The sequence below is a fragment of the Asterias amurensis genome, chromosome 6 (assembly GCF_032118995.1).
Source record: "Asterias amurensis chromosome 6, ASM3211899v1".
Taxonomy (NCBI): Eukaryota; Metazoa; Echinodermata; class Asteroidea; order Forcipulatida; family Asteriidae; genus Asterias; species Asterias amurensis.
In genome coordinates this window covers 18,855,975-18,928,063 of record NC_092653.1, presented here as the reverse complement: position 1 = coordinate 18,928,063, position 72,089 = coordinate 18,855,975, and the positions used below count along the sequence as shown (strand labels likewise).

The window sequence follows — 72,089 nt, the reverse complement described above, 5'->3', positions numbered from 1 at the left end:
TGACCGGGACGTTGACTGAACCATCTAATGGAGTTGCTGGAATCGACCTGTTGCTGTGGCTGGATGCCTCACCTTCTAAAGTGGATATTTTTTCTGACGATAAAGAAGTTTTTAACAAATCCAATCTGTTTAAAGCTCTATTTAATTCAGAACCTTTTCCTTATAGTTTTCTTTTCATGTGTTATTCAGGTTGGCTGCTTGATGACTGACCGGGACGTTGACTGAACCTTCCTACTAAGTTACTGGAATCGACCTTTTGTTGTAGCTGGACGCCTCACCTTCAAAAGGTGGATATTTTTTCTTACGATAAAGAAGTTTTTAACAGATCCAATCTGTTTAAAGCTCTATTTAATTCAGAACTTTTTTCAAATAGTTTTTTTTGAGGTGTTGTTCAGGTTGGCTGTTGATAACTGAGCAGGAAGTTGACTGAACCATCTAACCGAGTTGCTGGAATCGAATTGTCGCTGTATTTGGACGCCTCACTTACTACTTCAAAAGGTAGATATTTTTTTCTTTAGATGAAGAAGTTTTTAACAAATCCAATCTGTTTAAAGCTCTATTTAATTCAGAACCTTTTCCTTATGGTTTTCTTTTCATGTGTTATTCAGGTTGACTGTTGATGACTGAGCGGGACGTTGACTGAACCATCCAACCAAGTTGCTGGAACCGACCTGTCGCTGTATTTAAACGCCTCACTCTCTACTTCATAAGGTAGATATTTTTTCTTTAGATAAAGAAGTTTTGGACAATATCGATCTGTTTAAAGCGCTATTTAATTCAGATTTTTCCTGTTTTAGTTGTATTTAATGTGTTATTCAGGTTAGCTGTTTAATGACTGACTGGGACGTTGACTGAACCATCTAACGGAGTTGCTGGAATCGACCTGTCGCTGTATTTGGACGCCTCACTTACTACTTCCAAAGGTAGATATTTTTTTCTTCAGATAAAGAAGTTTTTAACAAATCCAATCTGTTTTAAGCTCTATATAATTCAGAACCTTTTCCTTATAGTTTTCTTTTCATGTGTTATTCAGGTTGGCTGCTTGATGACTGATCAGGACGTTGACTGAACCTTCCTACTAAGTTACTGGAATCGACCTTTTGTTGTAGCTGGACGCCTCACCTTCAAAAGGTGGATATTTTTTCTTACGATAAAGAAGTTTTTAACAAATCAAATCTGTATATAGCTCCTTTTAATTCAGAAACTTCTTTTTTATAGATTTATTTTGTTGTGCTATTCAGGATGGCTGCTTGATGTCAGACCGGGACGTTGACTGAAACATCTAACGGAGTTGCTTGAATCGACCTGTTGCTGTATCTGGACGCCTCACTTACTACTTCAAAAGGTGGATATTATTTCTTTAGAAAAAGAAGTTTTTAACAAATCCAATCTTTATAAAGCTCTTTGTAATTCAGAACCTTCTTTGGTTTAATTTTTCTTTTGATATGTTATTCAGGCTGGCTGTTTGATGACTGACCGGGACGTTGACTGAACCATCTAATGGAGTTGCTGGAATCGACCTGTTGCTGTAGCTGGATGCCTCACCTTCTAAAATGGATATTTTTTCTTTAGATAAAGAAGTTTTTAACAAATCCAATCTGTTTAAAGCTCTATTTAATTCAGAACCTTTTCCTTATAGTTTTCTTTTCATGTGTTATTCAGGTTGGCTGCTTGATGACTGACCGGGACGTTGACTGAACCTTCCTACTAAGTTACTGGAATCTACCTTTTGCTGTAGCTGGACGCCTCACCTTCAAAAGGTGGATATTTTTTCTTACGATAAAGAAGTTTTTAACAAATCCAATCTGTTTAAAGCTCTATTTAATTCAGAACTTTTTTCAAATAGTTTTTTTTTTGAGGTGTTGTTCAGGTTGGCTGTTGATGACTGAGCAGGAAGTTGACTGAACCATCTAACCGAGTTGCTGGAATCGAATTGTCGCTGTATTTGGACGCCTCACTTACTACTTCAAAAGGTAGATTTTTTTTTCTTTAGATGAAGAAGTTTTTAACAAATCCAATCTGTTTAAAGCTTTTTTTAATTCAGAACCTTTTCCTTATGGTTTTCTTTTCATGTGTTATTCAGGTTGACTGTTGATGACTGAGCGGGATGTTGACTGAACCATCCAACCAAGTTGCTGGAACTGACCTGTCGCTGTATTTGGACGCCTCACTCTCTACTTCATAAGGTAGATAGTTTTTTCTTTAGATAAAGAGGTTTTGGACTATATCGATCTATTTAAAGCGCTATTTAATTCAGCATTTTCCTGTTTTAGTTGTATTTGATGTGTTATTCAGGTTAGCTATTTAATGACTGATTGGGACGTTGACTGAACCATCTAACGGAGTTGCTGGAATCGAATTCGCTGTATTTGGACGCCTCACTTACTACTTCCAAAGGTAGATATTTTTTTCTTTAGATAAAGAAGTTTTTAACAAATCCAATCTTTATAAAGCTCTTTGTAATTCAGAACCTTCTTTGGTTTAATTTTTCTTTTGATATGTTATTCAGGCTGGCTGTTTGATGACTGACCGGGACGTTGACTGAACCATCTAATGGAGTTGCTGGAATCGACCTGTCGCTATAGCTGGACGCCTCACCTTCGAAAGTGGATATTTTTTCTTACGATAAAGGTGTTTTTAACAAATCCAATCTGTTTAAAGCTCTATTTAATTCAGAATCTTTTTCCTTATAGTTTTCTTTTCATGTGTTATTCAGGTTGGCTGCTTGATGACTGAGCAGGAAGTTGACTGAACCTTCTAACCAAGTTGCTGAAATCGAATTGTCGCTGTATTTGGACGCCTCACTTACTACTTCAAAAGGTAGATATTTTTTCTTTAGAAAAAAAAGTTTTTAACAAATCCAATCTTTATAAAGCTCTTTGTAATTCAGAACCTTCTTTGGTTTAATTTTTCTTGTGATATGTTATTCAGGCTGGCTGTTTGATGACTGACCGGGACGTTGACTGAACCATCTAATGGAGTTGCTGGAATCGACCTGTCGCTATAGCTGGACGCCTCACCTTCGAAAGTGGATATTTTTTCTTACGATAAAGGTGTTTTTAACAAATCCAATCTGTTTAAAGCTCTATTTAATTCAGAATCTTTTTCCTTATAGTTTTCTTTTCATGTGTTATTCAGGTTGGCTGCTTGATGACTGACTGGGACTTTGATTGAACCTTCCTACTAAGTTACTGGAATCGACCTTTTGTTGTAGCTGGACGCCTCACCTTCAAAAGGTGGATATTTTTTCTTACGATAGAGAAGTTTTTAACAAACCCAATCTGTTTAAAGCTCTATTTAATTCAGAACCTTTTCCTTATAGTTTTCTTTTCATGTGTTATTCAGGTTGGCTGCTTGATGACTGACCGGGACGTTGACTGAACCTTCCTACTAAGTTACTGGAATCGACCTTTTGTTGTAGCTGGACGCCTCACCTTCAAAAGGTGGATATTTTTTCTTACGATAAAGAAGTTTTTAACAGATCCAATCTGTTTAAAGCTCTATTTAATTCAGAACTTTTTTCAAATAGTTTTTTTTGAGGTGTTGTTCAGGTTGGCTGTTGATAACTGAGCAGGAAGTTGACTGAACCATCTAACCGAGTTGCTGGAATCGAATTGTCGCTGTATTTGGACGCCTCACTTACTACTTCAAAAGGTAGATATTTTTTTCTTTAGATGAAGAAGTTTTTAACAAATCCAATCTGTTTAAAGCTCTATTTAATTCAGAACCTTTTCCTTATGGTTTTCTTTTCATGTGTTATTCAGGTTGACTGTTGATGACTGAGCGGGACGTTGACTGAACCATCCAACCAAGTTGCTGGAACCGACCTGTCGCTGTATTTAAACGCCTCACTCTCTACTTCATAAGGTAGATATTTTTTCTTTAGATAAAGAAGTTTTGGACAATATCGATCTGTTTAAAGCGCTATTTAATTCAGATTTTTCCTGTTTTAGTTGTATTTAATGTGTTATTCAGGTTAGCTGTTTAATGACTGACTGGGACGTTGACTGAACCATCTAACGGAGTTGCTGGAATCGACCTGTCGCTGTATTTGGACGCCTCACTTACTACTTCCAAAGGTAGATATTTTTTTCTTCAGATAAAGAAGTTTTTAACAAATCCAATCTGTTTTAAGCTCTATATAATTCAGAACCTTTTCCTTATAGTTTTCTTTTCATGTGTTATTCAGGTTGGCTGCTTGATGACTGATCAGGACGTTGACTGAACCTTCCTACTAAGTTACTGGAATCGACCTTTTGTTGTAGCTGGACGCCTCACCTTCAAAAGGTGGATATTTTTTCTTACGATAAAGAAGTTTTTAACAAATCAAATCTGTATATAGCTCCTTTTAATTCAGAAACTTCTTTTTTATAGATTTATTTTGTTGTGCTATTCAGGATGGCTGCTTGATGTCAGACCGGGACGTTGACTGAAACATCTAACGGAGTTGCTTGAATCGACCTGTTGCTGTATCTGGACGCCTCACTTACTACTTCAAAAGGTGGATATTATTTCTTTAGAAAAAGAAGTTTTTAACAAATCCAATCTTTATAAAGCTCTTTGTAATTCAGAACCTTCTTTGGTTTAATTTTTCTTTTGATATGTTATTCAGGCTGGCTGTTTGATGACTGACCGGGACGTTGACTGAACCATCTAATGGAGTTGCTGGAATCGACCTGTTGCTGTAGCTGGATGCCTCACCTTCTAAAATGGATATTTTTTCTTTAGATAAAGAAGTTTTTAACAAATCCAATCTGTTTAAAGCTCTATTTAATTCAGAACCTTTTCCTTATAGTTTTCTTTTCATGTGTTATTCAGGTTGGCTGCTTGATGACTGACCGGGACGTTGACTGAACCTTCCTACTAAGTTACTGGAATCTACCTTTTGCTGTAGCTGGACGCCTCACCTTCAAAAGGTGGATATTTTTTCTTACGATAAAGAAGTTTTTAACAAATCCAATCTGTTTAAAGCTCTATTTAATTCAGAACTTTTTTCAAATAGTTTTTTTTTTGAGGTGTTGTTCAGGTTGGCTGTTGATGACTGAGCAGGAAGTTGACTGAACCATCTAACCGAGTTGCTGGAATCGAATTGTCGCTGTATTTGGACGCCTCACTTACTACTTCAAAAGGTAGATTTTTTTTTCTTTAGATGAAGAAGTTTTTAACAAATCCAATCTGTTTAAAGCTTTTTTTAATTCAGAACCTTTTCCTTATGGTTTTCTTTTCATGTGTTATTCAGGTTGACTGTTGATGACTGAGCGGGATGTTGACTGAACCATCCAACCAAGTTGCTGGAACTGACCTGTCGCTGTATTTGGACGCCTCACTCTCTACTTCATAAGGTAGATAGTTTTTTCTTTAGATAAAGAGGTTTTGGACTATATCGATCTATTTAAAGCGCTATTTAATTCAGCATTTTCCTGTTTTAGTTGTATTTGATGTGTTATTCAGGTTAGCTATTTAATGACTGATTGGGACGTTGACTGAACCATCTAACGGAGTTGCTGGAATCGAATTCGCTGTATTTGGACGCCTCACTTACTACTTCCAAAGGTAGATATTTTTTTCTTTAGATAAAGAAGTTTTTAACAAATCCAATCTTTATAAAGCTCTTTGTAATTCAGAACCTTCTTTGGTTTAATTTTTCTTTTGATATGTTATTCAGGCTGGCTGTTTGATGACTGACCGGGACGTTGACTGAACCATCTAATGGAGTTGCTGGAATCGACCTGTCGCTATAGCTGGACGCCTCACCTTCGAAAGTGGATATTTTTTCTTACGATAAAGGTGTTTTTAACAAATCCAATCTGTTTAAAGCTCTATTTAATTCAGAATCTTTTTCCTTATAGTTTTCTTTTCATGTGTTATTCAGGTTGGCTGCTTGATGACTGAGCAGGAAGTTGACTGAACCTTCTAACCAAGTTGCTGAAATCGAATTGTCGCTGTATTTGGACGCCTCACTTACTACTTCAAAAGGTAGATATTTTTTCTTTAGAAAAAAAAGTTTTTAACAAATCCAATCTTTATAAAGCTCTTTGTAATTCAGAACCTTCTTTGGTTTAATTTTTCTTGTGATATGTTATTCAGGCTGGCTGTTTGATGACTGACCGGGACGTTGACTGAACCATCTAATGGAGTTGCTGGAATCGACCTGTCGCTATAGCTGGACGCCTCACCTTCGAAAGTGGATATTTTTTCTTACGATAAAGGTGTTTTTAACAAATCCAATCTGTTTAAAGCTCTATTTAATTCAGAATCTTTTTCCTTATAGTTTTCTTTTCATGTGTTATTCAGGTTGGCTGCTTGATGACTGACTGGGACTTTGATTGAACCTTCCTACTAAGTTACTGGAATCGACCTTTTGTTGTAGCTGGACGCCTCACCTTCAAAAGGTGGATATTTTTTCTTACGATAGAGAAGTTTTTAACAAACCCAATCTGTTTAAAGCTCTATTTAATTCAGAACCTTTACCTGATGGTTTTCTTTTCATTTGTTATTCAGGTTGACTGTTGATGACTGAGCGGGAGGTTGACTGAACCATCCAACCAAGTTGCTGGAACCGACCTGTCGCTGTATTTGGACGCCTCACTCTCTACTTCATAAGGTAGATATTTTTTCTTTAGATAAAGAAGTTTTGGACAATATCGATCTGTTTAAAGCGCTATTTAGTTCAGCATTTTCCTGTTTTAGTTGTATTTGATGTGTTATTCAGGTTAGCTGTTTAATGACTGACTGAAACACTGACTGAACCATCTAACCGAGTTACTGGAATCGAATTGTCGCTGTATTTGGACGCCTCACTTACTACTTCCAAATGTAGATATTTTTTTCTTTAGATAAAGAAGTTTTTAACAAATCCAATCTGTTTAAAGCTCTATTTAATTCAGAACCTTTTCCTTATAGTTTTCTTTTCATGTGTTATTCAGGTTGGCTGCTTGATGACTGACCGGGACGTTGACTGAACCTTCCTACTAAGTTACTGGAATCGACCTTTTGTTGTAGCTGGACGCCTCACCTTCAAAAGGTGGATATTTTTTCTTATGATAAAGAAGTTTTTAACAAATCCAATCTGTTTAAAGCTCTATTTAATTCAGAACTGTTTTTTGAATAGTTTTCTTTTGAGGTGTTATTCAGGTTGGCTGTTGATGACTGAGCGGGAGGTTGACTGAACCATCTAACCAAGTTGCTGGAATCGACCTGTCCCTGTATTTGTATGCCTCACTTACTACTTCCAAAGGTAGATATTTTTTTCTTTAGATAAAGAAGTTTTTAACAATTCTAATCTGTGTAAAGCTCCTTTTAATTCAGAAACTTCTTTTTTAAAGATTTCTTTTGATGTGCTATTTAGGTTGGCTGCTTGATGTCTGACCGGGGCCTTGACTGAACCATCTAACGGAGTTGCTGGAATCGACCTGTTGCTGTATCTGGACGCCTCACTCTCTACTTCATAAGGTAGATATTTTTTCTGTAGATAAAGAAGTTTTGGACAATATCAATCTGTTTAGAGCTCTATTTAATTCAGCATTTTCCTATTTTAGTTGTATTTGATGTGTTATTCAGGTTTGCTGTTTAGTGACTGGTTGGGACGTTGTCTGAACCGCCTAATGGGGTTACAGGGATCCACCTGATGTTGTATCTGGCTGCCTCATTCTTTACTTCAACAAGTAGATTTGGTTTCTGTTATTTTTACATTAAATAAAAACGTCACTAGTATTTTGACACAATCTCTAAAGGTATGCCATTTTATTCATCACCCTACTAACCAAACTTGCACCTCCATCCGTCATGGTTCACAGGGTCATATGTAACAACCACCCACACCATCTATTGCACCGAATATAATCCCAAGCTAATAAGTAGAAACCTGGTTTCTAAATGTATTTTTTGATTGTATGTATTTGTTTTTTTATTTCATGCAATGATGAAATGTGACTGAACCATCCAATGGAGTTGCTGAAAGTGACCTGTCGCTGTATCTGGATGCCTCACTCTCTACTTCAAAAGGTGGATATTTTTTCTTTAGACAAAGAAGTTTTTGACAAATTCAATCTGTTTCAAGCTATATTTAATTCAGAACCTTCTGAGTTTTAATTTTTCTTTGGATGTGTTATTCAGGTTGGCTGTTGATGACTGAGCGGGACGTTGACTGAACCATCTAACCGAGTTGCTGGAATCGACCTGTCGCTGTTTTTGTACGCCTCCCTCACTACTTCCAAAGGTAGATATTTATTTATATTTAGATAATGAAGTTTTTAACAATTCCAATCTGTATAAAGCTCCTTTTAATTCAGATACTTCTTTTTATAGATTTCTTTTGGTGTGCTATTCAGGATGGCTGCTTGATGTCTGACCAGGACGTTGACTGAAACACCTAACGGAGTTGCTTGAATCGACCTGTTGCTGTATCTGGACGCCTCACTCGGTACTTCATAAGATAGATATTATTTTTCTTTAGACAAAGAAGTTTTTAATGTCCAATCTGTATATAGCTCCTTTTAATTCAGAAACTTCTTTTTTATAGATTTCTTTTGATGTGCTATTCAGGATGGCTGCTTGATGTCTGACCGGGAGGTTGACTGAACCATCTAACCAAGTTGCTGGAATCGACCTGTCCCTGTATTTGTATGCCTCACTTACTACTTCCAAAGGTAGATATTTTTTTCTTTAGATAAAGAAGTTTTTAACAATTCTAATCTGTGTAAAGCTCCTTTTAATTCAGAAACTTCTTTTTTAAAGATTTCTTTTGATGTGCTATTCAGGTTGGCTGCTTGATGTCTGACCGGGGCCTTGACTGAACCATCTAACGGAGTTGCTGGAATCGACCTGTTGCTGTATCTGGACGCCTCACTCTCTACTTCATAAGGTAGATATTTTTTCTGTAGATAAAGAAGTTTTGGACAATATCAATCTGTTTAGAGCTCTATTTAATTCAGCATTTTCCTATTTTAGTTGTATTTGATGTGTTATTCAGGTTTGCTGTTTAGTGACTGGTTGGGACGTTGTCTGAACCGCCTAATGGGGTTACAGGGATCCACCTGATGTTGTATCTGGCTGCCTCATTCTTTACTTCAACAAGTAGATTTGGTTTCTGTTATTTTTACATTAAATAAAAACGTCACTAGTATTTTGACACAATCTCTAAAGGTATGCCATTTTATTCATCACCCTACTAACCAAACTTGCACCTCCATCCGTCATGGTTCACAGGGTCATATGTAACAACCACCCACACCATCTATTGCACCGAATATAATCCCAAGCTAATAAGTAGAAACCTGGTTTCTAAATGTATTTTTTGATTGTATGTATTTGTTTTTTTATTTCATGCAATGATGAAATGTGACTGAACCATCCAATGGAGTTGCTGAAAGTGACCTGTCGCTGTATCTGGATGCCTCACTCTCTACTTCAAAAGGTGGATATTTTTTCTTTAGACAAAGAAGTTTTTGACAAATTCAATCTGTTTCAAGCTATATTTAATTCAGAACCTTCTGAGTTTTAATTTTTCTTTGGATGTGTTATTCAGGTTGGCTGTTGATGACTGAGCGGGACGTTGACTGAACCATCTAACCGAGTTGCTGGAATCGACCTGTCGCTGTTTTTGTACGCCTCCCTCACTACTTCCAAAGGTAGATATTTATTTATATTTAGATAATGAAGTTTTTAACAATTCCAATCTGTATAAAGCTCCTTTTAATTCAGATACTTCTTTTTATAGATTTCTTTTGGTGTGCTATTCAGGATGGCTGCTTGATGTCTGACCGGGACGTTGACTGAAACACCTAACGGAGTTGCTTGAATCGACCTGTTGCTGTATCTGGACGCCTCACTCGGTACTTCATAAGATAGATATTATTTTTCTTTAGACAAAGAAGTTTTTAATGTCCAATCTGTATATAGCTCCTTTTAATTCAGAAACTTCTTTTTTATAGATTTCTTTTGATGTGCTATTCAGGATGGCTGCTTGATGTCTGACCGGGACGTTGACTGAAACATCTAACGGAGTTGCTTGAATCGACCTGTTGCTGTATCTGGACGCCTCACTTACTACTTCAAAAGGTGGATATTTTTTCTTTAGGAAAAGAAGTTTTTAACAAATCCAATCTTTATAAAGCTCTTTGTAATTCAGAACCTTCTTTGGTTTAATTTTTCTTTTGATATGTTATTCAGGCTGGCTGTTTGATGACTGACCGAGACGTTGACTGAACCATCTAATGGAGTTGCTGGAATTGACTTGTTGCTGTAGCTGGGCGCCTCACCTTCTAAAGTGGATATTTTTTCTTACGATAAAGAAGTTTTTAACAAATCCAATCTGTTTAAAGCTCTATTTAATTCAGAACCTTTTTCTTATAGTTTTCTTTTCATGTGTTATTCAGGTTGGCTGCTTGATGACTGACGGGGACGTTGACTGAACCTTCCTACTAAGTTACTGGAATCGACCTTTTGTTGTAGCTGGACGCCTCACCTTCAAAAGGTGGATATTTTTTCTTATGATAAAGAAGTTTTTAACAAATCCAATCTGTTTAAAGCTCTATTTAATTCAGAACTTTTTTCAAATATTTTTTTTTTCAGGTGTTGTTCAGGTTGGCTGTTGATGACTGAGCAGGAAGTTGACTGAACCATCTAACCGAGTTGCTGGAATCGAATTGTCGCTGTATTTGGACGCCTCACTTACTACTTCAAAAGGTAGATATTTTTTCTTTAGAAAAAAACGTTTTTAACAAATCCAATCTTTATAAAGCTCTTTGTTATTCAGAACTTTCTTTGGTTTAATTTTTCTTTTGATATGTTATTCAGGCTGGCTGTTTGATGACTGACCGGGACGTTGACTGAACCATCTAATGGAGTTGCTGGAATCGACCTGTTGCTATAGCTGGACGCCTCACCTTCGAAAGTGGATATTTTTTCTTACGATAAAGAATTTTTTAACAAATCCAATCTGTTTAAAGCTCTATTTAATTCAGAACCTTTTCCTGATGGGTTTCTTTTCATGTGTTATTCAGGTTGACTGTTGATGACTGAGCGGAACGTTGACTGCTCCATCCAACCAAGTTGCTGGAATCGACCTGTCGCTGTATTTGGACGTCTCACTCTCTACTTCATAAGGTAGATATTTTTTCTTTAGATAAAGAAGTTTTGAACAATATCGATCTGTTTAAAGCTCTAATAATTCAGCATTTTCCTGTTTTAGTTGTATTTGATGTGTTATTCAGGTTAGCTGTTTAATGACTGACTGGGACGCTGACTGAAACATCTAACGGAGTTGCTGGAATCGAACTGTCGCTGTATTTGGACGCCTCACTTACTACTTCCAAAGGTAGATATGTTTTTTCTTTAGATAAAGAAGTTTTTAACAAATCCAATCTGTTTCAAGCTCTATTTAATTCAGAACCTTTTCCTCATAGTTTTCTTTTCATGTGTTATTCAGGTTGGCTGTTGATGACTGAGCGGGACGATGACTGAACCATCAAACCGAGTTGCTGGAATCAACCTGTCGCTGTATTTGTACGTCTCACTTACTACTTCAAAAGGTAGATATTTTTTTCTTTAGATAAAGAAGTTTTTAACAATTCCAATCTGTGTAAAGCTCCTTTTAATTCAGAAACTTCTTTTTTAAAGATTTCTTTTGATGTGCTATTCAGGTTGGCTGCTTGATGTCTGACCGGGGCCTTGACTGAACCGTCTATCGGAGTTGCTGGAATCGACCTGTTGCTGTATCTGGACGCCTCACCCTCTACTTCATAAGGTAGATATTTTTTCTATAGATAAGAAGTTTTGGACAATATCAATCTGTTTAGAGCTCTATTTAATTCAGCATTTTCCTGTTTTAGTTGTATTTGATGTGTTATTCAGGTTGGCTGTTTAATGACTGACTGTGACATTTTCTGAACCGCCTAATGGGGTTACAGGGATTCACCTGATGCTGTATCTGGCTGCCTCATTCTTTACTTCAACAAGTAGATTTGGTTTCTGTTATTTTTACATTAAAAAAAAACTCACTAGTATTTTGACACAATCTCTAAAGGTATGCCATTTTATTCATTACCCTACTAACCAAACTTGCACCTCCATCCGTCATGGCTCACAGGGTCATAACAACCACCCACACCATCTATCACACCGAATATAATCCCCAAATTAATAAGAAGAAACCTGGTTTCTAAATGTATTTTTTGATTGTATGTATTTGTTTTTTATTTCATGCAATGATGAAATGTAACTGAACCATCCAACGGAGTTGCTGAAATTGACCTGTCGCTTTATCTGGATGCCTCCCTCTCTACTTCAAAAGGTGGATATTTTTTCTTTAGACAAAGAAGTTTTTAACAAATTCAATCGGTTTAAAGCTATATTTAATTCAGAACCTTCTTTGTTTTAATTTTTCTTTGGATGTGTTATTCAGGTTGGCTGTTGATGACTGAGCGGGACGTTGACTGAACCATCTAACCGAGTTGCTGGAATCGACCTGTCGCTGTATTTGGACGCCTCACTTACTGCTTCAAAAGGTAGATATTTTTTTCTTTAGACAAAGAAGTTTCTAACAATTCAAATCTGTATAAAGCTCCTTTTAATTCAGAAACTTCTTTTTATAGATTTCTTTTGGTGTGCTATTCAGGATGGCTGCTTGATGTCTGACCGGGACGTTGACTGAAACATCTAACGGAGTTGCTTGAATCGACCTGTTGCTGTATCTGGACGCCTCACTTACTACTTCAAAAGGTGGATATTATTTCTTTAGAAAAAGAAGTTTTTAACAAATCCAATCTTTATAAAGCTCTTTGTAATTCAGAACCTTCTTTGGTTTAATTTTTCTTTTGATATGTTATTCAGGCTGGCTGTTTGATGACTGACCGAGACGTTGACTGAACCATCTAATGGAGTTGCTGGAATCGACCTGTTGCTACAGCTGGACGCCTCACCTTCGAAAGTGGATATTTTTTCTTACGATAAAGAAGTTTTTAACAAATCCAATCTGTTTAAAGCTCTATTTAATTCAGAACCTTTTCCTTGTAGTTTTCTTTTCATGTGTTATTCAGGTTGACTGTTGATGACTGAGCGGAACGTTGACTGCTCCATCCAACCAAGTTGCTGGAATCGACCTGTCGCTGTATTTGGACGTCTCACTCTCTACTTCATAAGGTAGATATTTTTTCTTTAGATAAAGAAGTTTTTAACAATATCGATCTGTTTAAAGCTCTAATAATTCAGCATTTTCCTGTTTTAGTTGTATTTGATGTGTTATTCAGGTTAGCTGTTTAATGACTGACTGGGACGTTGACTAAACCATCTAACGGAGTTGCTGGAATCGACCTGTCGCTGTATTTGGACGCCTCACTTACTACTTCCAAAGGTAGATATGTTTTTTCTTTAGATAAAGAAGTTTTTAACAAATCCAATCTGTTTAAAGCTCTATTTAATTCAGAACCTTTTCCTCATAGTTTTCTTTTCATGTGTTATTCAGGTTGGCTGTTGATGACTGAGCGGGACGATGACTGAACCATCAAACCGAGTTGCTGGAATCAACCTGTCGCTGTATTTGTACGTCTCACTTACTACTTCAAAAGGTAGATATTTTTTTCATTAGATAAAGAAGTTTTTAACAATTCCAATCTGTGTAAAGCTCCTTTTAATTCAGAAACTTCTTTTTTAAAGATTTCTTTTGATGTGCTATTCAGGTTGGCTGCTTGATGTCTGACCGGGGCCTTGACTGAACCATCTATCGGAGTTGCTGGAATCGACCTGTTGCTGTATCTGGACGCCTCACTCTCTACTTCATAAGGTAGATATTTTTTCTATAGATAAGAAGTTTTGGACAATATCAATCTGTTTAGAGCTCTATTTAATTCAGCATTTTCCTGTTTTAGTTGTATTTGATGTGTTATTCAGGTTGGCTGTTTAATGACTGACTGTGACGTTTTCTGAACCGCCTAATGGGGTTACAGGGATCCACCTGATGCTGTATCTGGCTGCCTCATTCTTTACTTCAACAAGTAGATTTGGTTTCTGTTATTTTTACATTAAAAAAAACTCACTAGTACTTTGACACAATCTCTAAAGGTATGCCATTTTATTCATTACCCTACTATCCAAACTTGCACCTCCATCCGTCATGGCTCACAGGGTCATAACAACCACCCACACCATCTATCACACCGAATATAATCCCCAAACTAATAAGAAGAAACCTGGTTTCTAAATGTATTTTTTGATTGAATGTATTTGTTTTTTATTTCATGCAATGATGAAATGTAACTGAACCATCCAACGGAGTTGCTGAAATTGACCTGTCGCTTTATCTGGATGCCTCCCTCTCTACTTCAAAAGGTGGATATTTTTTCTTTAGACAAAGAAGTTTTTAACAAATTCAATCTGTTTAAAGCTATATTTAATTCAGAACCTTCTTTGTTTTAATTTTTCTTTGGATGTGTTATTCAGGTTGGCTGTTGATGACTGAGCGGGACGTTGACTGAACCATCTAACCGAGTTGCTGGAATCGACCTGTCGCTGTATTTGGACGCCTCACTTACTGCTTCAAAAGGTAGATATTTTTTTCTTTAGACAAAGAAGTTTCTAACAATTCAAATCTGTATAAAGCTCCTTTTAATTCAGAAACTTCTTTTTATAGATTTCTTTTGGTGTGCTATTCAGGATGGCTGCTTGATGTCTGACCGGGACGTTGACTGAAACATCTAACGGAGTTGCTTGAATCGACCTGTTGCTGTATCTGGACGCCTCACTTACTACTTCAAAAGGTGGATATTATTTCTTTAGAAAAAGAAGTTTTTAACAAATCCAATCTTTATAAAGCTCTTTGTAATTCAGAACCTTCTTTGGTTTAATTTTTCTTTTGATATGTTATTCAGGCTGGCTGTTTGATGACTGACCGAGACGTTGACTGAACCATCTAATGGAGTTGCTGGAATCGACCTGTTGCTATAGCTGGACGCCTCACCTTCGAAAGTGGATATTTTTTCTTACGATAAAGAAGTTTTTAACAAATCCAATCTGTTTAAAGCTCTATTTTATTCAGAACCTTTTCCTTGTAGTTTTCTTTTCATGTGTTATTCAGGTTGACTGTTGATGACTGAGCGGAACGTTGACTGCTCCATCCAACCAAGTTGCTGGAATCGACCTGTCGCTGTATTTGGACGTCTCACTCTCTACTTCATAAGGTAGATATTTTTTCTTTAGATAAAGAAGTTTTGAACAATATCGATCTGTTTAAAGCTCTAATAATTCAGCATTTTCCTGTTTTAGTTGTATTTGATGTGTTATTCAGGTTAGCTGTTTAATGACTGACTGGGACGTTGACTGAACCATTAACGGAGTTGCTGGAATCGACCTGTCGCTGTATTTGGACGCCTCACTTACTACTTCCAAAGGTAGATATGTTTTTTCATAAGATAAAGAAGTTTTTAACAAATCCAATCTGTTTAAAGCTCTATTTAATTCAGAACCTTTTCCTTATAGTTTTCTTTTCATGTGTTTCTCAGGTTGGCTGCTTGATGACTGACCGGGACGTTGACTGAACCTTCCTACTAAGTTACTGGAATCGACCTTTTGTTGTAGCTGGACGCCTCACCTTCAAAAGGTGGATATTTTTTCTTACGTTAAAGAAGTTTTTAACAAATCCAATCTGTTTAAAGCTCTATTTAATTCAGAACCTTTTCCTTACAGTTTTCTTTTCATGTGTTATTTAGGTTGGCTGCTTGATGACTGACCGGGACGTTGACTGAACCGTCTAACTAAGTTGCTGGAATCGACCTGTTGCTGTATCTGGACGCCTCATCCGGTACTTCATAAGGTAGACATTTTTTCTTTAGATAAAGAAATTTTGGACAATATCAATCTGTAAAAGCTCTATTTAATTCAGCATGTTCCTGTTTTAGTTGTATTTGATGTGTTATTCAGGTTGGCTGTTTAAAGACTGACTGGGACGTTGACTGAACTGCCTAATGAGGTTACAGGGATCGACCTGACGCTGTATCTGGCTGCCTCATTCTCTACTTCAACAAGTAGATTTTTTTTTGTTATTTTTATATTCAAGGAAAACATCACTAGTATTTTGACACAATCTCGAAAGGTACGCCATTTTATTCATTACTCTACTAACCAAACTTGCACCTCCATCCGTCATGGTTCACAGGGCATATGTAACAACCACCCACACCATCTTTCACACCGAATATAATCCCAAACTAATAAGAAGAAACCTGGTCTCTAAATTTTTTTTTTGATTGTATGTGTTTGTTTTTTATTTCATGCAATGATGAAATGTGACTAAACCATCTCCCGGAGTTGCTGCAGTTTACCTGGCGCTGTATCTGGATGTCTCACTCTCTACTTCAAAAGGTGGATATTTTTTCTTAAGACAAAGAAGTTTTTAACAAATCCAATCTGTTTAAAGCTCTATTTAATTCAGAACCTTCTTTGTTTTCTTTTTTCTTTTTATATATCATTCAGGTTTGCTGTAGATGACTGACCGGGACGTTGACTGAACCATCTAACGGAGTTGCTGGAATTGACTTGTTGCTGTATCTGGACGCCTCACTCGGTACTTCATAAGGTAGACATTTTTTTCTTTAGACAAAGAAGTTTTTAACAATTCCAATCTGTATCAAGCTCCTTTTAATTCAGAAACCTCTTGTTTATAGATGTCTTTTGATGTGCTATTCAGGATGGCTGCTTGATGTCTGACTGGGACGTTGACTGAACCATCTAATGGAGTTGCTGGAATCGACCTGTTGCTGTAGCTGGACGCCTCACCTTCTAAAGTGGATATTTTTTCTTACGATAAAGAAGTTTTTAACAAATCCAATCTGTTTAAAGCTCTATTTAATTCAGAACTTTTTCCTGATAGTTTTCTTTTCATGTGTTATTCAGGTTGCCTGCTTGATGACTGACCGGGACGTTGACTGAACCGTCTAACTAAGTTGCTGGAAGCAACCTGTTGCTGTAGCTGGACGCCTCACCTTCCAAAGGTAGATATTTATTTATATTTAGATAATGAAGTTTTTAACAATTCCAATCTGTAAAAAGCTCCTTTTAATTCAGAAACTTCTTTTTTATAGATTTCTTTTGATGTGCTATTCAGGTTGGCTGCTTGATGTTTGACCGGGGCCTTGACTGAACCATCTAACGGAGTTGCTTGAATCGACCTGTTGCTGTATCTGGACGCCTCACTCGGTACTTCATAAGGTAGATTTTTTTTCTTTAGATAAAGAGGTTTTGGACAATATCAATCTGTTTAGAGCTCTATTTAATTCAGCATTTTCCTGTTTTAGTTGTATTTGATGTGTTATTCAGGCTGGCTGTTTAAAGACTGACTGGGACGTTGTCTGAACCGCCTAACTAAGTTGCTGGAATCGACCTGTTGCTGTAGCCGGAAGCCTCGTCTTCAAAAGGTGGATATTTTTTCTTACGATAAAGAAGTTTTTAACAAACCAAATCTGTTTAAACTCTATAGTTTTCTTTTGATGTGTTATTCAGGTTGGCGATTGATGACTGAGCGGGACGTTGACTGAACCATCTAACCGAGTTGCTGGAATCGACCTGTCGCTGTAGTTGGACGCCTTACTTACTACTTTAAAAGGTATATATTTTTTTCTTTAATAGCCAAATAAGTTTATAACAATTCCAATCTGTATAAAGCTCCTTTTAATTCAGAAACTTCTTTTTTATAGATTTCTTTAGATGTGCTATTCAAGATGGCTGCTTGATGAATTTAAAATATAATAATTTCAATCCTGTAAAAGCTCTGATTAATTCAGAACCTTCTTGTTTTAGTTTTCTTTTGATGTGTTATTCAGGTTGGCTGTTTAATGACTGACTGCGACGTTTACTGAACCATCTAACGGAGTTGCTTGAATCAACCTGTCACTGTACCTGGATGCCTCACTCTCTACTTCAAAAGGAGTACATTTTTTTCTGTAGACACACAAGACTATGTTCGTATCTGGAAAAAGTTCTTCTTAATTCAGCATCGTCCTGTTTTGTTATCAGGGCCAAATTTCATCTGGCTGTTTAAGCAGAAAATATTGCTTAACAGTTTTCTGCTAACCAAAACAAAAGCAGGATACTAGTCATAAATTGTACATGTGACACGGTATTTTGGCATAATTATTTTGTGCTTAGTTCCCTGTGGAGCTTAAGCAGCGTTGTAACATGAGCCCTGATGATCTATATTTGTTTTCATATGGTTCATCCTGATGTGAGTACATTGTTATTTTCTTTCAGATGATTGTGACGACTGCTTTTCTGCCCTCCGTCAATATGGACCATGAAGATGTGACGACACAGTACAAAGACAGATACATCATGGCTCGAAGAGATGGACATCAAAGTATTTCTCAGCTACATACCAGGGTCCCAAGTGGAATTTGAAGGTAGGCAGAAAATTATACATTTCTTACGTCTCATAATTAAAACATAGTCCCAAGTTACCTTGCACGAATACTTTATGTTAAACTGCCAGGAGCGTCATCACTGAGTGAGAGATATGCATGCTTTATAAAAAGCCATTTTTGTGGTTATTATTACACACTCATCTTTGACCTTTAAATTAAAACCTTAGTTAAATCTTAGTTTTTATACTAAGATTTGAGTTTAAAGGTCAAAGATGAGTGTATAATAGTGACCACAAAAAACAGTTAAAACTGTTTTCTCTTTATGTTTGATCATATTATTACAGGATAAACGTGAAGATGCTGAGCCACCTTACACAGTATCATAAAACTCTTTCTTCACCACCTCATCTAAGGCGTCATGTCAACAGATGGACACATTGTATAACAGAATGAACCCCAAGAACACAAAGAGGCAGATCAAGTTGGCCTTGGATGGACGGCACAACAGAATGTGGAAGCTTCACGTGGAAGCTTCACATGGAAGCGACAAGCACAAGAAAGATCAAGGTGGAATGGTGACGAAGAGACCTTCCTTCTACAGTATGGAGCGACATAGGCTAGATAGATTGATATTTTCCCATTTAAAATAACACAAAATCTTTTTTTTTTGTAAATTTCACTATTCGTTGGCCTGTTTTATTCATTCTTGGAAGTTGACATGAAACAGTTTTTGTCCTCATTGCTAAAATACTTAACTCTGGATGAAGTTTATTTCATTCCTTTTGTAATTTTGTATTATTCTTATTGTTTACATGGTATCTGTTCTGTGGAACCCTTACATGGTGGCCACCATGTTTTTATTATTATTATCTACTGTATGAGGACATGTAAAATATTGTGACACACATAGGGTTAATTAAAGTTTGTAATGTCAAAATTCATGACCTTGTCTTTGTTTGAGTACTCATTAACAAGGTTTTATAATTACAAAGGTCTTGACATTGTCCAAGGTATTCATTAAGGTCATTTGAGTTCTCATTAACTAGAGGTTTTATAATTACATAGATCATGACAGAGCCATGGTATTAAGGGTAATTGAGTTCTCATTAACAAGGTTTTAATTACAAGGTCATGACGTTGTCTTTAGTGTTTTTTTTATAGTGTGTTGAGTACCCATTAACGATGTATAAAGATCCCCTTTAACTGATTGTGGGGTGGGAGATGACAACCTCCACGTGGTCCACCCTGTTGTTAACTAATTGTCATCAAACAATAGAGCTTTATAATACTTGTTTGTATAGCTCTATGCATCAAACCAATGTTTTAATTACAAGGTCATGACATTGTCTTTAATGTTATTTATATGGTGTTTAGTACCATTAAGGATGATTAAGATTCCTGTAACTGTTACTTGCGGGGTGGGAGATGACAACCTTCACGTGGTCCACCCTGTTGTTAACTAATTGTCATCAAACAATAGAGCTATATATACTTGTTTGTATAGCTCTATGCACCAAACCAATGTTTGAATTATATTGGTCATGACATTGTCTTTAGTGTTTATTTAATGTGTGTTTAGTACCTATAAGGATCTATTAAGATTTCTTTAACTTTTATTTGTGAGGTGGGAGATGACAACCTTCACGTGGTCCACCCTGTTGTTAACTAATTGTCATCGAACAATAGAGCTATATAATACTTGTTTGTATAGCTCTATGCACCAAACCAATGTTTTAATTACCAGGTCATGACATTGTCTTTAGTGTTATTTATATGGTGTTTAGTACCATTAAGGATGTATTAAGATTCCTTTAACTGTTATTTGTGGGGTGGGAGATGACAACCTTCACGTGGTCCACCCTGTTGTTAACTAATTGTCATCGAACAATATAGCTATATAATACTTGTTTGTATAGCTCTATGCACCAAACCACAGTTTTAATTACAAGGTCATGACATTGTTTTTAGTGTTATTTATATGGTGTTTAGTACCATTAAGGATGTATTAAGATTCCTTTAAGTGTTATTTGTGGGGTGGGAGATGACAACCTTCACGTGGTCCACCCTGTTGTTAACTGTTTGTCATCAAACAATAGAGCTATATAACACTTGTTTGTATAGCTCTATGCACCAAACCAATGTTTGAATTATATTGGTCATGACATTGTCTTTAGTGTTTATTTAATGTGTGTTTAGTACCTATAAGGATCTATTAAGATTTCTTTAACTTTTATTTGTGGGGTGGGAGATGACAACCTTCACGTGGTCCACCCTGTTGTTAACTAATTGTCATCGAACAATAGAGCTATATAATACTTGTTTGTATAGCTCTATGCACCAAACCAATGTTTTAATTACCAGGTCATGACATTCTCTTTAGTGTTATTTATATGGTGTTTAGTACCATTAAGGATGTATTAAGATTCCTTTCGTGTTATTCGTGGGGTGGGAGATGACAACCTTCACGTGGTCCACCCTGTTGTTAACTAATTGTCATCGAACAATATAGCTATATAATACTTGTTTGTATAGCTCTATGCACCAAACCACAGTTTTAATTACAAGGTCATGACATTGTTTTTAGTGTTATTTATATGGTGTTTAGTACCATTAAGGATGTATTAAGATTCCTTTAACTGTTATTTGTGGGGTGGGAGATGACAACCTTCACGTGGTCCACCCTGTTGTTAACTATTTGTCATCCAACAATAGAGCTATATAACACTTGTTTGTATAGCTCTTTGCATCAAACCAATGTTTTTAATTACCAGGTCATGACATTGTCTTTAGTGTTTATTTATAGGGTGTTTAGTACCATTAAGGATCTATTAAGATTCCTTTAAGTGTTATTTTGGGGTGGGAGATGACAACCTTCACGTGGTCCACCCGGTTCTTAACTAATTGTCATCAAACAATAAAGCTATATAATACTTGTTTGTATAGCTCTATGCACCAAACCAATTTTTTTATTACATTGTCTTTAGTGTTTATTTATAGGGTGTTTAGTACCATTAAGGATGTATTAAGATTCCTTTAACTGTTATTTGTGGGGTGGGAGATGACAACCTTCACGTGGTCCACCCAGTTGTTAACTAATTGTCATCAAACAATAGAGCTATATATACTTGTTTGTATAGCTTTATGCACCAAACCAATGTTTTAATTATATTGGTCATGACATTGTCTTTAGTGTTTATTTATTGTGTGTTTAGTACCTTTTAACGATGTATAAAGATCCCCTTTAACTGTTATTTGTGGGTTGGGAGATGACAACCTTCACGTGGTCCACCCTGTTGTTAAATTGTCATCGAACAATAGAACTATATATACTTGTTTGTATAGCTCTATGCACCAAACCAATGTTTTAATTACAAGGTCATGACATTGTCTTTAGTGTTATTTATATGGTGTTTAGTACCATTAAGGATCTATTAAGATTCCTGTAACTGTTATTTGCGGGGTGGGAGATGACAACCTTCATGTGGTCCACCCTGTTGTTAACTAATTGTCATCAAACAATAGAGCTATATATACTTGTTTGTAGAGCTCTATGCACCAAACCAATGTTTTAATTATATTGGTCATGACATTGTCTTTAGTGTTAATTTAATGTGTGTTTAGTACCATTAAGGATCTATTAAGATTCCTTTAACTGTTATTTGTGGGGTGGGAGGCGACAACCTTCACGTGGTCCACCCTGTTGTTAACTAATTGTCATCAAACAATAGAGCTATATATACTTGTTTGTATAGCTCTATGCACCAAACCAATGTTTTAATTATATTGGTCATGACTAGTCCCTGTCATGACATTGTCTTTAGTGTTAATTTAATGTGTGTTTAGTACCTATAAGGATCTATTAAGATTTCTTTAACTTTTATTTGTTGGTTGGGGGATGACAACCTTCACGTGGTCCACCCTGTTTTTAACTAATTGTCATCCAACAATAGAGCTATATAACACTTGTTTGTATAGCTCTTTGCATCAAACCAATGTTTTAATTACCAGGTCATGACATTGTCTTTAGTGTTATTTATATGGTGTTTAGTACCATTAAGGATGTATTAAGATTCCTGTAACTGTTATTTGCGGGGTGGGAGATGACAACCTTCACGTGGTCCACCCTGTTGTTAACTAATTGTCATCAAACAATAGAGCTATATATACTTGTTTGTATAGCTCTATGCACCAAACCAATGTTTGAATTATATTGGTCATGACATTGTCTTTAGTGTTTATTTAATGTGTGTTTAGTACCTATAAGGATCTATTAAGATTTCTTTAACTTTTATTTGTGGGGTGGGAGATGACAACCTTCACGTGGTCCACCCTGTTGTTAACTAATTGTCATCGAACAATAGAGCTATATAATACTTGTTTGTATAGCTCTATGCAACAAACCAATGTTTTAATTACCAGGTCATGACATTCTCTTTAGTGTTATTTATATGGTGTTTAGTACCATTAAGGATGTATTAAGATTCCTTTCCTGTTATTTGTGGGGTGGGAGATGACAACCTTCACGTGGTCCACCCTGTTTTTAACTAATTGTCATCGAACAATATAGCTATATAATACTTGTTTGTATAGCTCTATGCACCAAACCACAGTTTTAATTACAAGGTCATGACATTGTTTTTAGTGTTATTTATATGGTGTTTAGTACCATTAAGGATGTATTAAGATTCCTTTAACTGTTATTTGTGGGGTGGGAGATGACAACCTTCACGTGGTCCACCCTGTTGTTAACTATTTGTCATCCAACAATAGAGCTATATAACACTTGTTTGTATAGCTCTTTGCATCAAACCAATGTTTTAATTACCAGGTCATGACATTGTCTTTATTATAGTGTTATTTATAGGGTGTTGAGTACCCATTAATGATGTATTAAGACTCCTTTAACCGTTATTTGTGGGGTGGGAGATGACAACCTTCACGTGGTCCACCCTGTTGTTAACTAATTGTCATCAAACAATAGAGCTATATATACTTGTTTGTATAGCTCTTTGCATCAAACCAATGTTTTAATTACCAGGTCATGACATTGTCTTTAGTGTTATTTATATGGTGTTTAGTACCATTAAGGATGTATTAAGATTCCTGTAACTGTTATTTGCGGGGTGGGAGATGACAACCTTCACGTGGTCCACCCTGTTGTTAACTAATTGTCATCAAACAATAGAGCTATATATACTTGTTTGTATAGCTCTATGCACTAAACCAATGTTTGAATTATATTGGTCATGACATTGTCTTTAGTGTTTATTTAATGTGTGTTTAGTACCTATAAGGATCTATTAAGATTTCTTTAACTTTTATTTGTGGGCTGGGAGATGACAACCTTCACGTGGTCCACCCTGTTGTTAACTAATTGTCATCGAACAATAGAGCTATATAATACTTGTTTGTATAGCTCTATGCAACAAACCAATGTTTTAATTACCAGGTCATGACATTCTCTTTAGTGTTATTTATATGGTGTTTAGTACCATTAAGGATGTATTAAGATTCCTTTCCTGTTATTTGTGGGGTGGGAGATGACAACCTTCACGTGGTCCACCCTGTTTTTAACTAATTGTCATCGAACAATATAGCTATATAATACTTGTTTGTATAGCTCTATGCACCAAACCACAGTTTTAATTACAAGGTCATGACATTGTTTTTAGTGTTATTTATATGGTGTTTAGTACCATTAAGGATGTATTAAGATTCCTTTAACTGTTATTTGTGGGGTGGGAGATGACAACCTTCACGTGGTCCACCCTGTTGTTAACTATTTGTCATCCAACAATAGAGCTATATAACACTTGTTTGTATAGCTCTTTGCATCAAACCAATGTTTTAATTACCAGGTCATGACATTGTCTTTATTATAGTGTTATTTATAGGGTGTTGAGTACCCATTAATGATGTATTAAGACTCCTTTAACTGTTATTTGTGGGGTGGGAGATGACAACCTTCACTTGGTCCACCCGGTTCTTAACTAATTGTCATCAAACAATAGAGCTATATAAATACCTGCATGTATAGCTCTATAGGTCATGGCATTGTCTTTAGTGTTTATTTATATGGTGTTTAGTACCATTAAGGATCTAATAAGATTCCTTTAACTGTTATTTGCGGGGTGGGAGATGACAACCTTCACGTGGTCCACCCTGTGGTTAACTGTTTGTCATCCAACAATAGAGCTATGTAAATACTTGTTTGTATAGCTCTATGCACCAAACAATTTTTTTAACTACAAGGTCATGACATTGTCTTTAGTGTTATTTATTGAGTACCCATTAAGGATGTATTATGATTCCCTTTAACTGTTATTTGTGGGGTGGGAGATGACAACCTTCACGTGGTCTACCTTGTTATTTTCATAAAACAATAGAGCTATATAATACTGGTTTGTATAGATCTATTCACCAAACATATTTTTACGTATTATTTAATTACAAGGTCATGACAATGTCTTAAGTGTTTATTTATAGCGTGTTAATGACAGTGGACACTATTGGTAATTGTCAAAAACTAGTCTTCACAGTTGGTGTATCTCATCATATGCATAAAATTTGAGCTCAATCGGTCATCGAAGTTGCGAGATATTAACGAAAGAATAAACACCCTTGTCGCACCATGGTCACACGACCTCAAATTCTTAAGTTGAGGTCTCGAAATCAAATTTTTTGAAAATTATTTCAGAGGGAGCCGTTTTTCACAATGTTTTATACCATCAACCTCTCCCCATTACTCAGTACCAAGTAAGGTTTTATGTTTATAATTATTTTGAGTAATTACCAGGAGTGTCCACTGCCTTGAACGATGTATTAAGGACACTTTTAACTGCTATTTTTGGGTGGGAGATGAAAAGCTTCACGTGGTCTACCCTGTTGTTAACTAGTAATTGCCATCAAACAATAGAGCTATATACATGTTTATAGCTCTATGCATCAAACTAATGTACCCTTTTCATGGAATATGACTGCACGTGCGCACTAACTTGGTTGGCAAAACATTAGGGAACATCGATTGGGCTGTTTTATACACGGGTAATGGTGACGCAGACGTGATTGTGCGTCTGCTTAGTGCACAACTCTATGGCGTTTGCCAACCATTATGGGCCGTGCGCATGCGAGAATTACTGTAATTAGCATGTTTCCTGAAAAGGTTCCATTTACCCCATCCTATATACAATATTTTTAGAAATAAAAAATGATACCCGTTTTCCAATTATGAGTGAAATGTTTCTCAAATTAACGATGCAAATGTACTAATCAAAGCTCTGTATACTAAATTTATTGTCATTAAATTTAAGAGTTAAATAACATGTTCCAAATAGGAGAAATATTCCCTAGAAGAACACAGTATGAGAAGCATTACCCCCCCCCCCCCCCATTGCCAGCCCCATCCCCGTCCCAACCCCAACCCCAACCCCCAACCCATCCCCGTCCCAACCGTCCCAACCCCAACCCCAACCCCCAACCCCGGGCCGCGATTTTTTTTTCCAAACTGCATTGCAATAAATGTTTTCCCCTGCCGCTGTGTTTGCTCTTTCCGTCAGATTACGTCATAATGAAATTGGCCTGCTCTTTTATCAAATCATTGCAGTGTCGTTTTGGGGAAAAAAAGTTAGCCCCGGGCCACCGATCACAACGATGTAAACTTAAAATGTAGTTGTTGCTGGTAACCAATTTTCTGTTAAAGCTATTCAGTGCTAAGCAAGTTTTTCTGTGCTTATACAGTCATAATGAAGTTAGGCCCTATACATCTAGCAGTAGGCAATACACTTCACTGCTCATATGAAAAAATTGTGTATAATATTAACGACCAAATAAAAAGAAGGCTGGATTTCTTTTAAAATGGAACTAGCGGGATGCCGCGCTTCGCGCGGCACCCCGCTATATCAGGAGGATTCTAGTATACAAATGTTGTAAAAGGTAATGTGGGGGCAAGGGAGGTATTCTTACAGGTGATAATCATTTCGTAGGATTGGATAAAAAATTGTGTTTATGATCGGTATGGAAATTTGTCATTAATATTGTATTTTGATAACAATTAATTGTTGAGCGTGCACAACTTAGTTGTGAAACGTCGCGACACGTCGCTTCCTCTCCTCACCTTCTTTCTTGCGTTCTCCAACTAAAGGAATTGGTCTTTGTATCTGGAATTGAGCTTTAATATTGGGGACGGGTATACTTGGCAATGATGGTACTTGGCATGATATTTAGGGTGTTTCGTAATATTTTAGTGTTGATCGAGCGGGCCAACGCATTATCCGTAATGTGGATTATGTTTCGCCTCTTTTACGCATAGTTTTAATTCAATCGGCTTTTGTCATTGTGTCAATTTTATCCACTGCACTGAGTATTTCCCAGCAAAGATGACTGTAAGGGTAATAATGCTTAGACGACTAAAAATATAGCACGTACACTGCTCCAATGACACACAATTATTTTATTGTGTTGAGCACATTTGGTATAATTGAGTTACACTTGGCAAAATGTACATCCTGAGTCCCGCCCAAACTGCTTTCATTATTGTTACGAACTTTGTGAAACATTTGCCTTGTTATTTTGAGGGTCTGTACGTCCAGTTTTGGTTAATTTATATTTGAGATGGGCCAATCAGCCGATGTATAACAATCTGATGGGGAATCAGCAGTGGTATTTGGTTCCCTTAGCAACAAATTCATAGTCATCACCGATAGCCACGGATTTTAGTAGTGTAAGTCTGGCATGGTCTCCCCCTCAACAATTATCACCGCTGTTAATAGTAATAGCAGAGGAGAAATGCGATTTAAAAGGCTTGTATGAAAGTGGTACCCTCTTTTAAAACAAACTCATAATCACAGCCACTCATAGCCGCGGAGTTTATCAGACTGAAAAGGAAGCTTCGAAGAGGTTATGGTATACAGCAGATTAAACAAAACCGCATCAGTTGGTATGGACTTTAACGACAAAGTTAATTTCTGCAAAATTGTATTGAAAATAAAATTATTTAATGATTGGTTGCCAAAACTGTTGAATGATTTTTGCTTTCTTTCCAATGAGGTGTACACGATTTTAGAATCTAAGGCCCCATTCATCGTGATTTATTGAGCGTACGTCCAACGACGCAAACAAAGTTGTCTGAGCACCAAATAAAGCGAGTTTTTGGAATATGCTGTGCAACATCTAATCTACTGTTTTTACCACCACTTTTGGGAGTAACGGAGCGTCGGCCTAAATAATTTTTAGTTTATTCTCATATCAATTAATTCTCATGTAAACTTTCTGGTGAACATCTGCCGGGGCGCGCGCCCCGCGTGACGAAGTCCCCTGATAAAACATCCAATTATATGTTATCATAATTATCTGTGGAACCCTATACGAACTAAAATAACAGAAACGGTAATTTTATTGATCTTTAATAACTACTCCTACATTCTCTCACTTAATTCACTGTCAGAAAACATTCGCTTAGTTATTTTGAGGGTTTGTATGCCAGCTAGCCCTACATCCTCTCACTTAATTCACTTTCAGAAAACATTTGCATTGTTGTTTTAAGGGTTTGTACATTATAGGTCAGTTTGGTTCATTTTGTAAGGAGAAATTCGTAAAAAGTACCCGATTCAGCTACACATGAAGGCTCTTTCGACAACGAAACCCGACGGCCGATTGCTTAATACAAAACGGATTTGGCAAAATCTACATCCTGAGTCCTGACCAAACTGCGTTCTAACAATTTTGTTGCTTCAAAACTTTGAATGGAATGTTCGTTAACAGCTTCAAAACAGCCGTTGATGTTTCACAAAGTTCGTCACTATGAAAGCATACTATTCTTAAACGGTGATTTAATGTACTCTTTTGTAGGTTTAACTGGCAAAGCCCATACAATGTATATGAAAAGAATCAGTAATGTGTTTAATTTCTTTTTGGAAATGTTTCAACTTTTGCGTGTGTACGTTCTGTGTGTGGGGGAAGATGACATATTGACTGTACGACTAATGGTGCGAGTTAAATGGAACAAATAAAGTTTTACAACAATGGGTTGCTGTTTGATGCGTTTAAAAAATGCTGGAAAGTTGGGTAGGCCTACATGAGTGACTTAATGGTAATAAACACATATGTAACAGATGCATGTATTTAAGCCTAATGTTTTTTATTTAACACGCGAAATTAACCCCCCTGTACAAAATGGTACATACACCATGCCATTTACCCCTCTGCGAAACATCAATGAGTCACTCTGGAATGTTAATGGGAGTCCAAGGTTGCCACCCACGTCAAACCTAAAGAGGTGGCTCTGTGTGCAGCCTACAGCACCCCCCTAGACCAACAGCTGGCCCATATCAAAACCCAGCCCCCACCCCCCCCCCCCCTTAGACCAACAGGTGGCCCATATCAAAACCAGACAAAACAACCACAGAGGTGACTCTGTGTGCAGCCTACGGCTTCCCCCTTCGACCAACAGGTGGCCCATTTCAAAACCAGACAACCACACATGTAAGGAGATATCGCTCGTGACTCCAGCCAATCAGACAACTCGTAGGAGGGAGTTCGGTTCAGGGTTTTGTAGACTTGCAACCCGACGTCTGTAACGACACAACTGTGTTGGATTCCACAAGGATGCCATGCCACTGGACCTTCTAATTTTCAATCCAAGATGCCGCGGGTTACGCTTTTAATAGTATAGATAGTAGGTGTCGCCTGCACATGCTGCGGGTGATGACACTCAAGCAGTAGCCTACCCATGGCATCGTAAGAGTTGCCAAAAATTTGGAGACTGTTATTTGTAAATAGCGCCCTCTGTTGATGGATTGTTATAACCACAAAACACTTCCGAGTCTCAGCCATTTATAGCTCTATGGTCTCCGCAGGTTTGTTTAAAAACATTTGCTGTATACCCTGGGCCATTCGAATACACGAGCAGGAGCTAGACAATTCACAATATTTGGTAAAAACACACGAAGGGTGGGCTATACTTGTCGACTTGTCTGAACCGTCGAGTTGTCCGAACGGACGAGTTGTCCGACGGACGAGTTGTCTGGTCTCCGGGAAGTAAGTCCCCCGCTCACGGCCGACCGGCGCCTTCGGCAAATCATGCAAAAGAAACATCGAAAACTATAAGCAAACTAAACAAACGCTTATTCACCACATTCAAACCCCAAAACATAAAAAATTGTGCCGCAATTTGACCGATATGGACGCAATTTCAGCCTAAAAACAACATTTGTAAAACTTGTTGACTGAAAAACGGTGCGGGCGCCACGGTCAATTTCCTGATTGGGGCCCAAATTTTCTCGAGAGTCGGGGGAATTCTTATCAACCCCCCGGCCATATATATAACTAGTGATTTTGCCATTAACAGCGTTTACAAAGCTACTAATAACTATCAAACCATTTTGTATTGTGTAAAGTACATGTACGTTATACTTTATGTTTTAAACACTTCACTCTTCGAGGTAATATTGCTCGGTGCCGAGTTTGCAAGGTATCGAGTTTGCAGGTGCCGAATTTGCGAGGTGCTGAAGTGTCCGGTATTCCTGCTTAAGTACTAGCTGGGCGGCGGATTAGTTTGGTGGTGGACGAAGGAGGGAAGTACAGGCGGGAAGTTGAGAAGTTGAACTCGATGATGCGTGATGATCAAGGACCGGTGTATCACTCCGCTCCGAAGAAACTCCATGGCTCCCTCAAATCGCTCAAAGCTAAGAAAGACCCCTCCACCCATGCCGGAGTCTATCGCATTCCATGCGAATGTGATAAGGTTTATGTCGGGGAAACCGGGCGTAACCTTCCCACATAGACTTAAGGAAAACCGAGCACACGGAAGGAGGGGAGACTTCGATAAATCCGCTATCGTCACGCATTCCCACATCACTGACCACCGAGTGAACTGGGAAGCAGCAGAAATCATCGCTCCAATCCAGGCGTGGCACCCTCGACGCACCAGAGAGGCCATCGAGATCCACAAGCATGACACCGTATTGTACCCCACAGTTAAAGCCAGTGGACACAATTTGGTAAATGTCAAAGACCAGTCTTCTCACTTGCCGTATCTCAACATATGCATAAAATAACAAACCTGCAGCAGCGTGATCTACGTTTTTATTTTATAGAAGATCGTGTCTGTTATAGCTATGAATAAAGGCCTATAGAATCGTGGGCCAACGCACTAAAGGGATTGTCAGGTCAGGTTTTGATGTCGTTTATTGACAAAACTTCCAAAGTTATTAATCGTACCAAAGTACAATATCAACTGTTATCAAGCAATCAACTTGACTTTCTTGTATCTGATTTAATAGTGTATTTGCAACTCAATTGATCGTCGATCATACTAATAACTGTATTATTTATCGATAAATAGGCCAAGCCATTTTTGTGTTTATATTATATTTTACGGGCAACTTGGGGTTATTGCCAAACTGAATGCGAAAAAAAAAAACGATTTTAGTAATTGTTGTAAAAGACATTATGGAGGTATGTTGTGTGCATTTTACACGAAAGTGTGATTTTTTGAAAACATCATCACCTTTGTTGCAAACGTGCTAACTAATAATTAATTGGTCATTAAACCCATTTCACGAAACGCTATATCGAGTTAGGACGAGTAACTAAGGATGGGTTCAATGCGTCCGAACGTCTTGTGACACGGAACAAGATTAATCCTAAGTTTTAGAGAAGAGTTTGTGAATCGACGGCTGTTTGGACCAGACAACGTCATAGCGAGCCCGCCGGCCGCATGCCGCTTTTGAAAAGAGCAAAAAAAGGACAACGCCAGTTTGGCGCCCTCAACTGGTAGTTTGTTTCTTACTGCCAAATGACTTTTGACCCCGATGCGGGAAAATCAAAACAACCTGGAAGAAGAAGGACAGAACTATCGTTTTGATGCCAGCCGTGTGATTGCTTTCATCTCGTCGGGCCTCATAATAAATATCTTTGGTATAAAGTTCTCTTAGTTTTATTAACGAGTACAAAATGAAGCTTTTTTTCCCCAAAGTAGGCATGGCAGCTGGTGAGAATTTAGACTTTGTACCGCATCGGTTTTGGCATACAGATTCCGTGTACAAATCATATGTCAAACTTTACATCGTTGATATTGTATCTTTATTGGACTACCCGATGGGGAAAGGTAATGTTCACTTTGAATATTCATAGTGTGTTCTTTTGTTTGTTTGTCAGGGTGTTTGTTGGTTTGTTTGTTTGTTTAGATGATCTTCCCATCAACACAGGTCAAGGAAACTCGGCAAAGTCCGACTAGTCACTAGGTTACGGGTAGGTCTAGGTGACTCCTACCTATCAGCCATATTAGAACTATTTAGGTTTTGTCCGCTATCGTCTCCCGTAATCTCATAGGGTTACATCTCTCACGACACATAAACGATGATGGTTCAATCGTGGATCAATGAATTTTGTAATCGCAAATCACTTTTTTTCTCTTTTTTTGCCAAAATAAGCCTCCACAATGTATGTGTCCTTTGATATCTCATTGCCCGAGGGGACCACAGAAATCCTTTCTGCCATCTCAAAAATTGAAAAAAATGATAAATTCTTACCGTAATTCAGTCCTCAACTACTCCGTTTTACCATTACACACGAAAGCCGATTGTTATGGTTGTCCCCGACCGTGCGCATATTTTTTTCCCCGGACAAACGTGGAGAATTGTCTGCACACGTTCGTCCTGGAAAGAAGAAAAAAATACCCAATCCGCACTTTGTGTACAAAACATATCGACAAGCGTCTGGTAACCACTCTTCGTAGTAACCATCCTCCCTATTTTTTTGTCTAAGGAGGAGGGTCACATTATTGCAACTAGGTTTGGTAGGATTCAAACCTACATTCCTGCCTCTTGCTATCGAGTACCGGGCAATCTCGGTAGTTGGTAAGACATACTCTTGAATGGCAAGGGTTTTGGGTTCGAATCCCACCCGAGTTATATGCATGGTTTTTTTCACAGGACTCGGGGAAGTACTGAGTATACATGTATAGTGCTAACTTACATCGGTGTGTATGGGTAAAAACCAAAACTAATATTATACATTCCAATCGTTTGATTGCAAGTTCTGCGGTCATACAGTACATGTGTGTAAACCACTAGACCCTGGTGGCAACTTAAAGCAACTGACTTGTTGAAGACTATTAAAAGAGAAACAAGTTAGCTCATAGCCTAGTCTTAGTCTTTTGGGGATTTGCCCATCAATTAAAATTACTGGTCAGATAATTTTATTATTGTAGAAGAGTCTTTTTCAACTTGGCTAAACAACAAGTAGACCCAAATAGGGCCTCCTTTTTAAAATCAAAATTGCCACTGTTAAGGCCTACTGTTTTTCCAATCTATTTTCTTTTTTTAGGAGCCTTTGCCTATAAGAACCATCCTGTGTACAGAGTTGACATCTTGGGATGGATTGTGAGAGTGGAGGAAAGAGCAAAGATGTTCAACTATGGAGGTCAGTCATTAGAAAGAATTTTTTTTCACCATTGTCTCAATATTCATGGACGTAACTGTAAGACGCACAATCCTAGCCAAAATGCTTGTGCCTAACCTCACATAGATATTCAGCAATATCTCAAGAAATGCTACCACCTTTTGAAATTAAATTTTCACAGGTTTTATTGGACATCTTCCTTCAGTATCAAACAATCAAAATGGTTCTTTAGTATAAAGACCCTGGATACTATTGGTAATTGTCAAAGACCAGTCTTCTCACTTGGTGTATCACAACATATCCAAAACAACAAACCTGTAAACATTTGAACTCAATAGGTCATCACAGTTGCGAGATAATAATGGAAGAAAAAACACCCCTGGTCACACAAAGTTGTTTGCTTTAAGATGCTTGATTTCGGGACCTCAAAATCTAATTATGAAGTCTCAAAATCAAATTATAATATTTTAACATTACTTCAGGGGGAGCCGTTCCTCACAATGTTTTAAATACTAACAACAGCACTCCATTGCTTGTTACCAAGTAAGTTTTTATGCGAACAATTATTTTGAAAATTACCAAGTGTCCAGTGCCTTTAAAGCCATTGGACCCTTTCGGTAAACAGTATTGTCCAAGTCCCACACTTTGTGTATCACAATTTCTATATCAAATAACAAACCTGTGAAAATTTCGGCTCAATCGGTCATCGGAGTCATGAGAAAATAACGGGAAAACCCACCCTTGTATCCGCGCGTTTCGCCGTGTCATGACATGTGTTTAAAATAAATCCGTAATTCTCGCTATCGAGAATTGATATTGTTTTACTGTTTTCTCAAAAAGTAAAGCATTTCATGGAATAATGTTTCAAGAGAAGTCTTTCACCACTAACTTCTGTAAACCCTGCAAGTTATTTGTAAATTTGTGAACTTTTATTTTTTTGTCTGTACCGAAAGGGTCCAATGGCTTTAAGCCTTAAATGGCTAAAGCCTTTACAGATAGTACAAGTATTATTTTGGCTGGTATGTGTACGCATAGGCCACTGTTCACTTGATGTAGATAAAGATGTAGATTGTAGGGCTAACATTAAAGTTTGCACATTTATCAACAATTCAAATTGACCAGTTCTGTGGGGCATTCTTGTCAAAAAACCATGAACTAATGTAATTTTCCTATGTCTAAAGTAAGCCTTAATCACTGTTTTATCAATGGATTTGTTTGAAAGGAATAATACCCCTATTGGCAATTGTCTTTATATCCACCTTCAGTCGACGACGGAACAGGAGTTGTTAATTGCTGTTGCTGGAAACCAAAGGGGAGAGATGAACCAGCAGGTAGAATACAATTTACATAAATTATTTTATAGATGTTATTAATTGCATCAGGCTTTTTGTCATTTAACAACAATTGAAAGCTTTAATATATATTTTTCCCCCCAAAAAGTTGGATGTTGAAAAACGGATACTAGCTTCCAACAAATCCAATAACTCAGGTCGAGATACACGAATTACATGGGGGCCATGGACGATCTGTTGCCCCAGGTCTAATCCAATAACTCAGGCCAAGATACATGAATTACATGAGGGCCATGGCCAATCTGTTGCCCCAAGGCCTAATCCAATAACTCAGGCCAAGATACATGAATTACATGGGGGCCATGGACGATCTGTTGCCCCAGGTCTAATCCAATAACTCAGGCCAAGATACATGAATTACATGGGGGCCATGGACGATCTGTTGCCCCAGGTCTAATCCAATAACTCAGGCCAAGATACATGAATTACATGGGGGCCATGGACGATCTGTTGCCCCAGGTCTAATCCAATAACTCAGGCCAAGATACATGAATTACATGGGGGCCATGGACGATCTGTTGCCCCAGGTCTAATCCAATAACTCAGGCCAAGATACATTAGTTACATGGGGGCCATGGACGATCTGTTGCCCCAGGTCTAATCCAATAACTCAGGCCAAGATACATGAATTACATGGGGGCCATGGACGATCTGTTGCCTCAGGTCTGGCCTTGATACCCCTTCATAAATGTTCAATGGAGGTGCTCTGTACAGTATGAAAATAGACTTTTCCTCTCAAAGATGAAATCCATTCCTTACAGTTTGCTAATTTTTCCTCAAAATACTAATTCTCTGAAAAATACAGCTGTCAACCCAGATTCCTCATTCCGAGAATTTGTCACAGACAAAGTACAGACCCACCAGATGCAGCAGTTAACGTGCATGGAGCTCGGTGACATCATCCATGTCAGAGGTCGTCTCAATCGTTATCGAAACAGAGTGGAGGTATCTGCATCCTACTTCAGTAAGTGTAATAGTTGGCAGTTTAACATTTTGCAAATTCTGAGTCAAGTCACCAGTCATTATTTTTTAATTCTTGAAATAATTATTTCCATAAAACCTTACTTGGGCTTGGTGACGAGTAATGGGGAGATGTTAATGGTATAAAACATTGTGAGAAACGGCTCCCTCTGAAGTGACATAGTTTTCGAGAACGAAGTAATTTTCCACTAATTTGATTTCGAGACCTTGCAGGTTAAAAACTTGAGGTCTCGAAATCAACCATCTAAACGCACACAACTGTGTGTGACAAGGGTGTTTTTTCTTTCATTGTTATCTCGCAACTTTGACGACCAATTAAGCTCAAATTTTCAAAGGTTTGTTATTTTATGCATATGTTGAGATACAGTAAGTGAGAAGACTGGTCTTTGACAATTACCAATAGTGTCCAGGATCTTTAAGTCACAGGTCATGGTGCAGTCAGACGTCATGTGGTGTCAAGTTAAGTCACAATATTATTGGTCCAAACACAAGGCAAGTCACATACTTTGAATACAGCTGTATTAGGCAGTCAGGCCTGGGCATCAACTTCAAATTACAAGTATCAAGGCACTGGGGCTTGAGCAAAAAAGAAGACCAGATTTAAAGTTGGAAGTTGAAGCAGCTAGCCGAACAAAGTCTGATGATGCAATGTGTAATTTAAAAAAAAATGTTTATTGAGTCACTCAAGTAGCATATGACTTACGTTGGTAACAAGTCAAGTCATTATTTGCAACTCAAAGTCGAGGCACAAGTAATTTTTGTGCAAGTCCAAGTTAAGTCACTGCTAAAAAAAAAACAAGCGACTCTCGCCAACTCGAGTCAACAAACCTGGTCAGTAATTCTGTCTCAACCACAATGTATAAAAAAACCTCATCTCAGTTATAACTGTTAGACCACACATAAAAATAAACCAGTTTCTCACCCCTGCCTGCTTCCTCTTTCACATCTGCCTTGATATAGCATCCAGACCACTGGCTAATAGTTCATGAAGGTACATGTACTCAAGAAAGTACTTTAAGTATGAGAGTAGCCAAGTAGTCATGAAATATGAAAGTACTCAAGTCTCATGAAACTATTCAAGCGTTCTAAAAGAGTATGCTATGAAGTATAAACTCAACTGAATACATTATGCATGTTTCGGGGGTTCTTTGTTTTTGCAGGAAAAGTTGAAGATCAGTCGTGTAAAGCTGAGATATACCGCATGGAAGAACTACCTAACATGTACCAGAATGTGTATGATCGGCCCTTTGTTCTTCCAAGCATTGTCGCAAGTCAGTTGCGACTTGAGTCTGAGGAATCGGAGAGCGGAGTCAGTTGTTTTGGAGAAAAACTTTAAACAGACTCTGATCAATCATACACCTCCAAAATATTGATAAAATAAAAGACACATGGTGGACTGAGAGGAGAGTATTGTACTGTTTTCCATTCAGCAACCCAGTCGGGTAAGGTAGTAAGGTAGAGGGCTTGTCCTGAATCTGGTAGTGATACACCTTTTATGCAGGGCGGTTTGATTTTAGGCTGATTTCTGAGCGACATTGATCTGTACTCAGAGAGTGGAACCATTCAGAGAACTGCTGAGAGGAGCAAGCTTTTATATGGACAAAAATCTCTGCAAATTTGGTATCCCCTTTCGTGAAGAGATTCCAGTCCAGTTTTGTTAGGGATTCATGGTAGGATGTGTCAAAAACCCACAGCCCTGTGCTTTTGCTGTGGTGCCCTCGTCAAAGTTCCAATTCAATTTGACATTTTCCTCATATAAGTGCCCTAATACCAGAGTAAAATTGCTGTGCCCTTTCAATAATGGAATTCAAGGTATTGATGTGTGCTGACCATGTACAGGTACATTTATCTGATCAGTGTTGTAGCCACAGTGGGCGATGCTGGACGGGCCTGCCCACCAGAACTCACAATTTTTGCCCAGCAGTGCACTCTGAGCGCAATACACTGTGCTGCCCAGCACAGATCTGAGACACAGCTAAATGATTAGGAGTATCAAATGTCAAAGAGAAAGAACACAGACAAAAGACCACTCAACTTATTGCATTGCCCCGTATTATGAATAGTTTGGAAACCTTGTATCATGCCTTCCTGAAGCTTGCACTTCAGAAATGATGAATAATATTTTGCTCGCTCGCCCTTTGGAGATAAAAAAAAAAAGAGGGATTTATAGCTCACCAATAATACTGGTCTAGCTTCTACCCTGTGCGGTGTCATGGCCGAGCGGTTAAGAGCACCGAACTCAAGCTCTGGTGCTTCTGTTCAGCAGAGTGTGGGTTCGAATCCCCAGCCGTGACACTTGTGTCCCTGAGCAAGACACTTTAACTATTATTGCTTCTCTCCACCAAGGGGTAAATGGGTGCCTGTGAGGTCAGGGATGGTTGTTGTGATTGATTTAGCCAAGTATTAATGTTGCACAAGGCTTTATATTCCCCTCCAGGGAGCCGAGATGGTTTAAGAAATGAATTAAGGCCGAGTGACCAGGGATAATAATGTGAAGCGCTTTGAGACGCTTCCGGGTGTGAAAAGCGCTATATAAAAACAGGTTGTTATTATTATTATTATCATTATTATTATTAATATATAATTTATTAATATTTCTCTATCTGAAAGGCTCACTTGGTGGATCGGTTATGCATTCATCTGCGCAGTCAACTAGGAGACCCTTCTAACGGATTCCAAAACTTCTTCCTGAGAGAATTGGAGACAATTGAAGCAGTTATGGAAATAGCATCGTGTCCATGTCTGGAGTACAAACAAGTAAGTGTTTGGTGTGTCATGGCCTAGCGGTTAAGAGCACCGAAAGTTCAACCACCACATAATAAACAGATAGTTATAAGTGTGGGTACAATTGCAACCTCACCTGCATTGAAATTGGGTCACGTGGTCTGGTCACTCCTGAAACGGCTTCTAGGATTTCAGACATTTGCTCATTCACTAAAAACCAAAGCTCAAAAGTCTCTCCAAAAGGAACTTAGTAGAATTGCCATCCTCTGTAGCTACGTACACAATATGGAATGCTCGCAACGAACCATCTTGGGGGTCTACTGACCAACCTCACCTGCAACTGTAGTTTTTGTTCTTTGAAGTTACCTTATATGCGTTGCTCATTAATTTGCTTTTCACTCTGTGTTATGTCTTGCGTTTATTTTTGTTTTGTCTGCCCTGCACTATACCATGGCCAACTTTGTTGGTCATAATAAATGACCTGTGCTTAAGTGTACTTTCTTTATCCTCTGCCTATTGATGTATTGTATATTATTGATTTGCTCAATAAAGATTGATTTACCCAAAGTTGTATCAAGTTACAAATCACAAGACTACCGTAACTGACTTGGTAAACTTTAAATAGTTTTGGGTTGAAAATTGAACCATCCCAAATCCTAAACTAACATTTTTTTTGCTTTGTGTGGAAACAAAATTGCTATAAAAACGTGAAATACAATGTGTACCAAAAGAAAAATACAAAAAAACACACAATACATTTAACCATGTATAACAGCTTGAAATGGTTAAAGCCATTGGACCCTTTCGGTACAGAAAAAAAAAACAGTTCACAGATTTACAAAAAATTTACAGGGTTTACAGAAGGTAATGGTGAAAGACTTCGCTTGAAATATTAATCCATGAAATGCTTTACTTTTTGAGAAAACGGTAAAACAACATAAATTCTCATTAGCGAGAATTACGGATTTATTTTAAACACATGTCATGACACGGCGAAACGCGCGGAAACAAGAGCAGGTTTTCCTGTTATTTTCTCCCGACTCCGATGACCGATTGAGCCTAAATTTTCACAGGTTTGTTGTTTTATATATAAGTTGTGATACACGAAGTGTGGGACTTGGACAATACTGTTTACCGAAAGTGTATAATGGCTTTAAGCAAGTATCGAAGCATGATGCATAAAAGTGCTATAATTCCTGCTGAAACATTGCTAATGAACTGACTTTTTTGGCCCTTCATTCCCCCAGGATAGTGTAGGAGGAAAGGCACCCATCAGACAGATCCGTAACGTCATCAAACAATCAGTAGACCGCTTGGACAGAGAGGGCATAGTTTTCAGAAGTGGAAACGAGAAAGAGATGTTCCAGGTAATAGACCCTTCCCATGAAATATGTAAATTGCACATAGCGCATGCGCACTAACGTTTTGGTTGGCATAATGAGGGAACATCACGCTGTTTTGTACACGGCTAATGGGTGTGTGACGCAGACGCGATTGCGCGCCTGCTTAGTGCACAACTCTATGGCCTTTGCCAACCAACAGGGTCTGTACGCATGCGTGAATGTAATTAGCATATTTCATGGGAAGGGTCCATTATTATAGAAGAGTCCAAATTCACAGCGTGGGAATGTAAAATATAAAGCATGTCCCAGCTTTTAAAGGCAAGGGATAATTTTAGTTGTCACAGACAAGTATCCTCATTCGGTGTATCCCAACATTTCCATAAAATAACAAACCTGTGAAAACATGGGCTTAAATTGGTCAACAAAGTTGACCAATCAATGCACAACTCAGTGGTAACCAGGGGCAACACCCAAGGGAACCAGTCATCGAGAGTAAAAAGTTTATTGTAGATAACATTGGGTGCGTTCAATTGGTTTCCCTGTGTCGACCTGTGGTTCTCATTCAGGTGAGCCCCTAAAAAGAGCGAATCGAATGATCACTCACCTTCTCGTAGTGACATCATGCACCTCGGGCAAGCCCCAAGTGACCCTTTCAACAAGCAGGGCACTTGGGGCTGACCCAGCTGAGCCCCTGGAATGATGTCAAAGCTATTCGAACATACCGGGGGCAGATCATGGTCGACCCGGGGAAGCTAATCGAACGCACCCATAGTTGTTAGAATTACTGGTTCAGCTTCAATGAAGCTTATTTTTATAGAAAAAATCTAAATTTCCATTTGATTTCTTGCCCCTTTACAGGTAGCTCAGGAAAGTTTGACTTCAAGGCTAGACAAGACGATCCTTAAAATTCTGAGAGCTGATTGTCAACTTCCCAAATGTAAGCTGAACTAAAAATTAAATAATTAACTAAAAATCAGGTAGGGATTGGGATGTCACTACATATGTGTAAAAATTCCTTTGAGTAGTGGTGGTTGTTAGAAGAACCCGTGGTTTGACAATCAATCGTTCAGTTTATCAATCAATCAATCAATATGCTCTCTGATCATCTTCAGGAGAATGCTGCATTCTGTTGCTGGATAGTTCTCAAAAGAGTTTTTTGTAGGGGGTGGGGCATTTAGCCTCTAGGAAAGTGCATGCCGACCTAGACTAAATTAAAGGCAGTGGACACTATTGGTAATTACTCAAAATAATTATTAGCATAAAACCTTTCTTGATTATGAGTATTATGGGGAGAGGTTGATAGTATACAAATATTGACTGCTTCGAGTGCTATGGTTAAAACTATGACTCCCGAGGTGATCCCCGGAGCGTTCTATTTTCCCGAGGCGAAGCCGAGGTTCGCCTCGGGAAAATAGAACGCTCCGGGGATCACCTCGGGAGTCATAGTTTTTAACCATTGCACGAGTAAAAGCAGTCAATATTTGTTTTATAACACCCCAAACACTTCTAAATACTGTTATTATTAAGTTACAGACCTGAATGCTACAATCCACGGACGACGCGAATACAGATTGCATACACTTTTACTTACTGTGTTGCATGTAGTGTCGTGCAATCCGAAGTGGTTACAGACTATTAATTTATAATCCTCGTACACGCACAGGACGTCTGGGTACTGCACGCCATGTGCTAGTCTGTCGGACTAGCGCATGGCAAACCGACGCTCTATCACACGGCCGTCGTCTGGCAAAACTAAGACATGTCATGTGACGCGCTCTAAACCAATGAGCAGGCAGAATACTTGCAAGGGGTGTTATAATATACAAATATTGAGTGGCTCAGAGTGGAATGGGAGGAACATTATCGCAAGGTAAAATTTGGACCGTTCGCCTCGTGAAATGGAACAGTCCAAATTTTACCGAGCGATAATGTTCCTTCCATTCCACGAATGAAAGCCACTCAAGATTTGTTTTATATAACTGACATATAGATCCTTGTCATTTGATGTATTTTGAAAGTATAACATTATGACAACAAAAAATCATATAGTGCCACGTGGCAACAATGCACAAATCGGATCACAACCTTGTGCACAGGTTCTCCTTTGTTTTAGCAGCGGCGCAGCGGCGCTGTACTGCTAAAAAACATTGGGAACGAGGATGATCCTAACTGTTGAATGGGAAATGCTATTCCCCATGGGCGAATAGGTTTTTTTGATCGCCGGCGCAGATGGTAGTAATAGTGAATGTCACGTGAAGTAAGTTCCACCAATCAAATGACAAGGATCTGTATGTCAGTTATATAATATAAAACATTGTGAGAAACAGCTCCCTCTGAACTGACGTAGTTTTTGAGAAAGAAATAGTTTTCCACGAATTTGATTTTGAGACCTCAGATTCAGAATTTGAGGTCTTGAAATCAAGCATCTGAAAGCACACATCTTCGTGTGACCAAGGGTGTTTTTTCTTTCATTAATATCTCGCAGCTTCGACAACCGATTGAGCTCAAATTTTCACAGGTTTCTAATTTTGTGCATATGTTGAGATACACCAACTGTGAAGACTAGTCTTTGGCAATTACCAATAGTGTCCAGTGTCTTTAAGTCATCTATTTTGAGATGCTGACAAAAGTTCTTCACTTTATCTTCCAGATGAGAAAGGCTGCCATTATTTGCACGTGATGGACCGACTGCACAACTTAAACCCTTTCCAGAATATTTCAGCTCAAGCTGTCAAACTGGCATTAGATCGGCTGGAGGAACAGAGCGAAGTTATCAGCACAACATTCAAGCACTTCATCCCTTTCAGCTGACCAGGAGAAAGAAAATGGGGACATTTTTCCAGGGATAAGTTGCCTAGTGATTTGATCTTACAATCGCTGAACAAAATGTCATTTTCATTTCATTTATTCTGGTTGTGAAGCCATTGACTCTAAGAAAAGAGTGAACATAAGATAAGACTATAGTCTTAACTCTTCGTGAAATCCAGCCCAGAGCTTCTACCAGGAATCACGTCCACACTCTGGCAATGCGATAATTTGAGTCCGGTTGCTAGACTTCTCAGCCATGACACTCTACAACTGTCATTTGTAATAACAGTGAACAAGAAAAAATGAGACATCAATGCAGTTGATTCAAATATTCCAGCAATCTTTTGTTATTAGTATGCATATTATTAGATTGATGGTATTGACTAGTTATCTTTACTTCAGAGTTCACAGGTACATGTAAAACTTTCTTGTACCAAAAGAGGTACTGTATATGGCTTTTACACAAGATATTAAACAAAGTGTTAAAAGTTCTTGTTTGTTACATCAACTCTTTAGAGACCATAGTGGCTGCAAGCGGCCTGTATCAAAATGCCCATAGCGGCCACAAACAGCCGCAAGATTTGATCTACTTTTGCTCAAAAGAAAAGATATCGGACCATTAAAATTGACATTTCAATGTTTCCCATCACATGTTGTAGATTCTGCAGTTCTAAATCAAAACCATGTGTTTCTGTTTCAGATTCATTTTCCCCCCGAAAATAACATGAATAATGAGGGCAAATCAACACGATTAGCAATATCTGGATGTTGGTTATACAGAAACGAACAATCTCTAAAGGTTTAATCCATACTGTTCCCATTGTTCAGCCTTCAACATAATACTGGGCTGGCTTTGATAAAGCACTAATATTTTATCTTAAAGCCATTGGACACTTTCGAAACAGCAACAAAATTAAAAGTTCACAGATTTACAAATAACTTACAGGGTTTACAGAAGGTAATGGTGAAAGACTTCTCTTGAAGTATTATTCCATGAAATGCTTTACTTTTTGAGAAAACCATATAACAATATCAATTCTCGATATCGAGAATTACGGATTTATTTTAAACACATGTCATGACACGGCGAAACGTGCGGAAACATGGGTGGGTTATTTTCTCCAGACTTCGATGACCAATTGAGCCTAAATTTTCACAGGTTTGTTATTTTATATATAAGTTGTGATACACGAAGTGTGGGCTTGGACAACATACTGTTTACCGAAAGTGTTCAATGGCTTTGATTTGTCAGTATCACCATAGTGGTTTGTATTTTGACATCACATTTTGCTTACTGTAAGTTAACTCTTTCAGTGTCAACTTTCTTGTGTGTATTGAACTTACATTTAATAAATTATATTTTTTTCACCAAACAAAATGTACAGTATCTTGCTGATTTGTGTTGCTTTGTAGGCCCACATTCCAAAGCCAATGTGCCCTTTTGAGGTATGGCGGACACAATGATAGAACACTAAGGTTTGGGTAAATTTGTCTGTATACACCCAAACCAAACAGTTCAGTGCACTGCAGTGCACTACTATCACGTCCGCCATACCTAAAAAATGTATCTTGCTGATTTGTGTTGCTTTGTACTTCCCAAAGCCAATAGAAGTAATTCCTGAGAATGTCCTGTCATCATGAGGGCTACATCTTACACTTGATGATCTTCAGTGACCACAGCCTAATGATGATGATGATAAATGCCCTCTCATGTACCATGATGACACTTTCTGAGTACATACAACAGATCTTATTATGTAGGCCTACGATTGGGTATATCTTGGGAGATTTTCTAAAAATGTTTCTCTGTAAACGTCATAGAGCATTGTTTTTTGATGGATTTAGCACTATATACATTTTTGCTGTTATAAATGTTATGTATGATAATGGCGCTTTCTTGTACATGAAAATAGATCATACATAACACACAATGTAAATGTATGACCTTGGCACTGAAAGAGTCAAGATTGATACACAGCTTAAGATCAATCTTAGCTCTTTGTGAAATCAGCCCTAGGGTACAGTTTATAATTCACTTATTATCAAAGTCTGGGCAATTTGTAGGAAAACATACATGAATAATTAATCACCTTATATTTAACAATTTACAAAGAAAATGCATAGTATCTAGCAGCAGATGAATGTAGTTTAAATTAACAGAGCGTATTAGTCAACAACAAACATAATAATATAATGTACATTAGGACTTATAAAGCGCATTTTGCAATAATACAATACACTGCTAAAGAATGCTATAGAATGGACAGTTCATGGGCGAGAAGAGAAAAGACAAGTTAAAATTTAAACTTGAAAGTCATGCGAGTGAGTTGGTGTTGTGCATGTGGTTTGGTAGCTACATACAGTTCCAGGATTGGGGACCAACAATTAATTTAAAAATTTTAAATTTCTAGTTTGGCGGGAAGTGCCAGGTATTACAATGGCAATTTACACCATGTTAACCTGTGGTTATAAAAGACTTTTAATTTGTCCCAACTCACATGAGGACTCTTGTATATGTATCTATTGGAAAATGAGTACATCACACAATAGGAGACTTTAGAGAAACTGGAAAAAAACCACACAATTATACAGCTTAAGTCAAATGTTGAGCTCATACCAGCTTTTCATTGACATGAAATTGTCAGCAGCAGCAATTACTGTACAGAGTTAACATTTTACTGAAGTCAAATCATTTTGTTGTTTTTAATTTGGGCAAGTTCTGCACTATCGGATTCAAACATGCAACATTAGAGGAAGTGTAAATTGTGCACATGACTGTGAAGGCATAAATATCCATATGTCAACATGGTATAGTTGTTAGTGTCACATGAATAATGTTCTGTATTTGTCTACTGTGACAAACCACATCCGCACCACAAGCATTATCTGCAGTCCACTTCCTGTTGAGTTTTTCATGCCTTGTTTTAATAGGCCTTCTTTTTCCATCAGGGATAAAAAATCAAGTTGTGTTTTTAACTCTTCCACCGATATATTTTAGGCACTACTTACTTGATACTTTCCCGTAATCTGTGAAAACAAATCCACAGGCAAATAACTTTACACCCACAACCTTTACATTGCTAGAGCAGATTCAAATCCTATGTGTTAGCAGTGGGTACTGCAGCGTTTTAAAAAAGGTTAGTTTTGCATTGAGGATAAAGACTATAATTTGTTTTTACCCTTTCACTGAAAAGAACCCAGATACATGTACTCAGTACCGTACTACCTAAAAACCTGTGATTATAAAAAGCTGTTAAAAAAAAACCTAATTATTTCAGTTACTCTTACTAATTATTTTAATAGATAGTTTTTGTTTTGCTATTGCACGAAAAAAATTAAATAAATTTAACAAAAGTTTTCTTATTCAACAATTTTAAACATTTCAGCAACTTTCCAAACTGACATGATGTATAATAAAACCATCTCTAAGTCAGCCACCTGGGCCCAATTTTATGGCTCGTCATGTACTTACTGTAACTTGTTATCAAAGAACCAGTGCTTTCAGAAGCAGGGAATTCCGCACAAGTCAAGTGTTAGTAGGGAGTTTTTGCTTTTGAGTGTGCGTACTCCACATTACTAAATGTAAGGGATTCTTCGCTAACGAAGAATCCCTCACATTTAGTCCCCTGCAGAAATTCAGTGCTGGTAATGAAGTACTGGTAAGCAGAACCATGAAATAAGGCCCATTTTGTTCTATTCGTACAAATCCCTTTTCTTGTGTCCCAACTTTTAGGATGGAAGCTAAGGATAACAATTTAAAAGCGTCTGTGTTAAAGGCACTGGACACTATTGGTACATGTACAGTGTAGTTACTCAAAATAATTATTGCCATAAAGCCTCATCTTGGAAATGAGCAGTTGTTGGTAGTATAAAACATTGTGAGAAACAGCTCCCTCTGATGTAACGTACAACTGCATGTAGTTTTTGAGAAAGAAGTAATTTCTCACTAAAATGAATTTGATTTCAAGACCTTCAAATTTTATTTTGAGGTCTCGCAATCAAGCATCTGAAAGCACACAACTTGTGCAACAATGGCGTTTTTTCTTTCATTATTTCATCGCAACTTTGATGACTAATTTGATGACCAATTAAGCTCAAATCTTCACAGAGATACACCGAGTGAGAAGATTGGTCTTTGACAATTACCAGTAATGTCCAGTGTCTTTAAAAGATACAAACCAATGCCTTTTTCTTTAGGTTTCATCCACTTTTTCACTTTTCAGCGCATGACAAGTAAAACTCAGACAGAGACCTTTTTTTAAGGTTACTGTGAAAGTTCTGAGATACATGTACACCAGCCCTGTGGTCTCATGATGCTGTTTGGGACATTTTAAGCGCTTATTGATGATCAAAAAATAGATGGCAAAATACAAAAAGTATAAGAGTTGTAAATAATAATATGCCTGCTTTGGCTAAAAGAAACCATTTTACTTTAAAATGCTATTTAAAATTAATATTATTAAAATATTTAAAATCAGATTTTTACAGTACTGTGTTTAACACATAGAAAAGAACACGGCAATATTTTTTGTACAAAATAGTAACAGTTAATAGTAACAACAAATAAAAGAAAAGATTAATATTTTACAAGCAATGAAAAAACCATCTGAAGAGTCTAAAGAAGTCTGAATTAATTTGAAATTCACAAATGAGCGGGAAATTTGACAGCAAATTTGTATGTAATTCACTTTTGTTTGCATTGTTGCTTCACTCGTCTGGGCCCAATTTCATAGAGCTACTTAAAAGCAGAAAATATTGCTTTTAAAAGCCGTAGCTGGTAACATTACTCTGGTTTAAGCATACTTTTGTTATGCTTACATGTAGCTCCTTATTGTGTTTAAAGGCAGTGGACACTATTGGTAATTACTCAAAATATTTATTAGCATAAAACCTTACTTGATGAGTAAAGGAGAGCTGTTGATCGAATAAAACATTGTGAGATACGGCTCCCTGTGAAGGTAATTAGTTTTTGAGAAAGTAATGATGTTCCACGAATTTGATCTTGAAACCTCGGAATTAGATTTTGAGGTCTCAAAATCAAGCATCTCAAAGCACACAACTTCGTGTGACAAGGATGTCTTTTCTTTCATTATTATCTCACAACTTTGATGACCAATTGAGCTCAAATTTCCACAGGTTTGTTATTTTTTGCATATGATGAGATACAGCAAGTGAGAAGACTGGTCTTTGACAATTACCAATAGTGTCCAGTGTCTTTAAGCAGCTCTATGAAATTGGGCCCTGCTAACAAAGCGGGACTAAGCATGCTTATTGCTTTGCTAAGTCAAGCAGTGTTTAATATAGAAACTGTGCGAAGCACCTCTCTGAATGCAGACAATTAGCGCAGATATTTTTTTCCCGCTACTGCGTGCACCAATTTTGTTCACTTAAACAAAGTACTGGTTTTCAAATATTTATTTTACATTTAAAATTGGCGGTTAATAAAGAATTTAAAGGCGGTTCAACGGACTAAATATATTTTACTCACAAAAATCAGTACAAAAAAGACATCTTGATTAACATCATTGCATAATTAGTATAATTAGAGTTTTAAACAAAGTACTCTCACTGTCCTAACATTATGTGTATTTTTGTTACACAATTGGATGTGAAACTAAAAGCATCGCTTTCAAAAGCTGAGAACAGTTGCAATTTGAGTTTTGAATGAGCCTCTTTTTTTAAGACGTGTGTATCTGAGCTTTGCAACTGCAAGAAGCTTCAATGTACATGTACATGTATTGTTGTTTAATACATTTATTTAATTTTCAAGGCAGGGTATACTTTTAGTAATTACTCTACAAGTTTATGTAATGACCAAAAAACAAACTTTGTATAAAGCATTGAAAAGCGGTTGACAGAACAAAACACTCAAGAGATGACTCCCAATAGACCGTATTGAATCGCCCGTTTGCTACGAAAGTCACCATCTTGTAGGGCAAACCGTATGCGCCTCCAAACGCGTACATCAATGAAGCACGCAGTACTCCCGGTTTGATTGCTACATACAGTAAATGCACGCACACAGGCACGTCACACGCACACAGACCATGTTGTAGGTCAGATATTTGAACGGTGACGTCATATTCAATACGGTCTATTTGTGGAGTGTAGTTTTAGAGAAAGAGATAATTTTCACCCCCACAATTGAATCTCAGTACGGCTTCAAGCATCTGAAAGCAAATAACTCTAAGCAACAAGCTTTTTTTATATGCAACTTACATGTAGATGACCAATTGAGCCAAACATTTTTACAGGTTTGCTATTTTACACGCAACATTTTGGGATATACAAAGTTAGGATACTGGTCTTTGACAAAAAATTACCGAAAGTATACCCTGCCTTCAAAAGCTGCAGTCTGACTTAAAAAACTCATTCAACGTAATTTTTGTAAAAACATTTTTAGATCTGTCAACACTCCCAAACATCATATTCTACTTCAATATGAAAATATGAAAATTTTCTGTATCAAAAATTTAGATTTTTACATGTTAAAATTTTGATTGATACACAATTAACACATGTCATTATTGTTTTGAATGAATGTACATTTATTTCAATCCTGTGATTTGTAAAGCTTAGTTACAAACCTTGTTCTTGTTCCAACATGTTCAATGCATGCAGCCTGATGGGATTGTCCTCCATGTATTCACCCTCTTCTAATCGCTTCCATCGCCTCCTGAAATTCATCAGATAATGGAAACATAATATAGTCAGCTCTCTTTAATACAATACAAGATGCCTGTTTATATGAAATTTTCACTGGTCCCGAACTGTCCCATGCTGGTTTAAAATTAAAAGATACGACCACGGTCGCTACGAGAACACAGAAAATACAAGGAACTTTAGCTGCCGTATCATAGCAAAATATAATAGATGTTGGAAATTGCATACTTTTGTAGCAAATATAGTTGTGTATTAATAAAAGCTTACCGCTCAGTTAAAGTTCAGAAAATATTTATCTGATAGGACTGGCCACACAGCTCCGGCCAATCCGAACCGTAGGAACATTGCGCTGGTAACCATGGTAACCTACATTTCAAATGCACATTTTTGCACACTTGGATGGCTATCCACAAAACAATTAGGATCAACATTTTATACGCGATACCAATTTTGTCACGTTAATGTCGCATGAGCAGTTGCTGTGATAATGCACAAATTGTATCATTGATATTTTTGTGTCGGGATTCTCGTACGATCTGTACCACGAAGCAACCGCTTCATTCTAGCCTATACAGGTGTGTAGTGCATGTTATGAGGACTTTACCTTCCAGTATGCGCTAATCCTCCAATCAGATGCTCGAACTGGAGTGTGATATCAGGCTATAACCTACTCCTAGTTTTTATATTGCATATATATATTTATATAAATTCATTATCACTCTCGCGCTCTTGGAATACAGAAAAATATAGTGCGTCTGCGTCTCATATGCAACTCGGCCTTCAGCCCTGTTGAATATGGGACGCAGGCGCGCGTTATTTTTCTGTAATCCACTCCCACTTGTGTGATAACTTATAATGAGTACTATACCTGTTATGCGTTTTTAAACAACGGTGTATGGAAAATACGAGGAAAACGGGCCAGTCTTCTGCGGACCTCGATTCACATTTTGGGGGGTAAAACCCTAAAAAACTACATTACTTTAAAGGGGATCACTTACAAAATGGAGCTCACAATGTTTTATAATATCAAGAGCTCTTGTCTTCAGTGCGTTTTACCAAGTACATGTAAGTCATTCCTTTTTCAAGTAATTACCAAGGGAGGCCTATTACCCAACAGTAACTGGTTCACTTACCTCTTACACCAGCGATACATGAAAAAGGCGATGACTATGGCACCCGCAATCCCAGTCAGGATCGCAATGACTACGGCAATAACTGCAAGGTTAATAATAATCACATAAATCAACGTGTTAATAGAAGATGTGACCTATGTTTACATTCAAACCGCCCTCTGTTGACAAAACACTATATACATACGTCATGTTTCGCCGGGCACTGAGTTGCGTAGTCTTAGTAAGATTGCGTACACTTTCTAGCTGGCTGCCAAAACACAAAGGTTTTGCCCGGCGGTATGCGCGAGAATCATGTTATGGTTTTCGTGTGACGTCAGAGGTCACATGGTCTACACAGTGTATACATTTGTTCAACAACAGTACAATTAGACCCTTCCCATGAAATATGTGAATTGCACATAGCGCATGCGCACTAACATTTCGGTTGGCAAAATAAAGGAACACTGCGCTGTTTCATACATGGCCAATGGCTGCATGACTCTCAGGCATTTGCCAACCAATAAAGCCTGTACGCATGCGTGAATGTAATTAGCATATTTCATGGTAAGAGTCCATTGTAAGCCTCACTTGACCTCCCTGATACCTAAAGGTAGTGTCACATTAAATGTGGAAACTGGTCTGAGACAATAACCAATGTGCAGGGCTTGAATTTGGGGGAAAAATCCACAAGACCAATGGGCTTGTTGCTCAAGATTTGTACTGGCCCAGAATTGTCATAACAATTAGACCGGAACAGTTTAACATGCATACTGTTTTTATTTGAACAAGCACTACAAGTACATGTATGGCATACGGTACAAATAACAGAAGATTTGTCTCATTTGTCTCTATAGACCCATTGCATATGACGTCACACTCTCAAAAAGGAGGCAGATCATTGGACAATGTTCTCTGTGCGTAAAAATGAGCGCGTTAACTCAGTGTACCTGTAGCGTTCCGCGTTATGCAAGGGGGAGCTATTGATTTCTAACACAATACAGATTTGTTCGCGCCTCCGAACAATGCGCAAAATTTGGGGTGTCAACTCTCTTTTGTGCATGTTTGTATACGATTTTGACACCCAAAATGACACCCAGGATCTATAGGCACATGTCAGTTGAAAGGAGTTTATCAGACTCAAAGTCAACGATGCATGGATAGGACAATGATGTTAAAGACACTGGACACCTTTGGTAATTGTCAAAGACCAGTCTTCTCACTTGGTGTTACTCAACATGTGCACAAAATAACAAACTCTTGAAAATTTGAAATCAATTGGTTGTTGAAATTGCGGGAGAATAATGGAAGAAAAACACCCTTGTCACACAAAGTCGTGTGCTTAATTCTGAGGTCTCAAAATCAATTTCAAATATTTCAGTGAAAAATTACTTCTTTCTCGAAAACAATGTTACTTTAAAGGGAGCCGTTTCTCACAATGTTTTATACTATCAACAGCTCTCCATTGATCGTTAACAAGCAAGTTTTTATGCTAACAGTGATTACCAATACAATGTAGTGTCTAGTACCTTTAATACCCCATAGAGTATGGAAAACTTGAGAAGATTCACAAGGGACCTTTGACAGTCCAAACATTGTTGTCCTTCCACACCAAGTTCAGCTCGTTAAAATTTAAAACCTTGCTCAAATTATGCGAGGGACCTCATGCTAAAATGCTGTCGTGTGAAAAGTGCTCAAAAAGTAATACAGAGGAAAAGCAGATCAGATTAACTTACTTGTGCCACTTGCATTATTTTTCTGTTCCCCGCCATGGATAGTAACAGATGGTTCAGATTTGGCTGTTACTGTTGGTGGTTGGATGGTGATTAATTTTGTTGGGCAGAGATGTACTTTTTCCGATGGCTCCACGCTGCAAACCACCTGGTTTAGTTCTGTGGCCAGGATGTGTGCCGCAACGCCATTTTCGGTAACGGTGTACAGAATAGCGGAGTAACTGCCTCTTGGCTTATCTGGACTCACCTCCAGAGTGTAGACCCCTGGTTCTAGATCCCTGCTTGAGCCACATACATTTGTCGCTTCATCCTCACTTAAATGTAGCACCGTGGACGACTGGGAAACGGTTGGAACAGTACGAGGCCTTGTCGAGGAAATGCGCTGTAATAATATTTCATCACCGCACGGGTTTATGATAGTGATGAAGCTTTTCACTTGTGATTGTCCTTTGTCGATGACTTTGTAGGTTGAGAAAGTTATAGTTTTACGAGTCAACTGTTCATGGGGTGGTACAGTCACCAAGGCGATGTCAATGGCCGGTAGTCCTCTCTCAATATGATGCAACAGGAGAAAGGGTTTAGATCCTTTAATGGTGCCAACTTCCTTCCCGTTATAACTCAGATCTTTGGTCTGACCGTTAGCGAGTGTCACATTCTTGCTGTCAGACCAGGAAATTACAGTGTTATTCCAAACTGCCACGGCACGGAAGGTTCCACTGACATCCAGGCTGTCGACAGCCACAGCCGTGTACCTCTGCCCAAGTGCAACCAGTGGGTAAAGGCTATCCATGGAGTGACCTAAACAACCACTTGCATCTACTTTCAACTATTGCCATGAGGGGATCAGGGGACTGGAGGTGACCACCTATGAAATCATTGCTGGTTTGGTAAACGCATGACTGGTTGTGTAACACATTGCAGGACAGCGGCCTTACACCCCCCTGACTTTGCAGAGTAACATTATCTGCATTTTCGTTGAAAGTTATACTCTGTGTGGGCGCTGTGCCGACTACAGTGAGCTCTGATAAATTATCTTCCAGCAAACCATAAGAAGCAACCAAGTGGACCTTATCCAAAGACGCTATGGGCATCGCTGTGTAGGCGCTTAACAAGGTCTTACCAATTTGTAAGAACAATGTGACGACGATGTCCAAGTCCGATTTGATGTAGAGAATATTTGTACCGGTACTTGTATTTAGGAGGAATTGTTTGAAGCTTGTGAGAACTATTGAAGCAGATGGTGCAGCAGTGAACATCTCTGAGTAACCACTCCCAATTAGAGTTATAAAGCCATTAGCTTTTGGACTACAAATAAAACAAATGAAAACAAATCTTTAAGATCTTTAAAAAAGATAATATTTAAGTAGGGTTTAATGGTGGGAGTATTTAGAAATAACATGTAAAGGTTTCGTTTGAGTAGTGTGAGTCTGAAAAGAACCGGTGGTCGACAACTCAAAGTTTAAGCCCTGCAAAATAAAATAATAATAATAGTGGCTTCCTTTAAAGCGCTCAGGTCCGTCACATAGTGACGCTCATGGCGCTTCAACATTATTACCCCTGGTCACTGGGCCTTAAATGACCTTAAACCATCTTAGCTCCCTGGGAGTATACAGCCTGTGCCGCCAAATATGTAGTGCACTTAATCACAAGAACCAACTCTGCCCTCACAGTTACCCATTAACCCCTGGGTGGAGAGAAGCTTAAGGTAAAGTCCCACGACCGGGATTCGAACCCACACTCTGCTGAACAGAAACACCAGAGCTTGAGTTCAGTCCTCTTATCCGCTCAGCCACGACACCCCCATGTAGCGGTATGATCATCGCAACACACAACAAAAATGCATGTAGAAAAAACTTGCTTGAAACACTTACTCTAATCCACCAGAGACACAAGCAATCTGAAGGAAAGAACCAGCTGCTTCCAGTTTCCAACCATCAAGGGGTACTGTAACAATGAAGTCCCGTCCATACATGTGGGTCTGTCGGTTCGGCTCTGTTGTTGACAAATAAATAACAATAACAAATACATGTACAAGAAATAAATAACCTGGCATATAAGTGAGCACTATACAATTAGCTAACTAGTCATGCTAGTGTATCAGGGCCTGTACAGATTGTTCATTTTGTTTTGTTTGTTTGTTCACGTTTGTTTGTTTAAGTTTGTTTGTTTGGGGGAAAACACAAGACCAGGAGGCTTTGGCTCAAAATGTTCATCTGTCCAGACAAAAATTTGATATTTACACCCCAAGTTTACAAGACCAGAATCAAATATGAAAAACGCTCTTTACCCAAACTTTTACATGCATTAAGATTAACTGTTTTTAAGGATTTGGGTACTTTTTTAAAATATCCATAGATTTACAATAAACTTACAGGGTTTGAAGATAATAATAAAGTGGAGAGCTTCCCTTCAAACATTACTTTTAATGGAGGTGCTGTACAGTTTTTGAGAAATGAGTAAAACAATGTCATGAATATACGTTTGTACTTGTAAATGATTAAAATAATTTTCGTCTCATGAGATGAAAATTATTTCCATGACATGGTTTTACTCATTTCCCAAAAACTACAGCACCTCAGCACGTAATATTTTCAGGGAAGCTTTTTACTATCATTGTCTTCAAACTGTGTAAGTTTAGTGTAAATCTGTGGACGTTGTGTTTTTTGTCCTACATGTACAAAAGTTACATAGACCCTTTAAACGAGTGTAAGACATTGATACTATTTGCTCAAGATACAAACAAAGTCAGAAAGTGAGGCATATTATTGTTCATAATCTGATATTCAATTAAAAAAACAAGACCACCGAACTTGTTCAGTCAAAAGTTTACTGGCCTGCTGACACCAAAACTACTGGCCTTGGGTCTGTGGTCCAGTGTACATTTTAAGCCCTGCTGTGTTTATTATAAATTACATGACATGATCATGTAGTGGTGGTATGCAATAAACAATACAGGAAGAGTTGGCCATAACTTTGACTGATCCCGTACAGAGGAATTTACAAATCACTGTTAAAGGAACACGTTGCCTTGGATTGGACGAGTTGGTCTTTGAAAAGCTTTTGTAACCGTTTGTTATGAAATGCATGGTTAGAAAGATTTTTAAAAAGTAGAATACAATTATCCACACACATATGCCTCGAAATTGTGTGGTTTTTCTTTTACTTTGCGAACTACATGTAACACGGTCGGCGATTTATGGGAGTCATGGCCGACCATGTGAGTCGACGAGGTAAAAGGAAAACCATGCAATTTCGAGTGATACTTGTGTGGATCATTATATCCTACTTTTAAAATATCTTTCTAATCATGCATTTTATAACAAACATGTATACTGACTGAGCTATCTAGCCCTCTGTTGGAAGTCTCCCTACGTGGCCAACATCTTTGGGTGCCAGTCAAAAGCCACATACATGTATTTAACCATTGGCCGCTGTGTAGGCAGGGATCACACCCAACATGGAGGAAACAGCAGCCAGGGGATCACCTTTTTGTTAACTGATGTGGCCTGCTCCGTGTATTTTCATCTTTAGATCGCAAAGTGGCAACCAGCTCATCTAGATGACTGTATTGCGGCTGCCATCAATGCTTCTTCCATCAAACAGTTGCCTCATGCACAAAGCAGTGGTGTTGCTGACTGACCCAGGCAGATTCACTGCTTATCCAGTAAGTGTAATAACCTACATGTAAGTAATTCAATGTAAACACACCCACTGGTGAAAAAGATGTATAGTTTCTGAGTTTTTGTGGTGAACCTTGAAAAATCTCAGTCTGGAACCTTGAAAAATCTTTAATAGAGCTTTCCCGAAAGATGTCTAAATAAAGACTTACCTCTTCCTCCGTTAATTTGACCTGTTCAATGCTCTTCCTCAGCCCATCCTTCCCCTTGGTTCCACCCTCCCTCCGAACCACTTTCCTACTCTCAACCTCCACACTGGGAAACTCCTGGGCGTAGTCTCTGGTGATTCGATCCTCCCTGGGCGTGGGCTCTACTTGCTTGACGCTGTTCCACGGTTCACTCTGATCGGTGGCGCTGGGCTCGGATTCTTGTTTCTGAGTTTCTGGCTTGGCTGCTGCTTTCTTGTTGGTCCACGCCTCTTGTTTCTTGGGGGACTGAAAACACAAATGTTGAACTTTCATTAATGATGTCAGAACTCAGCTAAACATATTTGTGCATTTACCCATACATGAATGTTTCTTTGGTCCTTGGGAAAACAAGTATGAATATTTAATCGAGCAAAAGGGTTGATTGACATTAACATGGTGTAGGCTTAAGCAGACATTTCAGGCTTAGTCATGTTAGTCACAGTTTTTCAGATTTTTGAAAGGGTAAAAATAAAAAACCAGACTAGAGTAGGAAAATCATCATGCCTGTGTATGTCAAGCTCTATATAATCAGTAGTTCCCCAAATACAGTGAAGAAAAAAATCCAGGCATTGTACTGAGGTTGGATTCGACAATCTCTGCCAGATACATGTATATGTACATGTATATTACAAATAGATCACTTAGCTTGCTCGATAGCTTAAAGGAACACGTTGCCTTGGATCGGTCGAGTTGGTCTTTGAAAAGCGTTTGTTATAAAATGTATATGGGTAGAAAGATGCTGTAAAAGTAGAATACAATGATCCACACAAACATGCCTCGAAATTGCATGGTTTTCCCTTTACCTCGTCGACTAACACAGTCGGCCATTTATGGGAGTCAAATTTTTGACTCCCATAAATGGTCCGAACGTGTTAGTTCGCACAGTAAAAGGACAACCACGCAATTTCGAGGCAAACTTGTGTGGATCATTGTATTCTACTTTTAAAACATCTTTCCAACCATATGCATTTTATAACAAACGGTTACAAACGCTTTTTTATAGACCAACTCATCCGATCCAAGGCAACGTGTTCCTTTAAGGTAATTCAAATCCTCTTTTTGAGAAAATTTGAGGAGTCTGAGTTTAACTGTTCAATATTTTGTTTTTACCTCATCCCGTGGCTGTTCTCTGCCTTTGAGTTTGCGCATGATGGTGGTGCCAGCTGGGAGGTTGCTCGCCTTCTGACGAGATGCCTTCTCTCTCGCTGCCTTCTGTTTGGCTGTAGGCTCCTCAGTGAATGGCTGCTCTGGCAGTTCAGAACTTGATGAAGGCGAAACTGTGAATAAGATAAATAACTAGCTCTTAAGAACAACAAATGTTTTTCAATCAAAGCTATATTGAAGAATTTCCGATTCCGGCCAGAAAACTTGTTTATGGGTTTTGATACCTTTTGTAGATGAAAATTCAGGCCATGACCCTAAACCTTTGCAGCCTACAGCATGCATGTAGTGAAAGCATCTAGGATGTTTGTAGATACATGTACATGTACATGTAGTTTACTCTTACCTTGAACTTTTTCTGCCACAAAAGGATGATGGAGTAAGTTGGGCCACGACAGACGACCCCTTGGGTTCTTGGTAAGAAGACCTTGAAGAAAATCCTATGAACAAGAACAAAAACAATTTCCCTCTTAAAGACACTGGAAAAGTTTGATAAACATGATAAAAGTCAAACACCTGTATTAAATCAATCGGTGAATCATAACATATGCATAAAATAACAAACCTGTACAAAGTTTGCTCAATTGGTCATCGGAGTGAGTAACTTTTTATGGTAACAATTCTTTTGAGTAATTACCAACAGTTTACGTGCCTTTAAATCTGTATAGTACCGGACCAGTTAGCAACTGGCTAATGAAGCTTTTACAATTACCCTGCGTATGAATTTAGGTAAAATACCATGTTCCCTGACTTCGAAGAGACTACGCTTGAAAAACATAATTCAAAGTTTGAGTGGCCATGATAAGGTCATTTACTCGTTGGACTTTTTACAACATAGACTGGTCCGCTGTCTCGAGGGAATCCCCCATTGACTCGTACACAAATAAGCCTTAGGCCGTGTCCGAATTGGCGACTTTGGCTACAGCTACGGCTAGATCAGCGCGTCTGTCAGTGTTGAAGAATAGCAGACGCGCACGCCCTAGCCGTAGCTGTAGCCGAAGTCGCCAATTCGGACACGGCCTTAGTCTATAGTGTAAGGAAACAAATGAATCAAATACTTCTTTCTAACTCACTTCTTTTAGTCAAATCTTAAAATCACTGAATGGAGTACTTCATTGAATCATACAAATCTAGTTTCACAAATATCATAATATACTTACTTTAAACTCAGCACTCATGTTCTTGGGCCACTTTACTGGATCCTGGACAACAGAAAAAACATCAAAGTGAAAATTACAGATAGAAATATTGAACATATTGAATCTGAACCAGTGCAAAACATTCTTTCTTGGCCTATTCTGTTGACTGCTTTCTTGACAATTATCATTTATTTTATTTTGTGCAAAAAGTAATATTGGTAGCATGCTCTAGTCATGTCGACCTCTTAAACATTGCACTATACATTTATAATGAATGTGTATTTTAAGTGGTTGGACATCAGTGGAAAACTGCTTTCATGCTGAGCTGATTTCTACTCGGGATACATGTAAGTATTTAAAAAAATAATTACAAATTTGAATGTTACGCTTCCAATCTCCATTATGTTTCTCAATCGTATAATGGAGGAAGTCAAGAATAATAGGCTTTCTAACATCACAGCACGCAATTTGTCAACAGAGGACCTTACCGCAGAAGGTGAAGGTGTGCAATGTAAAGACAGCGTTTTTTACATCAAGCACCATGATCATTATTTGATAAATCTATAATCTAGTCCTATTGGCAGCATATTGCACCATAGCACCCTGTAAACCATTACATGGTGCTTAAGGATTAGGTCTTATATCTCAAACTTCGTCCCACTCCTTGCAGTAATAACACCTGGCGCTATCCTTTGGCAAAAGGCGCGTTATAAATACGATTGTTATTATTATTATTACTATAGTAAGTATCTTTTTTTTTGCAGTAGCAGTACGCCATTATTAAAAGTTCACCTACCTTGATGATAAGACTGACTAACTGGAAGATACTATTTGTGTAGAACGGGGGTGTCCCAACAAACAGTTCATACAGAATGCAGCCTAAGGACCAGAGGTCAGCTGTGTGATCATATGGCTTTTCCTCGACCAACTCCGGTGCCATGTACAATGGTGTCCCCTTAGGAAAAATAATAATCATCATGAGTACATACTGGTGTCCACCCAGGTGGGCACGCATTGTGAGAATTTGCTCCCTCTGAAGTAACAAAGGTTTTAAGAAAAAAGGTATTTTCTTACTCAATTTTAAAAGATTTCAGGTCGGAAGCCTTTTTTAGGCATCTGAAAGTAAACAAATTGGGCAACAAGGGTGCTGTTTTTTTCTCTTCATAATTAATGCAAAAGCCTCTAAGCGCTTAAAGAGAACAATGAAATATGCAATGAGTGAACATTAGATTACAAGTATTAAAGCAGACTACAAATAAGCAGCTTCAAACAAATGAGTTTTTAACAGAGAATTAAAACAGTGTAAAGAACTAGGCTGGCGAATATGCATAGGAGGACTATTCCTAAGAAATAGATGGAAGAAGCTCTTGTACAAGTAGTTGTGGTGATCAATGACTGTTGAGAATGTAAAGTCCACGTAGGGGAAGAATGATGAACAAGTTCAGATAAATAAGCAAGAGTTTGAAATGTTTGAGCTTTGAAAATTAACAAAAGAATGTTCATAGGAAATCAATCCACATGCAACCCTGGTGGGATTTGAACCCAAGACTTTCTAATGCTAAAGCAGGGCCCAAATTATAAAACCTGTAAGCACAGAAAAATCTGGCTTAGCAGAAATTGGGTACCAGCCAACATTTTATAAAATTTGCATACATGCTTGGCTGCAACTGGTCAATTTTTGCTTAGCAAACACAATTGCTAATCAGTATTTTCTACTTAGACGGCTTTATGAATTTGGGCCCTGATGTCTTGACTATTAGGGCAACCTACCTTGATTGAGGTGAGCACCAGCGTGTTCAAGCTCATGGCTCGTGCAAAACCAAAATCACAAAGTTTGACGATCCCTCCCTTGCCAAGTAGGATATTCTGGGGCTTCATATCCTTATGTAGGATCCTATGGGAGTGAAGATAGTGCAAAGCCGATACCAGCTGGGCTGCAATTACTTGAACCTAAATAGAGAAAAAGTTTGAAATTTAAAATTTGCTTAGCATGAAATTTCTTCCTTGATAAAAACTCGATTACCAAGGAAATTTTAACGTGATTTTCAGGATAAGCAAACAAAAGCTGAATACCAGTAACAAGGAATATGCAACAAATTAAAAATTTGGTTGGTAATCCTGTTTTTACCAAGGAAGAAATTTCATGCTTAGCAAATTTTTGTGCTTAGCAGCTCTATGAAATTAGGCCCAGAACTTGAGTGCAATGCAATACAATGTAGACATGATAGACCACTTGGCCAGGATATCGTACATTGTTATACCTCCGTAAAATACTGCGACGTTTGATTGGTCGAGAACCAATCACGTGAATGCGCAACAAAAACGCATGTTACATGGCTCGACTGGGCGGGTAACATGAAAAGTGATGTACACCGGTGTACATCATCTTGATTGTTCCCAGCGTTGGTCGATTTCCAGCGCTCTGTACGAAACAATCGCGGGTTCGAGGGAATTGTTTCTTGTTCGTCTGCTAACAATGAATAGTCCGTCGTAATGTTTGAAGATGACAACAGAACTTGGAGAAGAGGAATATAACAATTAAACAAAGGTATAGCAAAACAATTGTTGCCATGTTATATCAATCATTGCTCATATGGCAGCCAAATGGGTGCTAATAATTCGCATCAACAATACTACCCACGCAGGTACCAATTTACGCCTTGTGCAATGAGAATCACATCAACAATTCTTCCCATGCACATGACGCAGGTACCCAATTACGCCTAGGGCAATGAGAATCACGTCAACAAATCTCCCCAAGAACATTCAGGTACCCAATTACGCCTAGGGCAATGAGAATCACGTCAACAAATCTCCCCAAGAACATAACAGGTACCCAATTATTCCAAAGACAATAAGAATCACATGAACAATTCTACCCGCCCATCCAGGTACCAACTTATTCAATGAGACAATGAACAGCAGTTCTAGTCATGTGTCTCACTCATGGACACAATACTTTATGACCAGGATTCAAACTTAGGCCGTGTCGAATAAGCGGCTACTGCTACGGCTATGGCTTGATTTCCACGTCATCAAGCGTTGAAGTATAGGACGTCCTTAGCAACACCCTGAGCAAAAGTCGTAGCCATAGCCGTAGCCACCCATTCGGATTCAGCCTAACACTCTAATGACTTAGCCATAAGAACTACATTGGATGTGACAAAGTGGAGTGGTGGAAATGTGCGAGAGCTGAGGATAGTGGCAATTGAAAGAGAACAGGGCCCAATTTCAAAGCGCCGCTTACGCTGCTTAGCGGCCAATTTTGTGCTTACTGTGCGATTTCCATTTCATAGCGCTGCTAACCGTAAGCACGCAAAAAAAGCATGCTAATCTTCCGGTGCTTACCGCACGAAAATATATGACGTCACAATTCAAATCCATGGTAAACGCCAAATTGTGCTGCTAACCTATGAAATACGCTTGCACCATAGTAATTTTTCTGCTACAGTAAGCACAAAAATTTGCTTACCGTTAAATTGGGCCCAGGTGATGATGGTGACTCCAGTAATGCACCCCTATTACAATCTTTGAACAAGGCTGACACAAACGCAAATGATGATGATGGACATTTTCGGCTTTAAAGCAACTCTTATCAAATTGGACCCTGGAGAAAGTATTAACTTCTCAATGATTGGCAATACTGTTTAATATTTAATAGGCCTACTCACTTCTTTTTCTGTTTCAAAGCTGTCCAACATCTCAATGATGTTTTCATTGTGAAGACCTCTCATAATCTCAATCTCCTTCATCAAATTCTCAAGATCCTTTTTGCTTCGTCCAAGTTTTGGAATGAATTTCAGTGCGACCACCTTTTTAGACACAGAAAAAAAACATAATAGTACACTCATTTATGTGAAATAAACAAACAATTATTCATGTTATTTAGCTGTTGCAAAATGCTTATTAACCAAAATGGTGTGTGACATGAATGAAAATACTCTTTTAATGGCCTCATATTTAAACCTAGCAGAACCTTTCTAAAGCCCTGTTCACACTGTACAGTATCTCTATCCCCATGGGGAGACCCTGGGAGTTTTTTACCCCACAGTTACCCCTTTCACACTGTCCCCACCTACTGTAAGTCCCTTTTTGAGGGAGGGGGAGGGGGGTGCTTGCACCTTTCAAGAATACCCTTGAAGGGTTTTACAGCTTCTCCAGAGCAGGGTTGGCTATTGCCTGGGCTATTCCCACTTGCCGAGTGCGAGGTACACGTAGTTCAGGGATAAAGCGATCCAAGGTCTTTAAAGGAACGTTACAGAATTGGTACATGTAAGAAACAAAAATCGTGAAGGTCTAATGATGATGATAGTTGAAAACATCCCTGGAAAATTATCTCTGAAACATGGAGTTTGGAGCTTATCGCTCAGTGAGCGTTTTATTCATTTTTATTTTGGCATCGATGCAATGCAAAATTTGTAATCGGTTTTTCACTATTCTCTCGTGACCCAGATGGATGATCGATCTCAAACTTCTACAGGTTTGTCAGTTTATGTATACAGTGGATTACATAAAGTGCGTACACTGCCAGCAATTGTTTTGTTAGAAAAAAAACAATTCTGTAATGTTCCTTTAATCATGTTAGAGATGTTAGACAGGTCTACATACACAACGTACCTTGCCAGAATATTTGCGTCTCCCTTTGTACACTTTGCCGAAAGATCCTTCACCAATCAACTCCAGCACATGGTAGTTATCCATCTTGATTGAAACCGGTAGATTTGCTCAGACGAAGGAAACTATTGAACTTAACAATGAAAGGAAAATGAGTAAAAGTCGACAAAATGGAAATGGAGATAGTAGGAAAATAAAAATGACGTAAGTTTTGAAAATAAGTTAATAGGCTACTTAATAATGCACTGATGTCATCTTGCTGCCATCTGATAAAGAAGGAAACATAAGATGAAACAACTTAGTTTTTAACATTTTTGAGATAGCGGAGTGGATTCTCTGGTCGTCCCCTCGGACATTGAGATATCAAAGGACACATATATAGAGCCTAATTTTGGCGAGATTAATACAATAAAATAAAAGAGAGCTTTATGATTCCAAGATTCATTGAACCATGATTGAACCATCACATCATCGTTTAACGCGTGAGAGATATAAACCTATTATTAGGTTATACGAGACGATAGCCGGACGAAACCGAAATAGTTCTCTAGGATAGGATTACCGATTACTAATCGGATTAGTAGGACTAAGTAGTAGGAGTATAGTAGAAGTATCGTTAGTAATCTAATGTTTCATAACAAAGTAAAAGAAGGTGGTGGCAGGAAACGAAAGCTTTCTCCCATTTATGCAATAATTATGTTTGTTTCTCCCTCAATTATCAATATCCTTATTTGGCGCTATCAATCAATCACCATAACAAACAAGTATCATTTCATAACGTCAACTCTCCCATCATCATAAAAGCAAACATCACCATATTTAATTTTTTGAAGACAGGGAGAAGGCGACGAGTAGTGGTTAAATCCCATCAACATAATATGCATGGGCCATTGGGTGCAAGTAAAACTGTCTAGCCAAATTAGCACCCGATCTGTACTTACCTAACTCCCATATTTATCATGTGAAAGCAAATCCAGCCAGACGGTGAGACGAAAATGACTTTGATTTTTGAATTTGACGGCGATCGAAATCAATCTGCGATTGGAATTAGCCTTCCCATCACGATACAAATTTCTTATTATAGTCTGGCCCTCTCTGACGCTCAACAGAAGTACGACAATCGACGCGGCAAGTTAGTCCAGGAACCAGACGACGCAGACTAACTCGTCGCTACGACAGAATTTCCTAGGAAAAAATGTGTCTTATTGGTCCCCCTCCATGGAGGGGGGTGGGGGCGTGCAGATGAGGGCTGTTCATTAGGGAAATCCATTAATAGGGCAAATGACCATAGAGCAAGAACACAAGTCGTAATTAATATTTTTTTATGGGTTATGTTTGTATTATTTTGTATCATTCATATCCGACTTGAAGTAATTTAGCTTCGCCGTACAGAATCTCAATTGTTCAGCAGGCCAAAAAGCCGGATTAAAAGGTGTCATTTTTTTCCTCCATGGTAATTAAAACGGAATGCAAACAATTACACCAAGTCTGAAAATCTCATATTATGAAATCAAAAAATCGTAAAAATGTACAATTAATGTGACTGGCTAGTGGCTGATATGATGAGAGCAGAAATGTGCCGCGGGAGCAGAACTGACAAACTACGTCACTTTGGACATTAAAAAACATCAACATCTCCAGGTGCGTCCCACCCCTTTCAACCGGAGCCATAGCCGTTCGGAGACCACCCCCCCCCAAAAAAAAAAAAAATAATAATAATAATAATAATTATAGGGTTTCAGTGGTCAACCAACACAAAAATGTGCCGACCTGTTAGTGTTCTTGACATCCAAGTTGATGTATTTTGGATGGGATTTGCCCCCACGAATTGGTGAGAGGCAAGGAAATGCATGGAGGTACACCGGGTCAGGGATAGCTTGGCCCTGGAATTGCATCACAGAGCGTCTAAAATGCCAAATTTTCCCGGGCCCTTAATTAGGCCCGCATTCCGAGCCGTAAAGGCTTCTCACACGCATGCTCCGTCGTGGACAGATTTACACCTCCCCCTTGAAAGAGTGGAAGGGACGTGTACCCCACCCCACCCCACCCCATTTTTTAACAGTATCAAATGTTCCCCGTGTCGTTTGACCACCTTTATCATCAAAATCGTGTTTTGCACTGAGGAACTGTGGAGCACTGGAACACAATATTCTCATTGTTCTGTTTCGTTTGCCATTTGGCTGCAAAATGGCCTAAAGATTGCACCACAGAGCATCTAAAAATAAAAAAATTCCCGGGCCCTTGAGCGGGCCCGGACCCATGCCGTAAAGGCGTCACACTCACGTCCTCACTCTTTGACAGTATTCCCCCTTAAAACTTGGTTCATACTTCCGCACTTGAAAAGGTTCTACTGCTACTCACATTTTACAGATATTCCGTTCCGTTCTGTATGCCTCTTATTGGCCTAAGATTGCACCACAGAGCATCTAGAATGCAAATTTTCCCGGGCCCGGTTGGGCCCGGACCCATGCCGTAAAAGTTTGCACTCGTGAGCTCACTCTTCGACAGATTTCCCCCCTAAAACTTAGTTCATAGATCCCGCTTGAAGATGCTGTCAACCCAAAAGGTTCTACTGCTGCTTACATTTTACAGATGTTCTGTTCCATTCTGACAGATTTGCCCCATAAAACTTGTGTCTTAGGTCTGGTGATGATAGGAATGAAACGCCGTCTGAGCATTAGAATGCAGAAACAATATGGATATAACGAAGCTATGATTTTTAGGTACAATAACCATGATAGCAAGAATAGGTGCACCATACCTTGAAATAGGCATTCAATTCCAACATCTGAAAGGGGGGGGGGGGAACATCACCCCTCAGATCCACTAGATTGCACCAGAGAGTATCTACGGGCTAAAAAGAAATCCCGGGCCCTAAAGCGGCCCCGGACCCCACGCCGTAAATGTGATGTCCCCCCACCTTTCAAGACGGATTGACGCCCCTGCTATTACTAAACAAAACTTGCACCAAAAGTAAATGTACCCTTGTGCAGAAAAGACAACATTTTATTCCATCATCTGATAGACCGTACCTTTGGGCACACTTCACTTTTGGATGGAGGAAGCTAAATCGGTCCACTAATTAATACCTAATTAGCCGCTCGAGTACACGCCATTTTCTACACACTACGTTAACCGTCTAGCACAGAGACCACCTTTGACGTAAAGTAAATACACCCTTCACGGTACATAAAAAACGGAATTTTATTTCATAATCTGATAGCTCATACCCATAGAGCTATGGCTCTATGCTCACACCTCTAGGCAGACTTTATTATTATTATTATATTTTTTTCGTGGGGGGGGGAACTGATTCGGTCCACTAAATAGTATTAAAATTAGCCAGAAGACGATCAGAGCATACTGATCGAAACGTCGAGTTAGAGATAGTCAGTACACGGTATTACCGCAAACTTTTCTATATTGTATTTGATCCACCGTGCAAAGTTTCAAATCCTACTTAATTAAAATTAGCCCTTGAATACACGCCTTCTGTGGCACTTCAGAGGGAGCCGTTTCTCGCGATGTTTTATACGTGATGACCATTTCTTCCTTGCTCATTATCCAAGAAAGTTTTTATACTCTGAAATATTTTGAGTAATACCAATCTAGTGCCTTAAACCGGTTTTGTAACCTAAGTAAATCGCTCTATGAAATTGACCCCGCCCCTGGACGTAAGTTACATTCTGCCTCGTTTCATCAGAGGTCACCAATCATAACACAGAAAGTAAAAGCCCGCGAAGTTTCCATTGATTGCTACTACTAGGAGATCGCAGTGATTAAAGACCAGCGCTTTCAAGATCCCGTTTCTTTGTTATTTTGGGTATGGGGCTTGCATGCTCCCTTGGCTAATTTGAAAACAAACACTGCATGGTCGAGTGGACTCGTTGCTACGCCATGGTTGGGAGTGTGGATCCCAAGTTATCTGTAAAATGGACGGTACCATGTTACTGTAAAATGGCTGCAGTTAGTCGAGAGTGATTTGCCTTACTTTCATTAGTGCACTAATGATGCGTGCTGTGCTTTGTGAGTACTCTTTTTTCTTAGATAATAGGTGTATTTCATCTTTTTTCCTCAGGAGTTCTACACCTATACTACAATACCAAATGAATTTCTGCTAGTGCACCACTTCTATTGCTACGGAACGTCTCCTCGAACCTCAAACATTTTGCTCTTCGTGATGCACCTGGAGTGCTACGAAACTGGATCTAACGCAATAATAAGTCTCTATAAGTTCTTGTCGAGAGCTCAGCAGCGTGGGTCCAGAAAAAAATCCACCCTGCAAAAAAGAAATTGCAAAATACATTTTCACCGTTATTCAAAATCCTCGCCTGCCGTTTATAATGGCCACCGACAACAACCCCACCGCCCGACCCCAACGCCCCCTACCACCACCGCCCGACCCCAACGCCCCCTACCCCCACCCCACCCCCAAATAATAAATCGTGTCTTCACTATCTTTTTAAACCTTCTGTTCACATCGCAATTGAATTGTTTCAAATTTAGACTCAGTTTCATATGAGTTATAGTGTCCGCCTCGTGTTTGTTTTCTTTTAGTTATTTCTTGTCTTTGAAATCCCCTAATCCAAGTTACCAGTAATAGCTTACAGGCAGTGGACACTAATTACTCAAAATAATTATTAGCATAGAGTCACTCCTTATTGCAAAAGCGACAGATTTAAAACTTCAATCAAGATATTGCTGCTTAATTACATGTCGACAATATGAAAAGCTGAAGCTGAAGGAGGTTATCACAGGTGAGCTAAAACAATGAAAACCTTAAATTGAATGGTCATCACTTCATTATTAATGTATCCACCCCTTTGACCATGATCACTGATTGTTGTTTCTGTGATTGGTTCTATATCTGGCGAGTGACCCAATCCACAAGTGGGGCTCTTGGGGCTGGCCCGAGGTGCACTGACGTCGATGACGAACGTGGGGTAATTGTGTGCCCACGTTCGTCCTGGAAAAAAATAAAATACGCAACATCGGGGTCGACCCAGGGAAGCTAAACGAACGCACCCAATAAAGGGCAGAGCCAATATACGGCTCTGATAAAGGGATCCCAAGTGCGCCCTCAGTGTTGAACTTGTATAAAGTTAACTTTTGGGGTTGCATGTCACATTCACTCTTTGTTTCTATCATGTTTATAACAGCTTCGTTTTCTTGAAAGAGCATTTCTCTCTGTTTTTATAGGGACCATTGCTCTGGCCATGCTCCTAAAGCTTAGTCACGTGAATCGGATAAGCTCATAGAGCCACTCGTGAGTATTGTTTAAACCCTCAGTTTATCAGATGTAATTGTTATAATATTGTGACTTCTTTCTTTTCTAGGACCTAAGTTTTCAAGGTATTATTATGGCTTTTTCTTTGAATTGGAAAAAAATAATTATGCCACATATAATGATGCCCTACCTTCGTTTTGTTTAAAAGAAGTATGTGCATATTTAAAACTTTGTAGACATTAAAATTTTCACACCACACACCGATCTTCGATGATTTCCCATCGTCCCATTTCGTTCGAGTTTTTCCTGTTTTCGAGGCAAACGAGAAAGTATGGTTTCCCGGTGAAGCCATAACGCGGACAAAACATCTGCAGTGATTACAAATGTTCTGTGAGACTTTGTGTATGACTTTATAGCCAGCAGTTGTTTTCATTTTATTCAAAATATTTTTTATGACATTTCTTTTTAAAAATTACGATGGTAACTTGCAAAAAATTAAATTAATTAAAAATGTGAATAGTATTTGGCTTCAAAATCAAATCTGATTTTTATTAAGTCTTTTTTCCCCCTTAACATTTATAATAAACTAATAAATAAACAGTAATAATTCAATCACCAAGTCGATGTTTAAAGCCATTGGACCCTTTTGGTTCAGAAAAAAAAAAAAAATCACAGATTTCCAAATAACTTACAGGGTTTACAGAAGATAATGGTGAAAGACTTCTCTTGAAATATTATTCCATGAAATGCTTTACTTTTTGAGAAAACAGCAAAACAATGCAAATTCTCGTTAACGAGAATTACGGATTTATTTTAAACACATGTCATGACACGGCGAAACGCGTGGAACCAAGGGTGGGTTTTTCCGTTGTTTTCTCACGACTCCGATGACCGATTGAGCCTAAATTTTCACAGGTTTGTTATTTGATATAGAAGTTGTGGTACACAAAGTGTGGGCCTTGGACAACACTGTTTACCGAAAGGGTCCAATGGCTTTAAATTTTAATATTAATAATAATAATTATGAATATTATGAGGGTTAAAAAAAAATCAGAAAAATTAGAAAATTATATAAAGGCAATTGGCGTCTTTATTGGCCTCTGTATTTTTTCCCCAGTATGCTCAGCAGAATGTTCAGTCACATGATTTGATCACCGTGAATTGTGAATTTAAATATTTGTGGGCAATTGTTTTTTAACACTACGGCCCCCAACAATATGACATATTTGTAACCTTGTAGAAATGCCAAAAACACAAAACCTTTTTGCATTTACAACTGCAACTAACCAGAGTGTTTCTAAGTTTTGGTCAAGGGAGTGGAGACTCTTTGCTTGGCAAGTCAAACCAAAAACATTGGAAGTGTTTACATCGCGCACAGAGAGGTAAAAGATTTGCCTCGATTTTAGGGACACCTTGAAAACAGGACTGTACGAGTTTACAATAATGTAAAGTCTAAAGTTAAAAAAATATATAGAAGTTTATCAAATGTATATAAAGTTTCAAAAATATATAAAGTTTACAATTATATAACATATGTTAATTATAAAAAGTTACAAAGCAAAGTTTACAAAACGTATAAAGTTTAAACAATATAGTTTACAGAAATATATGATGTTTAAACAATGTTTGATGTCGACTTGAAACAGCACATGTCATTCTGACCGGGACGTTGACTGACCCATCTAACGGAAGTGCTGGAATCGACCTGTTCTTCTACTTCAAAAGGTGGATATTTTTTCTTTAGACAAAGAAGTTTTTAACAAATCCAATCTGTTTAAGGCTCTATTTAATTCAGAACCTTTTTTGTTTTAATTTTTCTTTGGATGTGTTATTCAGGTTGGCTGTTTGATGACTGACCAGGACGTTGACTGAACCATCTAACCGAGTTGCTAGAATCGACCTGTCGCTGTATTTGGACGCCTCACTTACTACTCCAAAGGTAAATATTTTTGTATTTAGATAAAGAAGTTTTAAAAATTCCAATCTTTAAAAAGCTCCTTTTAATTCAGAAACTTCTTTTTTAAAGATTTCTTTTGATGTGCTTTTCAGGTTGGCTGCTTGATGTCTGACCGGGACGTTGACTGAACCATCTAACGTAGTTGCTGGAATCGACCTGTTGCTGTATCTGGACGCCTCACTCTCTACTTCATAAGGTAGATATTTTTTCTTTTAGATAAAGAAGTTTTGGACAATATCAATCTGTAAAAGCTCTATTAAATTGAGCATTTTCCTGTGTGTTAGTTGTATTTGATGTGTTATTCAGGTTGGCTGTTTAATGACTGACTGGGACATTGACTGAACCGCCTAATGGGGGTTACAGGGATCGACCTGATGCTGTACCTGGCTGCCTCATTCTTTACTTCAACAAGTAGATTTGGTTTCTGTTATTTTTACATTCAAGAAAAACATCATTAGTATTTTGACACAATCTCTAAAGGTATGCCATTTTATTCATTACTCTACTTACCAAACTGTCACCTCCATCAGTCATGGTTCACAGGGTCATATGTAACAACCACCTACACCATCTATCGCACCGAATATAATCCCAAACTAATAAGAAGAAACCTGGTTTCTAAGTGTATTTTTTGATTGTATGTATTTGTTTTTTATTTCATGCAATGATGAAATGTGACTGAACCATCCAACGGAGTTGCTGAAAGTGACCTGTCGCTGTATCTGGATGCCTCACTCTCTACTTCAAAAGGTGGATATTTTTTCTTTTTAGACAAAGAAGTTTTTAACAAATTCAATCTGTTTGAAGCTATATTTAATTCAGAACCTTCTTTGTTTAAATTTTTCTTTGGATGTGTTATTCAGGTTGGCTGTTGATGACTGAGCGGGACGTTGACTGAACCATCTAACCGAGTTGCTGGAATCGACCTGTCGCTTTTTATGTACGCCTCACTTACTACTTCCAAAGGTAGATATTTATTTATATATAGATAATGAAGTTTTTAACAATTCCAATCTATATAAAGCTCCTTTTAGTTCAGAAACTTCTTTTTTATAGATTTCTTTTGGTGTGCTATTCAGGATGGCTGCTTGATGTCTGACCGGGACAGTGACTGAAACATCTAACGGAGTTGCTTGAACCGACCTGTTGCTGTATCTGGACACCTCACTTACTACTTCAAAAGGTAGAAATTTTTTCTTTAGAAAAAGAAGTTTTTAACAAATCCAATCTTTATAAAGCTCTTTGTAATTCAGAACCTTCTTTGGTTTAATTTTTCTTTTGATATGTTATTCAGGCTGGCTGTTTGATGACTGACCGGGCCAGGACGTTGACTGAACCATCTAATGGAGTTGCTGGAATCGACGTGTTGCTTTAGCTGGACGCCTCACCTTCTAAAGTGGATATTTTTTCTTACGATAAAGAAGTTTTTAACAAATCCAATCTGTTTAAAGCTCTATTTAATTCAGAACTTTTTCCTTATAGTTTTCTTTTCATGTGTTATTCAGGTTGGCTGCTTGATGACTGACCGGGACGTTGACTGAACTTTCCTACTAAGTTACTGGAATCGACCTTTTGCTGTAGCTGGACGCCTCGCCTTCAAAATGTGGATATTTTTTCTTACGATAAAGAAGTTTTTAACAAATCTAATCTGTTTAAACTCTATTTAATTCAGAACTTTTTTCAAATAGTTTTGATTGAGGTGTTGTTCAGGTTGGCTATTGATGACTGAGCGGGAAGTTGACTGAACCATCTAACCGAGTTGCTGGAAACGAATTGTCGCTGTATTTGTATGCCTCACTTAGTACTTCAAAAGGTAGATATTTTTTTCTTTAGATGAAGAAGTTTTAAACAAATCCAATCTGTTTAAAGCTCTATTTTATTCACAACCTTTTCCTTGTAGTTTTCTTTTCATGTGTTATTCAGGTTGACTGTTGATGACTGAGCGGGACGTTGACTGAACCATCCAACCAAGTTGCTGGAATCGACCTGTCGCTGTATTTGGGCGTCTCACTCTCTACTTCATAAGGTAGATATTTTTTCTTTAGATAAAGAAGTTTTGGACAATATCGATCTGTTTAAAGCTCTAATAATTCAGCATTTTCTTGTTTTAGTTGTATTTGATGTGTTATTCAGGTTAGCTGTTTAATGACCGACTGGGACGTTGACTGAACCATCTAACGGAGTTGCTGGAATCGACCTGTCGCTGTATTTGGACGCCTCACTTACTACTTCCAAAGGTAGATATTTTTTTCTTTAGATGAAGAAGTTTTCAACAAATCCAATCTGTTTAAAGCTCTATTTAATTCAGAACCTTTTCCTTATAGTTTTCTTTTCATGTGTTATTCAGGTTGACTGTTGATGACTGAGCGGGACGTTGACTGAACCATCCAACCAAGTTGCTGGAATCGACCTGTCGCTGTATTTGGGCGTCTCACTCTCTACTTCATAAGGTAGATATTTTTTCTTTAGATAAAGAAGTTTTGGACAATATCGATCTGTTTAAAGCTCTAATAATTCAGCATTTTCTTGTTTTAGTTGTATTTGATGTGTTATTCAGGTTAGCTGTTTAATGACTGACTGGGACGTTGACTGAACCATCTAACGGAGTTGCTGGAATCGACCTGTCGCTGTATTTGGACGCCTCACTTACTACTTCCAAAGGTAGA

The 72,089-nt window shown here is 38.2% G+C and overlaps 3 protein-coding genes across 4 annotated transcripts; 1 reads left to right on the top strand and 2 right to left on the bottom strand.

The window, feature by feature from the left end:
- The first annotated feature begins 31,176 nt into the window (after positions 1-31,176).
- LOC139938702 (CST complex subunit STN1-like) lies at positions 31,177-43,498 on the top strand. The gene is made up of 10 exons (XM_071934319.1): positions 31,177-31,452; positions 32,673-32,768; positions 34,013-34,078; positions 34,905-35,063; positions 36,241-36,389; positions 36,484-36,522; positions 37,691-37,837; positions 39,052-39,171; positions 40,006-40,084; positions 41,798-43,498. The coding sequence occupies exons 1-10, from the start codon at positions 31,299-31,301 to the stop codon at positions 41,956-41,958; spliced, it is 1,170 nt and encodes a 389-aa protein (XP_071790420.1). The 5' UTR covers positions 31,177-31,298; the 3' UTR covers positions 41,959-43,498.
- Positions 43,499-43,645: 147 nt separating this feature from the next.
- LOC139938311 (uncharacterized) lies at positions 43,646-52,376 on the bottom strand. Its single transcript, XM_071933746.1, has 3 exons — positions 51,464-52,376; positions 49,752-49,833; positions 43,646-48,631 (listed from the first exon to the last, which is right to left on the bottom strand). Exons 1-3 carry the CDS (start codon positions 52,248-52,250, stop codon positions 48,535-48,537), a joined length of 966 nt encoding a protein of 321 aa, XP_071789847.1. The 5' UTR covers positions 52,251-52,376; the 3' UTR covers positions 43,646-48,534.
- Positions 52,377-52,625: 249 nt separating this feature from the next.
- LOC139938310 (serine/threonine-protein kinase 36-like) lies at positions 52,626-62,345 on the bottom strand. 2 transcript variants are annotated; one of them, XM_071933743.1, is made up of 10 exons: positions 62,243-62,345; positions 61,297-61,437; positions 59,396-59,575; positions 58,422-58,580; positions 57,647-57,688; positions 56,833-56,926; positions 56,436-56,602; positions 55,290-55,571; positions 53,332-53,452; positions 52,626-52,765 (listed from the first exon to the last, which is right to left on the bottom strand). In XM_071933743.1, exons 1-9 carry the CDS (start codon positions 62,324-62,326, stop codon positions 53,333-53,335), a joined length of 1,269 nt encoding a protein of 422 aa, XP_071789844.1. In that variant the 5' UTR covers positions 62,327-62,345; the 3' UTR covers positions 52,626-52,765; position 53,332. The 2 variants fall into 2 exon arrangements, with proteins under 2 accessions (XP_071789844.1, XP_071789845.1); XM_071933744.1 differs by having other exon boundaries at positions 55,290-55,562.
- Positions 62,346-72,089: the final 9,744 nt, after the last annotated feature.

Coding starts and splice junctions, on each gene's coding strand:
- LOC139938311 (XM_071933746.1), bottom strand. CDS start 52,250: ATGGATAGCCTTTACCCACTGGTTGCACTTGGGCAGAGGTACACGGCT. Junction 49,834..51,463: donor AAATAATGCAAGTGGCACAA/GTAAGTTAATCT, acceptor TTAACCTTGCAG/TTATTGCCGTAGTCATTGCG. Junction 48,632..49,751: donor ATGTATCGCTGGTGTAAGAG/GTAAGTGAACCA, acceptor GATGAATTTCAG/GAGGCGATGGAAGCGATTAG.
- LOC139938310 (XM_071933743.1), bottom strand. CDS start 62,326: ATGGATAACTACCATGTGCTGGAGTTGATTGGTGAAGGATCTTTCGGC. Junction 58,581..59,395: donor TGGTGCTCACCTCAATCAAG/GTAGGTTGCCCT, acceptor ATTTTTCCTAAG/GGGACACCATTGTACATGGC. Junction 56,927..57,646: donor ACATGAGTGCTGAGTTTAAA/GTAAGTATATTA, acceptor TCTTGTTCATAG/GATTTTCTTCAAGGTCTTCT.
- LOC139938702 (XM_071934319.1), top strand. CDS start 31,299: ATGAAGCTTTTTTTCCCCAAAGTAGGCATGGCAGCTGGTGAGAATTTA. Junction 35,064..36,240: donor GGTATCTGCATCCTACTTCA/GTAAGTGTAATA, acceptor TTGTTTTTGCAG/GAAAAGTTGAAGATCAGTCG. Junction 36,523..37,690: donor CCATTCAGCAACCCAGTCGG/GTAAGGTAGTAA, acceptor TCTATCTGAAAG/GCTCACTTGGTGGATCGGTT.